The sequence below is a fragment of the Cupressus sempervirens genome, chromosome 8 (genome assembly GCF_028749045.1).
Source record: "Cupressus sempervirens isolate cs-2001-9-10 chromosome 8, ASM2874904v1, whole genome shotgun sequence".
NCBI classification, from domain to species: Eukaryota; Viridiplantae; Streptophyta; class Pinopsida; order Cupressales; family Cupressaceae; genus Cupressus; species Cupressus sempervirens.
In genome coordinates, this window is record NC_143125.1 from 677,255,687 (window position 1) to 677,327,775 (window position 72,089).

General features: G+C 33.3%; 2 pseudogenes; both read left to right on the forward strand.

Moving 5' to 3' along the window:
• Positions 1-22,594: 22,594 nt before the first annotated feature.
• LOC149544258 (glycine dehydrogenase (decarboxylating), mitochondrial pseudogene) lies at positions 22,595-26,576 on the forward strand (annotated as a pseudogene).
• Positions 26,577-26,583: 7 nt separating this feature from the next.
• On the forward strand, positions 26,584-27,212 carry LOC149544259 (glycine dehydrogenase (decarboxylating), mitochondrial pseudogene; annotated as a pseudogene).
• Positions 27,213-72,089: the final 44,877 nt, after the last annotated feature.

The following is a 72,089-nucleotide window of genomic DNA, read 5'->3' on the forward strand; positions in this document are numbered from 1 at the left end:
ATATAAGGCATTGATTCAAGGAGTTCTCTTTGCACTTGACAAAGGAGTTACAACTCTCAATGTTGAAGGAGATTCTCAATTCGTTATCTGACAAGTGAAATTGGTATATTATTGTAATGATAAGAGATTGCTTGCCTATAGGAAAAGGGTATGGGATATATTAGATGATTTTGAAGCCTTGAACATAAAGTCTATTCCAAGAAGGAAAAACATGGTAGCAGAAGCCCTTGCTATTTCAGCAAGCGTGTTGTAGTTAGTTGAAGGAATAAAGTTGAAACATTTTTTAGTTGAATTGGTTATTGCTCCATCTATTCCTAATAATATCACAAACTTCCAAGTTTTTTAGGATGATCAACATATTCTAAAATTTATTATATGCAATGCCCACTTTAAGGGACATATAATAGATGATACCCTGAATGATGTACCTAAGGATATCACAACCCAAGATGAAGATATAACCTTGAACTTGAAAACCAATACTATTCCAAAGGGAATGGTTGAATTAGAACATATCTTTGATTGTGATGAATCAGCACTTAACAAAAGAATCACTGAAGAAAAGGGGACTAATGAATGTGATTCATACAATTTAGGAATGGAAGATGATCTCAAGATGGTAAGGATTGGGAAAGTGTGTAGTTTAAAGGAAAGGGAAGACATGCTCAAATTACTCATGGAATATAAGGATGTTATCACTTGGACTTATGAAGATTTGAAAATGTATGTTCCCTAGATCATTATGCATGATATCCCACTCAAACCTTATGCTAAACCTTTCTGGAAAAGGAAAAGACCTATCAATCCCATCCTCGAGTCTTTGATAATGAAGGAAGTCAAGAAATTTTTGGATGCAAAAATTATTTTCGCTGTGCATAACTCTACATGGGTGACTAATTTATTTCTTGTACAAAAGAAGGCTAAATAAATTCAACTTTGTGTAGATTTTTGTAATTTCAACTTGGCATCTCAAAAAGACTATTACACATTGCCCTCAGTAGATGAAGTCTTACAAATTGTGAATGGTTCAAAAATGATGTCTTTCTCGAATGGATATTCAGGTTACAACCACATAATGGTAGAAGAAGAAGATAGATTAAAGAGTGCCTTTATGACCAAATGGGGAACCTTCACCTACAGGTGGATGTAATTCAGATTGATTAATGTTGGGACTACATTTCAATGAGCCATGGATGAATAATTTAAGGGATTGATTAATAGATGTGTAGTTATCTATATGGATGACTTGACTATCTTTTCAAAGGATCAAAATACTCACATTTCCAACCTAAGACAAGTGTTCAATAGGTATCATAAATATGGCATATCTCTCAATCCCAAGAAGTGTGTATTTGGGGTCACTAAGGGAAAACTCCTTGGTCATGTCATTTTTGAAGCTGGCATCTCTATCGATCCTGATAGAGTTGAAGCCATTTTGAAGTTATCACTCACCAACAGTTGTAAGGAACTCAAGTCCTTTTTTGGAAAAATAAATTTTGTTCAAAAATTTATAAGCAAATTCATAGAGATTGTCTATCCTCTCAATAATTTTCTCAAGAAGGGAGCTAAAGAACAATGGGTTCCAGAGATAAAGAAATCATTTGAGGATATTAAGGTAGCCATTTCCATGACCCTAGTATTGGTAGACCCTGATTACAACCTTCCCTCCAAGATATATTCCTTTACTTTAGAGCATTCATGTGTAGGGGTCTTGACCTAGAAGAAGGATAAGGAAGAAGAAAGACCCATTACTTTTATGATTTCCCACTAAGAAATGTTGAGTTGAATTATTCTACCCTTGGCAAAGTCTTTTGACCTAGTTATAGTGGTGAAGAAGTTTTCCCATTCAATACTAAGAAGTAAGGTGTATGCTATAGTACCTAACCCAATAGTAAAGACATTGTTGATTCAAAATGAACTTGGTGAAAGGTGAGGTAAATGAATGGAAATACTTCAAGAGTTTGACTTAGATATCCAACCTATGAAATTAGTCAAAGGTCAAGGATGGTCAAGAATGATAGCTAATAACTAGATTGGTGATGAAAAGAAATATGAGTTTGAGAAAGAAATAGATAATTAAGATTAGAAGAAAATGATAGTATCCCAAGTTGATATTGGCCAAGGTGTGGTAATAGATGTCTGGTACCAAGATATTGTCTACTATCTCCTACAGAATCAATGCCCTAGTTGATGAATAGCTCATAGGGTAGAGGACTTAAAATGAAATGTGACTCTTATATGCTACAAGAAAACAAGTTGTACAAAAGGAACTATGAAGAGATCTACTTTAAATGTTTAGGATGTGAGGAACTAAAGGAAGTCCTAGAAAAATTTCACAAGTATGGTATAGGGCATGGTTTTATAGAAGTGATGGCTCATATGATTTTAATATTGAATTATTTTTGGCCCACATTATTCAAGGTCAATTTTGAGCATGTGCACTCTTGTCATGTCTACCAAACAAGTGCTAATAGAGAAAGATACCTGACGATGTTGCTACAACCTATATATGAAGTATGTCATTTCACAAAGTGGAGGCTAGATTTCATTGGCCTAGTTAATCCACCATCATCAACTAGACACACCTACATTCTTATGGCCACTGATTATTGTATGAGATGGACAAAAATAGAAACTTATAGAAATTGCACTACTAAGGTGGTGACCGGTTTCTTAGAGGAACACATTGTTACAAGATTATGAATGCCATTCACCCTTATGTGCGATAATAGATCTACTTTTGCATCAATATTTTTAACTCAATGGGAATTTGAGTATAAGTTATTATCTAGTTCTCTTCAAATTATTACCCACAAGGAAATGGGGTAGCATAATCTACGAAGAAGAACTTGATCACAGTGATAAGATGATTGTTGAAGGAGAACCCTAGAGATTGGCATATGCAACTAAAATATGCCCTATGGATAGATCGAGTGAGGGTCAAAAAGGATTTGGGGACTTCTCCATATTTTCTTTTTTATGGATAAGAACCAATATTCCTACTTAAACTTAGAATTCCTATTTTAAATTTCATGAGTGGACATGCTAAAGATGCTAAAAAAGTAAAAATTAGATTGATGAATCTTTTGAAGATGGATGAGAAATAGATAGCTGCATTTGAGCATATGGCTAAACATGAAGTTTTCATGAAGAGATGGTTTGACAAGAGAGCCATGATAAAATTGTTGAAGATTTTTGACCTTGTTCTACTTTGGCATAAGGTGAAAGAAAAATTGGGCAGCAATACCAAGTTTCAATGCTTGTGGAGTGGTCCTTATTAGATCATAGAAATCCTCAGGGAAAAAACTTTTAGGCTTAGTTCCTTATAGGGGGAATTTATTCCCTTACCAGTAAATGGGAAATTTCTAAAACATTATTTTGAGGCCTAAAAGAACAAAAAAGAAACAAAACAAAAAAAAAAATAGTTAGGTTTTATTTTCTACAAGTGTGTCTATTTTATGCAAGTGTGTTTTTTTTTAGTTGTGTGTTTGCTTTCAATCATGTCTTTGTTTCTAAAGTTGTCTTAGTCCCAAGGGATAAGTTGCATTTGATATTTTATTTTGATATACTTCACTAACCACTCTTTGGTTCCAATTTTAGGAAGAGGTATTTATTTGTCAAAACATTTCTATGATTGTGTATCATTTACCAATTGAGTAATAGACATTGCTTGCAGCAATAGGGAGACTTTTAGTCTTAAATTTAGGGTTCTAAACCAACAAGCTCTCAATACTTTACAAACTTAAGAATTGATTGTCTCAGGTTTTACCAAATTGAGGTTGAAGATACCAACGGATAATCCAAATCCCAATTGGTTCAAAGGGTCTTCTCGCAGGGTTGCTATGATCATTATTTGGCATGAGAGTTTCTAAAAGTTCTAAAAGAGAAACACAAGGGATGTTCACCAAAGATGAAATTAAAGAAATGACACCAATTTCTTGGCTACAAAGTCTAAGTGTAGTCAGGATATAAAATAAAGAAAAAAGAAAAGAAAGAAAAGAAAAATGAAAAGAAAAGGACATTGTTAACACTGAAGGATTCTAAAAGAGTTGAAATGGAAAAAAAATATAATTTCAAAGCAAGGTATCTTGTACCAAAATGTTGCTTCATTAATAGAAAACTACATGGAGAAATTATTAAAATTTTTCTAGAAAATAAAAAGGAAGTGACACCCTACTAAGAACCTGTGAATTGATTCTCTCATCTAGTCAAGCAAGCAATCGATAAACAACCTTTGTGAAGATTCTTAATCAATGAACTAGGAAGGGTGGAAGATTGTTTTCATGTTGACAAAAAATCTGATAGACTACATCCTAATATGTCAAAGGGAATGAATACATGAATCACACAATAAACTTGAAGGTTTTGGATCTTGAAGTTTGACTATGAAGTCATTCAAAATACACTCAAGGCGTTCGATGTTTAGTTGGTGTTCCACACATGTTGAAAGAATGTTTGGTGATGAAGAAATGTCTTTATCATTTCTTCATTTTTTTTTTGACTATTTGTTGTGTTTCCATAACACACACCCCATTTCATAGTAGGAATGGCGACCCCCTACTATCTTCTTTTGGATCTAAGTTTCCTAATCTAGGACTCGTGAAGATTAATGAGGTCTTACCTAGTCTCCAAAATTGTGTCCCTATCCTTGCTAAGAAGTCTAATTTTGAAAGTACATGTCTTTTTAAAAAATAAAATTTAAAAATAAAAAAAGTAAAAAAGTAAAAAAATCAAAAAATTGAAAATTGGAAAAGTTCAAAAAAATTGCACCAACACGTCTTCTTTGTTGTGCAAGTCTACACCAACCTTTGGTAGTGCATCGATGCACAACTACATAGTTGCACAAGTGCACACCACCACACCATAAAAGGTTAGTGTGGCTATAAAAACCCCTTTTCCCCCCACTTTTCTTACCTTTTGACTTTTAGTTCCCACATTTTAGAGCTCCTCATAAGGTGATCCATGTAGCTATTGCACCTCCACTTTGTCTGCAACTCTTACATCTCCTTGCATCCATAGCTGTGTGACTCTAAGGTGCAACAACCTCTCCATTGATAACATGAAAGGGTTAGTTCACACTAATGCTCCTAACCTAGGGTGCTAGTGTGCACCAACCTATCGAACAACACAAAAAACTTAAAAAACAAAAAAACTAAACCAAACCCTCTAATAAAAACATGAGGTGCTTAGTCACACACCTAATTTGTTGCAATACTACACACCCTTTGAAAATCAAAACCTCAATTGCAAAGATTCAAGCGGTGTGTCATGTGCACTTGACTTGGTGCGCTACTATGCACCTCTGTTATGTGAGAACCCCTAACACGGATGTGAGTGTGCACTTGCACACCCAACTTAGTTCGCAAGTGGACACTCCTACAATTTACAAAGAACACCAAAAATGAGGTGCACACATGCACACCTAATCTGGTATGTAGGTGTGCACATTATATTATTTTTTATTTTTCATTTAAAAAAGAAAAGAAAAGGGATATAGGTGTTTTTCACACATTTATTTTTTTGGGTTTTTTTAGAATAAGACTAAATGTTATCTTGTCATTACAATTTTGAACTGATGGACATTTTCTTGTGTTGTGCAAATATAATGGCATCACCATCTAGCGAGAAAATGGTACCAAAGCCCATGGTTTTCAAGTTCCAAAGGGGTCCCATCCAAATCAAGGTTTCATGATGACTACATAGAATTAAAGGACACTGATTTAGGACACATAGACTTTGGCGAATTTCTAATAATTTGCAACAAACCCACAAAGAGATTAACCTTGGTATCTACTTTGATTCAATGAAGGTTGGTGAGTGCAGCTTTGCACCCAACATTAGTATAGTCATCTGAGCTAATCATGACACTGGCACAACACTTTGTTCCCCAGAAAGGGTGGTTAAGAGTTGTTCTTGACCTTTTTCCTGACAACATTGAGAGGGTCTTCCATCTCCCTAGGGTAGATTAACTCATCAAACTCTCTTATGAGGTAGCTGAAAGGTGGTATAGGGGACACATAAAGGAAGTGATAGCTATTATCTAATCTTCCTATCTCATTGAGAAGACTCTTGCAAGGAGGATAATAGGAAAGGTGGACATGACAAGGGGGTACATGAAGGAGGATATTGGCTACACTATCATTCTTCTAAGTAGGGTCATGGGTCTACTGGCAGCTAGGCACCTAAATATGTTCATGGTGGACTTTATTGAGAGTATCAAGATAGTAAACATGCCACTTGATTGTGACACCACATTGAGTGTGAACTTATGTGAACAATTGAGGGTAGTCAATTATAAGAAGATGTTTTATATAACTTCATACATGGTATATCTACTAGCAACAAGGGCCACAAATTATCTTGGATTGTACAAGAGGGGAAACATGTAGGATCCCAATGCCTGGCCTTACATTGTGTACCCTTAACTAGTGAGGAAGAAGCTCTTAGGAGAAAGAAAAGAGTACATAATCATGAATGATGCACTCATATTTGCAATCATCTAATTCATAGAGGGAGACTATGAAAAGGGGTTATCTAATGATGCAATAGCATAGATAATAGCTCTTGAGTCCTACTACATCTAGTTCAAAACATTCACATATCTTAGGGCAGTTGGTGCCATTGTCAACCCAAAAAATCTCCCTAGATATCCTTGTGATAGACTTGTTTTGTTGGAGATTGCATGGAAAATTTAATCGATGTATGATAGGGTCAAGAGGCAATGAAGACCATGTTGGACATGGCCCTTGGTCATAGGACCATACCAAGTTAAGCAGAAGAAATATATTCTATCTTTCAAATGGGAGTGGGAACATTGTCCCCTTAAAAAGTACAACTCTCCTAGGCCATATTTTGATAACATTGGGAAAGTTGAGAGTCTGGCTAGCAGAGAATTCCACCATGAAGAGACCATTGGGGACCATTGGATGAATGCAAAAAATAACTAAAATGTCCATATTAGGGACTATTGTAGGATGACATTGTATTTGGTAGAGAAGGATTTTAAAGAAAATTCATAAGGAGATACTATAGAAATATTTTGGGGAGTTGCTGGACCCCCTGTTCAAGTCGAACAAAATCAAAGAAAGACCCATAATGAATATTGAGGTTGACAAGGAAGAGGTTGATCATATTAATCACTGGGTGAGGCATGTCATCAGGATGACAAAGGATTGGATCAAGAAACCATTTCAGCTTGATCCAATACCTAACACCATGATTTCTTATGCACAAGCCTACCCAGAGAAAAAGTAGAGGAAAGAAAGTCTCCCATTAGGCTAGAAATAGCATACCAACTTGATTGCCCAATTGGATACTATCACCCTCTAGAAAGATAAGGAAAGGGCAAAAGAATGAGGAGTTCTCCTCAATAGGTCAAAATAGAAGAGGGTCAAGTGCAAGCACCTCCCCAACAATAGGAAGAAAATGTACAAGGGTCAAAGGATACTAGAGTTGCTCAAGTATAGGTTGACTCTCAATTGCCTCCCTTTGTGTCAAGCTAGTTAGAAGAGGGGGAAATTCAACAAGTCTCTATTCCTCCTCCACAAGAAGAGCCATCATCCCCTTCTACCTCCATGAAATAGAAAAGGATTAAGATCCATATGAAGAAGAGGCAAAGGGTGACTAAAAGAATGGTTCGTTGCCCATATATCCCCAAAACTATTCTTGAGGGAGAAGAAGAGGAAGAAGAGGAAGATAAAGAGAAACATGTGCCTTTATAGTGAAGAACCCAGCTAGCTAAAGCCACAAAACAAAAAAGGAGAAGAAGTTCTATAGTAACACTACCATCTACCATAGAGGAACTCATGGAAGTCTCTTCTTTAGAAGATGAGGTACAACAATGGGTGGATGAGTAGAGTGAAGAGGGTGATGACATATTCAAAATGTCAGATTTTGATTTTATGCCCAAAGGAATAGAATTGGTTGGGGATAAGATCATGGATACCCCTATAGGTGAACCCCAACAAGAAGACTAGGTGTAGATGTTGCCAGAGTCACAGGGTCCCAATCTTAGTCCTCCATTTGAACCACAAATCACAATGGTAGATCAAGGCTTGGTTACTCATCTGCCTCCAAATTTTGAAGAAGAATAGGTTCAAAAGGAACCTTCACAAGAGGAGGAGGCATAAAAATGGTGATTGATGAAGTGTCAAAGGAGGGACAAATGATATAATATTCTCAACCAGCCTCCCAAGACACTAAGGTGCAAACTACAAGGTTTATAGAGATAGAGGCCATAGAAGAAGAGCCCTCACAAAGGGAAAGAACTCTAAGGAAAAAGTATATGGGAAAGGAGGTAGCAAAACATACTTCTTCATCCTTGAGAGGTAGGTCTTTGGCTAAATAGGTCCCAAGGTGGCTTAGGAAAAAAAGAATGAGGAGCATGAAACCATAATTCTGTGCTAACAAGGAGGATATTTTTGAGTTGGCTGAGATCTTGAACAAACCTAAATCCCCATCATATGAAGCAAGACCATTGGTATTTGTCAACAGTACCTACAATTAGGATTTTTCCACTCAAGTGGTCATCCTTCTTGATGATACAGATACAAAATTCCTTGATATGTAAGATTATCAAATCAAAGAGGTCATGCTTGGGAAGCTCGCATGGGATATAACTAGATTCATGGTAACCATGGGGATCAAATAATTTTTTAGGAACATGGAATAGGAAGAGGTTGAACTTTGAACACTTAAAAGGAAAAATGAGATCCTAAGAGGATATTTAGCTGAAGTAGTTGATCCTCTAGATCTCGAGAACCCCAAGGGGACCTTGAACACTATACTTAGAGAAGGGGGAGCTACGCATTTATACCCATTTTTAAAAGCCTATCAACAATGGCTTGAAATTTTTGAAGAGAAGGGAATTTTGATCATCCAAAGGAATCTAGAGTCACTAAACCCTACATAGGAGAATGTGAATAAAATGGTGGCAATTTTAAAGTAGGATTTTAGCAAACTAGATGAAGTAAGGGCCTTGAGTAAGGATTTATGAGGTTTACAAGCCATAAAGGGGCAAAAGTATAGGTTTTTAGTAGATGTGTATACAGTGAAAGAGTTATATTTGATTGATGATTGGATAGAGAAAATTGTGGATAGTAATAAAGTAATTGAAACATTAAATGTGGAGATCCATCATCTCATGGATCAAGCCCGAGAGCAAATTTTGGAAGTAGAGAGGCATTATGGTGATGAATGTTTAGATATTTTTGAAGATGAGGAATGGGAGAAGTTGTTGCTTGTAGAGGTAGTATTGGAGAATTTCAAGAATATTTTTGAGGAAGCTATTAATGATGAAGACATCTAGGAGGCTTTTAGAACAGAAGAAGCCTTATTAGAATTGGATACCAAACTTGGGGATTTTCTTGAGACTCGAATTGAGGTAGACAATTATAGATAGAAGATAAAGGATAATATGAGGCTCTCAATTTATTGGATGCAAAAAAATTATTAAGATTATAGAGAAGTTCAAGGGTAAACATCCATACATAGCATTGGGATGAAGTGGAACAAAACCTAGAAGCCAGAATTTCAATTTTGACACTCGATAAAATTTTGAGATTTAGAGCCATTTTGAGGTGCACTGACTATCAGTGCACTGGTAGTTAATTGGAAAGAAATTTTTGAAGAGAAGGGAATTTTGATCATTTAGGGGAACCTCAAGTTACTATATGCTACATAGGAGAATGTGAATAAATTGGTGGTGATTTTGAAGTAGGATTTTAGTATACTAGATGAAGTAAGGGCCTGGAGTAAGGATTTATGAGTTTTGCAAGCCATAAAGGTGCAAAGGTACATGATTTTGGTAGATTTTTATATAATGAAAGATTTAGATTTGATTGATGATTGGATAGAGAAAATTGCAGATAGTAATAATGTAATTGAAACATTACATGCAGATATCCATTAGCTCAAGGACCAAGCCTAAGAGTGAATTTTGGAAGCAGAGTGGCATTATATAGATGCATGTTTAGATAATTTTGAAGATGAGAAATGGGAGAAGTTGTTGCCTATTGAGGTAGTAGTGGAGAATTTCAAGAATATTTTGGAGGAAGTTGCTAATGGTGAAGACATCTGGCAGGCTTTTAGAATAGAAGAAGCCTTATTATAAGAATTGGATGCCAAACTCAGGGATTTTACTGAGGCTTAAATTGAGGTAGAAAATTATAGATAGAAGGTCAAGGATAAATATGAGGCTCTAGATTTACTAGATGTGGAAAAAATTCACTAAGATTATAGAAAGATTTAAGTGCAAACATCCAGGCATAGCTTTGGGATGAAGGGGAACAAAACCTAGAAGCTAGAATTTAAATTTTGATACTTAGTAAAATTTTGAGATTTTGAGCCATTTTGAGGTATGTAGGTCCATAGCTGTATAGGTCCATAGGCATGAAGGTCTGCTTTTCCATAAGTGTGCCAATAGTTAAGTGCAAGTTCTAAAAATAGAGCTTCCCATGCATAAAAAACACATTCTAATTACATTTTAACTCTGATAAATGCCCAGTGAAGGATCAACTTCCATTTTTGGCACTTCCAAACACTTCCACTTTGACTCAAAGCTTTCTCATTCTTTCTTCTCTCATAAATTCTTTTTTTTTTGTAACATGTAAAGGCTCATGCATCCAATTTATGAATAAAAATGGGGAATCCTACTTAGCACAAGTTAAATTGTTAATTTGTATATAATTAGTTTTCTTTTTTTATTAAAATAATTTTATTGCATGAAGATATCTCTCACTCTCAACACAAATTGAGGAGACAATTTCTTATAAATTCTCCATAATAATATGTAATTGGGGCCACTGTTATTTTTCAATAAAATTATTCTTTTGGTGCTCGCATTTGGAAAGTAGTAATTCTTGCTTAAATGTGTGATTGATTTGTTAATTTATGTTCATGGAATTTTGATTGAGCCAAAGGTTTATTGCTTCATTTCTGATTGTGAAATTCATTAATTCTGGTGTTTGCTCTGGTATTGGTGAATTCTACTGATCTAACTAGCTTGATGAGAAATTGTTGAATGATGCTTGGATCAATTTTTGTCTCATATGAGTGCACTTTCTATGGCCTTGCAATTTTTTGAAGGGTGAAACATCATATGATCACTAAGTTTCTCACAGATGATTGCATTAGTGGAATCAAGTGCTACTCCTTCTTTCATTCGGTTACTCGTCGATTTCTTTGAAATCTTAAATTGCAGACATGTCATTTTCCATAGTTTATGTCCATTAGGATTTTATTTTCATGTTATTGTCTTTAAAGTATTTTTATTTGCTTTGCTAACCCCCCTTGTTAGAATAATATTTCATACTAGTTGCATTATTAGATTGCATTCATAAGAACATAAAAATACAAAAAATTAGTTCTTTTGCATTTTTTATTTTGAAGTAGTGTGCAAATTCTTCATCTTATCTGAAATCAAAATGAACCCAAAAAGGCTTCTTGGTGAACAATTAAATTTATCTTTAGCTGAACAAATTCTAGTAGGTTGCAAGATCAACCTAGAACCTTGGAGTTGATTTGCAAGATCAACTTTTCAAGAGAGGAGTTCGTAAGAATTCCTACCATTTAGCATCGTGCATAATAACAACTCTATAGGTTCTACATTCAAATTTAGTAAAAAAACATGTACCTTTTAATTTGATCTTTGCTATTGTATCTTCTGATTGATCTACAATTATTTTCTTGGGTTCATGATGCTTTCTAAAATATCCAAAATATTTGGGCTCCTTCTTTCTAAATTTAGTAGGTTCACCATGATCTTCTAAATCATGTTCAAGTTCCATTCTCCATGACTCGAGTCCATCAAATGATTCAATTTTTTGTTAGAAATGCTTTAGAATAACCAAGAGGGGGGTGAATCAATTATTCAAGCTCCAAATGTCCTAATAAAACCCCTTTTTTAAAACTATAGTGAGCCCATTAAACTAATCATGCATCCAAGAAAGGCATTTTTCTTAGCAAGTTACTAATAAATTAACATGCAGGAACAACACATGAAAAATCAACACATAACATAGTGATTTACATGGAAACCCAATTTGGAAAAAATTGCCAATAACATGCTACTCAATTCTCACTCTTTTGAAGTGATGCTTTGTGAAAGGCCTACTCTATTAAAGGCTACAACACACTATTAAATGTGACCTGGTTAAAGGATTTCAACCACCTTGTTAGAAGTGGGCCTAGTTAAAGGACTTTAGAACATTCACTTGGAATGTCACCTTGTTAAATGATTTATTAAATAGCTATTAAACCAACCTAGGTCCATATGATTTTACCCTAACTAATACAATTACTAGAGAGTAACAATAAGGCCTTTTGATCTAATACAACTCACAACATAACTTGCAAATTAGAGATCTCAATTTAGCTCACAAATTTTCCTAACTTTCAATCTCTGCAGCTCTAATAGCTAATCCTCCTTTCAGGCTTCATCTCCTTGAGTCTCCATTCTCATTGTGCTAGGGCAATCATCTATGTGGTCACCTATCAAAGCATCATCTCTGTACTTGTACCTGTGAATTGTGGGCCTCTAAACCTCACAGACACTTCAATGTGGTCATTACTTGCAGAATCATCCTAGAATAAACATTGGATTGTTTATCCAAGAGGTCTAATAGAGTGACCTATCGCCTTCTATCTAGAAGGATTTTTCCTATTTAATATCCTTAGAGATGATGCTTAGGCAACTAGACCCTCTAAGAATAAACGCTTTAAAGATGTAACTAAATCTATATGGAGATACAAAGTAATATAGAATGGTATATGCAATTTAGTCTAAATACATATAAAAGAAACTATATTAGAGCATATGCATATTATGCTAAAAATGATTCTTAATCTAAGAAATGAGAGTGTATGCTAATAATGAGTAAATGAGCGCACAGTTCAATAGAGTTTCAATAGCAATTCAATTCAACCTCTGTAATGAGGAAATGAGGGTCTCTTAAATAGACTTTCTTGGAATTCATCAATGGTTGAGGTCAATTTTAATCAATGGTTAGGATTGAAGATGAGGTTCAATTAAGGTGGAAGATTCCCAAATTAGAGGGAGTTAACTGGATCAGATCTGAGTGTAAGAGCCACTCAACTCAGATAGACTTCAGTGTGAGAGCAAGTGATCTAAGTCACTTCTAATTTGATCAGCAGTGAACTGGGAATTTCTATTCTTGAATTGAAGAGAAAATTAGGAGAGATATTTAATTTAATAAAATGAGATATGCTCTCATAATTACCTCTTTCTATTTAATTAAATAATTCTATTTAATTAATTAGAGACACTCTTATTTAATTAAATAACTTCATTTAATTAATTTAGGAATAACTTCCCATTTAATCAAATAACTTTGTTTAATTAATTTAGAAGTAGTTTCTCCATTTAATTAACTAATTTCATTTAATTAATTAGAATAGGAATATTTATTAAATTAAATAAATTTAATTCCATAGTACATTAGCCTTAGGAGATAATTTAATTTAATAAAGTATGAAAACTTTAGATTAAATTAAATTGAAATCAAATAGGTTTAATTTGGCTAATATGAGTGCATACTATAGGGATTAAATAATGAGTATAATGAATGCAGATTAGGGTTTTCTGTATCTTGCAATTAAGTCAAGTAGCGAATAGCAGAATGAGAATTGCCTATTAGAATAGGTCTTAAGAATTGATCAAAAATAGACCAGAATTGGTTGAGATGGCAATGAGCCAATTTTGGGGTATTACAGTACTCTGTTCCTTCCTCTTGATGCCTTCTCCTTGACGCCACACACTTTCTCCAACCACACTTGCTTCTTGACCTGTAACTCCTTAAATAGAAGCAATCAATACTTTTCCCACTCTAATCTTTTTGTTCTTAATTTTTGTTTGAATGGAATAGGTAAGTTTCAATGAATCTACCCTTAATCTTGTTTCTTCTAGAAACATCATGTAGAATCCTCTTATATTCCCCCAAAAATAGTTAACCTAATACTCTATGACACCAACTCATCATCCTTATCCTCCATCTGGTTCACAAACTTCAAGGTAACAAACTGTGTTACTCAACACAAACTGTGTTTTACTGATGCTTGACACCTATTGTGGATTCACTTGGCATCAACTAAGTTTTATTGATTCTCGAAACCTAAAATTTCTTGGCACCTTCTATTTCACTTGGCACACACTAGATTTTGCATTTTCTCGGCACTTACTGATAACCTACTTAGCATGAACTAGCTTGCTCAACACACACTAAAGAACTTAGTCAATCTTTGCAAATAGTCTTGTTACAACTTATTCTTCTAGAATTTATAAGTGTAGACAACCTTTGTATCTTCAATTATATTATAAATACATCATTTTATGATTGTCTTAATTGATCCTTGCATTTCATTACAAAACCATAACTAACCTTTCTATTAGGTGCTTTTGTTACATCTTATTCATTAAATCCTCTTCATCAATCAACTAAGTAATAGTACTTGGATCTTATAAACAATTGTCATCCTAAAAAATAGTAGGTTTGATATTAGTGACAAAACAATGATTGAAAACTTTCTTTTTCAACAGTCTCCCTTCTTTGCAAACAATTCTCTCTCTTTAATAGTGATCTTTTCAATCAAATTTCAACATTTGTACTAGCTAAAAATTAGGTCCCTTTGATGGTCATTGGGGCCCTTTAGATTGTCACTCAAGTTGCACTACTCAGGTTGAACTTAGAATTTTGGAGACTTAGGTAGTGAAGATTACTAACCACTATTTTCTTGAAGTTTAGGTAAAGTATCAAGCTCATAGTAAACAAAGTTTATGTAGTCTCTAGAATTTTTCCTACTTTGTTCTTTAGAGTCTTCTATAAACTGATCAATCTTTACATGTGGACTTTCTATAACTTTTTGAGTAGATATATTCAAACATTTTTATGTTTTTCTCTTATTGGAGTATACCAAGAATATGCCTTCATCACTTTTCACGTCAAATTTTATTTTTCTTGACTCCTTTAGAAGATACCATTTTCTTCCAAATACTTTGAAATAAAATAGATTAGGCTTATAACCATACCATAATTCAAAAGGTGTTTGATTTGAGTCCTTCTTTAACCAAACTTGATTCAAGGTATGAATTGTAGTGTTGGTTGATTCTTTATAGTATTTAATAGCAACACTCTTCTCTATCATTATTGTCCTTACACAATCAATGATTGATCTATTCCTTCTTTCAAAAATTCCATTCTACTGAGGTTACTAGGTATAGATACCAATATTTTGATTCATTTTTCATTGCATAATTCATTGAGCTCATTCAAGATGAACTCACCTCCTCTATCCGATCTTTAAGTATTTTATTCTCTTTCATGTTTCTTTCTCAACTCTAAATAAATACCATTTGAACTTTTGAAAAGCTTCTAATTTGTCTTTTAAATACATAATTTTCATCATTCTAGAATAATCATCAACAAACAAAATAAAGTACTTATCTCCAATGTAACTGTGTATGCTAATAGGTCCACAAAGGTCTATATGAACCAACTCCAAGAATCCTTCAAAATGATAGTTTTTTCTTTTAAAACTTGTCTTTCCCATCTTTCCAATTTGACAATTCTTGCAAATTCCCATATCAAGTTTCTTCAGGCTTGGAATGCCTCTAACCCTTTTGTTCTTTCTCATGTTGAGTAGGTTACCAAAATTCACATGACACAACCTTTTATGCCATAACCAACATTCATCTACTTGAGCTATGAAACATAAATTTATAGTTAGATCTAGGTAGAATAGATTACCTCTTGTTTGATTACCAATCCCAACTAGATTTCCATCTCCATCCAACAACTTGGCTTCCCTATTCATGAATTCTACCTTGAATCCAACATTATTCAATTGTGCCACACAAAGTAGATTATGCTTTAGTCCTTCAATCCAATATGCATTATCACATCTAAGATCATTGGTTAGTGCAATACGACTTTTCCCTTCACATAACAAGGTTCATGATTTCCAAATGTGACACTCCCACCATCATAATGTTCCAATTGCTCAAATTTAGATTCATCACTAGTCATGTGGTGGGAACAACCACTATCAATAATCCATGTATCCTTCTTAGGATTACATATAATTTCTTGAGTAGCTGACACTCTAATTGCATAAATAGGAAGAATGGTTTTGAGTACATTGCTTACGATTGTTATATCATCAATTTTTGCACCTATGGCTTTGATTGCACACACACTAGCTTTGATTCTTTTATTTTACTATGTAATGTTCTCATCTTCTTTCATCTTCATTTGATCAAATTGACCTTTGAGACTTTCTAACTTGGCTCTCCTTACATTATCATCACCTCTATAGATAGCTTTCAACTTGATCCATATCTCATAAGCAATAGCATAATCTTTTACCTCATCAAATTCAGCACAGTGTTGAAATTATTTAGAATAATTAAAAGGGGGATGAATCAATTATCCAAAGTCTAGATGACATATAATTAAAAAAATTTATAACTCGGTGAATCCATATCCATAAATCAATTTCATCATGCATGCATCCATCAAATTATGTAATCACTTAAACTTGTACATTACTGTCAAATCAACTTTGCAAAAATGTAAACACAAAACATAACAAATTCAATAACACATTTGATACAATTATTTAATGTGGAAACCCAATTTAGGAAAATCCACAAGTAACATGCTACTCATTCTTACTCTTTTGAAGTGATGTCATGTGAAAGGCCAACCCTGTTAAAGGTTGCATACACATTGTTAAATGTGACCTAGTTAAATGATTTAAATCTCCCTTTAAGGAGTGAGCCTTGTTAGATGTCACCCGGTTAAAGGATTTAGAAATGAGTTTTAGGTTAACTTTAATCCAAACAATTTACACTTGAAGATTTCAAATCTTTTTTTTAGTCCTACATTTTACTTAGCTTTCACACACTTTAGCTCTAATAGCTTGTTCACCCTTCAAGAATCCATGCCCTTAAGCCTTCTTGCTTTTCTTGCCAATGTAGTCTCTTTACTTAGGTCACTGAATGAAGCTATACCTTGGACTCCTTGTCTCCCTTATGTTCTCACACATGAAAAAATTTGCTTCTAACCAACTATCTATATAAATAGAAACTTAAGATCTTTTGTTGTTCATCCCCCATTTTCCATTTTAGGGTTAGGTTAGATTAGGTAGGATTCAATGAATCTACCTACTATTTCATTTCATCCCTTTCTAGAAACTTCTCCGTCAATCCACATTGAATTCACTTCAAAATGTTTTACCATGAATTTTGTACCACTAGCTCATCAACCTTATCTTCTACATGGTTCACACAATCTAAGAAATCAAACTTGTTGGCTCAGATTCATCGAATTCTTGATATTCCTCATAATGCTGACACACAACATTAATTGGCTTCTGATGCTTGGCACATACTATATTTATTAGTATCCTCTATCGAATCACTTGGCACAAACTAAAGTTTACTAGTGCTCAGCATCAACTAAACTTTACTTGACTTACACTATCTCACTTGGTTACACTAAAATTGACTTTTCTTGGCACCAACTAATTTTTTATTTGGCTTGCACTAGCTTTTCTTAGTACCTACTATGTAAATTGTCAATCTTGGCAAAAAAACTTCATTTAACTTGTTCTTCTAAACTTAGTGTAACCATCCTTTGCATCTTTAAGTAGATTATTAATGCACTATAATGTCATTGTCTTAACTAATCCTTGTACACCTTTTCCATAGCATAACTCAACACTAGTACATTTGACCCCATTTTAAGATCAAAATTTTTGACCATCTATTAAAATGGGGTCAAATTGGTCGGAATATGCAATGAAAAATATCTTTTTTTAAAACACATGCCCATGTTGGTCAAAATTTTGACCAACACGAGCTTAACATATGAAAAAAATTAAAAGGTTTCTTCGTTGTTTCACTAAGCATGCAAGTAAAAGGGTTTCATTTTCATGAAGCGCGCAGGAGCATAGGCATCAAGGAGCAGGAGTAGGAGCATTTTGTTGATGAAATCTTTCAATATCTTGTTCAAGGAATCTCTAATATGCAAATCTCCATCAGCATAAGGTGGGACCATCGTAAAGAGTAAAAATATTCCCCGTGTTCTTGTTTGCAGCCATTTCTCATCCCACAACTTCTCTATTTTTGGTTCACGTGCTGTTGAATTGGCTCTTAATGGTTTGCTTCAGGTGAGTTCTATTATACATTTTGGTGAACCTTTTAATTGGGAAACTTTGCTGATTCTAATATTTTAGTTATGTTACTAGTTCAGGAAATTTTTTAGGTGTTTTCTTCCTTCTTCTTTTCATTTTGGGTTGGGGATTTGGATTTCTAATTATGGGGCTTGAAATCGATGGGGGTTAAGATTTTCCATTTGTATAAATGCTTTTAACTTTGCAAAGAAATGCCTTTTAGTAAATTGTTCCTATTGTGATTTTTGGAGGGAATGGTTGTTTAAAGGTTTGATCGAGATTGATTGAATGGACATTTGGCTTCTAAAATTGTTGGAGTTATTCCATACCCCAGGAAAATTTGGACTTCAGAAGGGTTGTTGGTTCAATGATACGGCCGAGTTTTAATGAGAGTTTTAGAGGGTTTAAAGGCTGCTCCAATTTTTAATTTTGATTCCATTGAAATCTGTTTTACGTATTGCATTTCTGGAAAATCATAAGACATGAGTTAGTATTGACTAAATCATTTCTTATGAGTACCAATCAATAATCATAACAAATAAAGTGTAAATCATTCAGTTCGTGTATATTAATAATCATAAGTAATACGAAATAATGTAAACTATGATTCTTACAAAATATGATAAATGGAAATCATTATAGCTTAAATCACTTCTCATAGAATGAGTCAGTGTGAATCAATAACAATAAGAAATGAGGTGATGTAAACCATTTTTCATACAAAATGATCAATAAAAAGTTGGGGTAAATTAGTTTAAAAAAATACATTTTATGAATCAATAGTCATGAAAAAATGCAAATCATTTCTCATAAAATATGTTAAATCATTAATACGAATCAATAGTAACCATAAGAAATGTAATCTAAATCATATATCTCATAAAATATAAGATATAATAAATCATATAAGATACTAGAATGGCCATAAGAAATCTTTCTCGATAAGATATGAATCATTAATCAAGAAGAAATAGTATAAATAATTCCTCATAAGAATTGCGTATGGTGAATCAATAGTGATTATGATAGAAGTTAGATAATGTAAATCATTTCTTATCAGATATTAATGTAAATGAATAATCAATGAGAAGTGAGGTAGTGCATGTAAATCATTCCTGATATGAATCAATAATCAAGGATACATAGTGTAAATTCTTCCTCATAAATTTTGAGTCAATGTGAATCAATAATCATAAGAAAAGTGTTGATTGAAGTGATAACCGAGTGTAGATCATACTATGCTAAGCTACTTCAAAAAATGATATCTTTTTCAGTATGTAGCTAAAGAAGCTTCATAAATGAAGGGAAGAGAATAGTAGAACGTACATTTATTTAGGTATTCTCATTATCTTCAAGGCGATATTCATGCATAATCCATTCTGCTTTCTAGCCATGAGGGGCTCTCCTAGTGTAGAAGACTAAGGTATTTCTCATTCCAATCCTCTTGAAGTTCATATAAATGGCCTTATCATGGCCAGTTGCCTTCCAAAACCCTATATTTGTTTCTCTATTTGTGTAGGTGCCTATTGGGTACTTCTTGTCTTTATGACTAAAAAAGTACCACTCGTTTTGTGGAGAAGAACCTATCTTGCATCTCTCTGGTTCATTTCAAAATAACAATTAGGGGAAAAAGTCACAAAGATAACAAGTCTTAAAGAAAATTCTATTAAGAAGAAATCAATCCATACCATGGAGGTCCCAAGGTTCAAGCTCGTTAAGATCAACATCAAGGTCAATGATCTCATAGGACACATTTTTCTTCAAATAATAGTGTAAAAGTTCTTCATTCATTGGATGAAACCTGAACCCTAGTGGTATGCATGAGGATTGCCCATTGTTGATAAACCCATCCCTGTAGTACAAGAAAACATACATATGTGCATCAATCATACACTTTATTTCGCCTCCAAGAGTCATAACAATTAGCAATACCAAGAAGGAAAAGAGAAGAATCAATAAGTCCATTCAAACAGCAGAAGAAAATATATATCATCTTCTCAAACTACTTAGTGTTCTTTTTTCAAAAGTCCTACAATGAATTTTTTTTTTTCTCATAACTATTTTGAAATGAACAATATAAATTCATCTTGCTTATCTTGGTCTAATGGAGTATGATACAAAATATCCTGAAATGTAATTCAAGATATCAAAAGTATCATGAAATATAATCCAAAAGATATTGAAATATATTCTAAATATCATGAAATATGATCCAAAATCTTCAATATTTTGAGGAATTATCTAAATATATATACCAATTGAAGTTATCATGGATAGTAAAAATGTCATATTAGGGTCTACTATGTTTGGTGGTACCTACACCCAACTCTACTACAAGAGTTAGTTAGCTCACATACTAGTAGACCACCAGACACACCAGGATGTTGTAACATAATACATATATATAGCAATAGCAAACTCTATAGTCTACTATATGTTTTCTTCTTGGAAGAGGAAGGAAACTACTAAAATATTTTTAGAAAGACAAAAGAATGATACATCAAGCAAATAGAGCTTGATTGCATGATAAGCTTATAGTTCTAAAGCAATCCCCAGAAGGACAAGCCTCTTCCAAGACAACATGAAAACCCTGGAACATGTGTTATACAAAAATTGGCTGCTCACAGGCACTAGATGCTTGAAAGAAACACAACCATATGGCCTGAAGATGAAAAACTAAAATCAATTCCCAAACAAAAAATTATACAAGTTTTAATCTTTCTTCTACATAATTCCATGCCCATGTTTCTGATCCTACAAATTAATATCAAAACCAATTCCACTAACCCCAAATTCAGGCTCATATCTAATCAACACTTAAACCCAAACCCAACCCCTACAAATAAAAACATCTCAAGTCTAAAAAACATGAAATCTACTTATAAATCTTGATGACTACCTACAAAGTTTTAGTTTTCTCAACTCTATACACTTTGAATAGATCAGATCAGCATGTGGGTATCAGCCAAAAGTGGTGAATTTGAGCTCCTCCCTCTGGATTCTCTATATCAAGAAACCTAATCAATCTGAATCCACCTAGTCAACAATAGAGTGGAGTCTTTTAGACCTTTCTAAAGAAGAAAAAAGGCCAAAAGACTACAAGATTAGCACATGAAGGTTGCAAGGTGCTACAGATTGTATAGAAAAAATGAATGTTATAAAAAGCTAGCACATATAAAAATGAAAATAGAGCTATTAAAACTAATAGTTGCAAGATTTAGATTTTCAGAAGATGAATGATTGAGATAATAAAATTACTGTTAGGTTGCCATAGCTACTTTAGGACTTGCTGAATCAATATTTGAGATCACTTTGTAACATTTCTCACAAAGTGTGGGATGATCCACAAATGAGCTAACTACCTGAGAGTAGATCCAACATCTTTTGCATTTGGCACCATCTGCATGAGATACCCCAATCCACAATTCACCAACTCTTGGTGAAGAATAGATTCTAGTGTAAGCTACACCAGTACTAGATGCGTGTTCCACTGAAGCTAGAACTTCAACCTAAGAAGTTATAAAAATCCTATGTAACTTGTCTGTGTCATCACCTTGCATAGACATCTCATGGAATCTTCGAAGCAGGTTTACATTAGAGCTACATAAATAAACCTTAGCATCTAAACTTGCACCTATTAGCCTTACACTTCTAGCAATCTCCAAGACTTTGTTTACTTCTATTCTCATCTCAAGGACTTTTTCCTAGTACTCAACATTAGGTTTCATCAACATTAGCCATTCATCATTAATCCTTGTCCATTGTGCTTCAAAAATAAACTCTGATGCTGAGCCATATTCCTTGAAATGTGTAATGGCATATGCTGCCATGCATCCTTGGTCATGTGAGGTAGAATTGGAGCTATAGCCCACACAATGCAAAGTAGATGAGCTACATGAATAGTTTGACAACCCCTCCTTGTTTGGCTCACTACTACATTTGACCTTATTTTTCGACCAAAATTTTTGACCATCACTTAAAAAGGTTTACATTGGTCGGATTGGAGAAGGAAAAAAACCTCTTTTTAAAAATCTAAGCCCATATTGGTCAAAATTTTGACCAACATAGGCTTAACTTCAATATTAAAAAATATTTTTGATTTCATTGATGTTTGAGTGTGCGAAGGAGCTAGAGCTATGTAAGGGTTTTCTTCTGGATTGTTTTCTTTTGTGTAACACTTGAATCCTCAGTTAGTGCTTGGGCCAATTATTTCTCTAAGAATAAAAATTCTTTTTGGATTGAAATTTTCTTTCCCTCTCTCCTCACACTAATTTTGGGAGGTTCCTTTACTTGGATTGCATGGGTGGTGTTCGATAATGACAAGTTAAAGGAGTGGGGAAAAGCTAAATACACATGGCCACTAGTAGCCCTTGTAATAATCGCGTGGACTCTAACAAAGTCAGCAATGGGCATTTTAGAGCTTGTAAGTACTCAACTAATGCAGTACATGACATTCTTAGGTCATACAGAAAAATATATCCAGGTTTCCATGTTGAAGGGAAGAGTAAATATTGCTGGTGGTACACCAAGCAGGTATTATGGTAATCATAACTCTGATGCAATTATATTGGAGTTTGGGTTATGAGCAGACTTTTTGAGTCTTGATAGTAAGATTCAGCTAGGAAAAATGAGCAGGAGACAGGAAAAAAATTTAAAAACTAAAGCCAAAAGGCTAAGACACTAAAAGGCACCTTTACAACTCTAATATGATATTTAAGGATACTTCTGCTTTTCATTTTAATGCCATGGATTTTATACTCCACGAGCTTTTATACCTGAACACTTGCGAGAGTATATATAGGAAAATGTTGTTTCCCAAAACTCAAATCTTCTTTGGTACTGATTCAATGTAGCTTCTATTTGATTATTTTATTATGTCTTTAAAGCTGGTTAAATGAGGGTTGCATAGCAAAAGACTCAATTTCTTATAAAATATTTTTATTTCATTGTTTTATCAATATTTTGAGTTTGAGTACCAAGCCCGAGTCTTGTAACTAAGCTTTGATGCTATTTTTGTAGAAAAAAAAGACAAGGAAAAATGGAAATACATTACTAAAAGACCAGGTTACAATATATGATGACCCACTAGGCCAATTCAATAGTTAAAAGACTAATTTACCAAAAGTTCAATACAAAGAGAAGAGCTTATGCTAGAAAGAATCCACCATGGGAATCACCACAAAAGGCCCAGGGGATAAAGAGACATCAAAAAAAATCTGCATCATTGACTGTCCATGTTCACAAAGTTTTAATTTAAGCTGCATAAAAATTAACTTCTATGTGCCTAAGTTGATATTGCTAAATGATTATAAATATTCTAGTCCACCCTGTAGTTCTGATCCATTCTGAATGTGTCCACCAAACCTAATGCCAACCCTGGAATGGAGTGATGCCACCTTGGATGAGGTACGGCTAGCAATGGAAGCTAAGGGAAAGTCTAAAAATTTGTCCTTTGATCACTGATCTGCATACTGGAGTACTCATTCTGCCTGATACAATCCAACTCAATGATTGACCCATTTGAACTTCCTATGTGAGCTCATGCACTTGTGATTATTGTCCACTATGGTCCATGCAGCCATTATCAAACATTGATTTATTTTCTATCTGGTTGGAGGCATTGTCCTAGGTTACTGTAATGTTGTAGAGGATAAAAGTGCATACTTAGCACTTCTTTCAACTTCTCTTATACACCCTTTAGGCATTTTATTAAATGTGTCATTCTATTTGATTCAATGGATTTTAGCATTTAATTGTATTCAACCTCTTCCTAATCCTTTTATTTATTTTTCCACTATGGTCAGAAATGTGGATATGATTAATATTGTAGACACAAATTCGTGCAACTAATCCACATTCTAGTTGAACTTTGCTTGAGTTGGCTTTCCTCCAAAATTTGTTTGTTTCTTGTTTGCTTACCTATATAATCTAAGAGGACCACTTTTTTTAATAGATCTAGTTAAAGAGAATGGGAAACATGTTAATCAGGAATAGCCTTCAATCTTTCAAGTAAATACTAATTTGGTTTCTGCAAGTGTCCATGTTTTTCTTATGTATGGAAATTGACATAGTTTCTTTCTCTTTTGTTTTCAGGAGGCTCTGTTTGGAGGCTTTGATTGGAGCACATCTATTGGGAGGTGGTGTAAATGCAGCTATTGAGTTAATGCAGTGGATGAATATGGAAGTTGGCATTGAAGTCAAATCAGTAGACAGTTCATCCCAACGCTCTTTCAACTATCCGAGTTTCTTGGACACAAATTTGGATGAATTGGAATCGTACCTAAATTACCACTTTGTTAATCGATGTCTTTTAATAGAAGCACTCACACATGGTTCACTTACTAAAGCTGAGGGATCCTCCTTTCAGGTACATTTTGTTTCACCTTACCTTGAAAAATCCATATATTACTTTGGTAGTAGTTAATTTAAAATTCTTTTAGTGTGCTGATTTTAAATGTGTAAATTATAATTATGAGGTTCAAATCTTACCTACACCACCACTCACATCTTCGCAATATGAAAACATCAAACAAATGGGTACCATTTCTAATCGGACATTAAATCTCTCCTTACAACAGGGTTGTCTAGATTGTTATTGAAGAAGACAATAAAAAGTTTGTCTGGTGCTCAATTTATGCTCCCATTGCACATTACGAGAGAAATGAGCTATGGAAATGGATATATGGGCTTCAATACATCCCTTGGATTGTGGGAGCTGACTTTAACATGGTTGAGAGTATGGAGGACAAATCTATAGGAAGTTAACAATAATTTACTTAACAATGGCAATAAGAGTTCAAAATTCTTCTTGAGATGTATGAAAGTTAAGAATGTCTGAGAACAAGTTGACTATATATGAGCTGATAATAAATTGCTAAGTGATCTTAAAAAGACAGAGAAGAACTTTTGCTATTCTATAAGATACTTTTCTCATTTCAAGGACATAGTGCAAGAGATCTAAGGAAAAATATAACTCACATAAGATTACAGATGATATTGCAGAAATAATTAATAATTAAACTGTATCAGAATAAGAAACAGTAAATGCAATTCAAAAGCTGAATGATGAAAAGACCCTAGCATCAAATAGTCTCCCAATTGAATTCTATAAAGAGAACTTAGATTGGTTTGGAGATGACCTACTTCAAGTCTCTACTGAAGCCATTAGATCAAGGTTGTAATTTATTTATTTGCCTGATGTTTTCATATTTCTAATCATTTCCTTGTTTTCTTCTACAAGGTTGATGAATTATATGAATGAATTTAATCTTTTATGACTGAAGTGTGTGTGGTGTGTGTGTGGATGCAAGCCATACATCGATGATCTTGTGAATAGGAATGAGTGGAATCCAAAGAGCTTCAATGAAATTGAACATGCATGAAGAGGATGATATCAAGCACTTTGTGAACTATGAGTTGTTGTCCATATATGTAAGGCAGTAAGACATTTTTTTAATTGAGCAGTGAGCTCTAGGCATTGTGCCTAAATGCAAGTGCATCCCTATTTGTAATAAGTTAATACTTTTAATAGAGTATAATTTATCATAGGTTTCAGCCCCATCGTCATCCCTTGTCCCCTCCTAACATGGTTTCCATGATATACTAGAATCTTTTTTGAATCACTAGAACATGATATTAGATCTTACTGGGCTCCCGTGTCAAATGATTTTCTTTTGGACGAGGCCACTACTAGTTTTGAGGCTATTGTGATATGTAATGATATAACCAAAGATAATAAGAAGACTTCTATCATTTTTAGTAACTCTCATCCTTAGAAATTTGATGTGTGCCATATAAGGGTAGGTTGGTTGGGGTTGAATGTCATGAAATGTGATCTAAAGTACTTTGATTATAGTTCCAAGGATGTTTGTGGGGTGCTTGTTCAGCACCCTAGGATAGAGAGGGAAGTTATTGATTACTCTTATTTTGTTAAGAATGTTCATGCTAATGGTGTGAAGGTTTTCATGGCCTCTAATTTTTCTACACTAACAATACTGAAGCCTCCTAAGGAATTTGGGGTAGATATCATCTTTGGGTCTTCTCAAAGATTTGGTGTCACCCTAGACTATGGGGGCCCCTCATTTATATTGCTTAGTTACATCTTAAGAGTAAAAATGAATGATGCCTGGTAGGATTAGTGGAGTTAATGTGGATTCCCATAGGATTCCTGTGCTAAGGATGGAAATGTAGACAAGGGAGCAACACATCAGACAAGCTAATGCCACTAGAAATATCTACATGATATAGGCATTAATTACAATAGATCTTCTATGTATGCAATCTATCATGGTTTGGCAGGAGCATTTATTAGTGGATTAAAGAAATTAGGCACTATTAATGTTGAGGATGCTCCATTCCTTGATATTCTAAAGGTTATATGCTTATCGTTAAGAAAGGGGAGATGGGCATCAAAACTTCTATCATTACTGTCTCAACTCATGGAATGAATCCTGCAAGTGCTACAATGTGTGGAATGAAAATTGTTGGTGTTTGAACTATTGCTAAAGAAAATGAAGGATGTAGAGGAAAATAAGGAAACCTTGTAGTACTTATGATTACCTATCCTTCAATGCATGGTGTTTATGAGGAGGGTATTAAATAAGATATGTTAAATCATTCATGACAATGATAGTCAAGTGTACATGGATGGTGCAAACATGAATGTGTAGGTTGGACTAACTAGCTCGAGTTGAATTGGAGTGGATGTATGCCATCTCAATATTTACAAGACATTCTACATTCTACATTCTAGTATGGGGCCTATAGGAGTAAAGAAGCATTTGACACCATTTTTACCATCACAACCTCTGGTACCAATAAATGGAATTACTACTCCTGAAGGGAATCCATAACCACTTGATATGATATCAATAGCACCATGGGGCTCAACCATGATTCTACCAATATCAATAAAAAGGGAGATTACGAAAATTGAGAATGGGAAAATGGACATTAAACATACTAGTTTGATGGCAGATAATGTGTATAGAGAAAAAATTATAAATCCTTATGTTTTGGAATGACAAGCAGGGTAGATAGAGTTGAATGAAGGCTCTGACAGGAATAAAAGGAAACACAAGGCAATCAATAGTTGTAGATAGTTCAAGAATTGACTTATTCCAAATATAGAAAATAGTGCAAAACTTAAAGAGAGATTAACATTTATCAAGTGGATTTGATCATCTCAGGGTCAGATAAACTTCTATTAGTCAGGAATAAAATAGAAGATACAACTCCATTGTAAAATAAACAATTTTTAAGACAATATTATCAGACCCCAATTCTTGAGTAAATTAGGAACCAAATGCTGACAAAATATCCTCACAACCCTATTCAAGAGAAAATTTTGACTAACAACCATTGATATGATCCCACAACTTAATTTTTGAGTTACCTATAGATATTTCAAATGCACTGTCAGGGGAGCTTCCACAAATTAGAGTCGACAGTCCATTTCATGTCTATCCATTTCTTTTATTGGAAAATATCTAGAATCATAGAATGACTTGTTTGTCTTGGGTTTAACTGTAGCACTAATTATATTTTTATTAAAAAAAAAAAATTTCTTTCAAATGATTTCATCCCTTTTACTTGAAGAAAATAATAGCCTAGTTCCAAACACTACATGGTTCTTAGCCTTTGATGAGTAGTTGCTGATGCACAATGAATTATGGAAAATAGATGTCTGACACCAACCACAATTTCATTCTGAAAAGTGAAAATTATTAGTTGGGCCTGTATAATAAAGTTTCTTGTCTATTCATTTACTCTTTTATTTACTCATTAAAAATTATGCAGATCTTTCACCTCCACATTTTAGCCCTCTTGTGATCTGTGTCTTGCAAAAATGCCTTCGAGTTGTCAATTCAAGTTCCAAAAGTCAAAAGCTTGCCCACCGGACAATGATTTCATTCTATGTGGCCAGTGTGATGAACTTTCTTTTGCAGGCTCAGGTGTGTATCTGTTCTTCCTCATATAGTTCATTCTGAGTTTGAAGTCAGATCCTTATGTTGACAAGTGGATATTTCCTCTCATAGGCTAATTCAAGGTCATTATCTTTCACAATTGTGACTACTTTGCTTCCAAAAATCAATCAAGTATATCAATTCGATCATGGTTCAGAAGATTTTCTTTGTGAATGGAGTCCATTGAGAAGTTTGCTTCATTTTTTCCAAGGCATATTATCCAAAGAGCAAGTGAGATCTAGTTTGGAATCAATAGATACTCACTTTTTGGGAAAAGGCAATCCTACTATTCAACGATCTCTTTCCCAAGTGCTATCACTTATAGAGAATACAGATTGTGATAGGAAATCTGGTGCAGCAACTACATTTGCATCCTCCATAATATCTGCAATGCCAGAGGAAATAGTGGAAAACTTTCCTTCCCTTGTTACATTATGTCATAAAGTGTTTGGAAAGAACTTTTCTGTCTTGTTGGCTTTGTTGTGTGCACACAGAGATCTTTTTGGTAGAATTTCTGAGGCCTAGGATGATTATTTCTTATTGGGTCTAAAGCTTGCCAGATATTTTTATCAGACAAGTAGAGATAATGGTAATCTCCAAGTACATCATGTTGATAAGAAAGACTCTTCTTTGGATGATGGGTTCAAATTTTATCAAATTTTATCAAATTTTATTAAATTTAGAGAAATAGATCAAGAATTGCTCTAGATATTATTTAATCATTTGTTCTTGCTGAATGCATTTTATGCCTAGCCTAAAATTAAAATGGAATTTATCCTTGGCTTAGACTGTGCGAGTTTTCCTTTTTCACATATATGCCAAAATGATTTTTTTTTGTTATAATTTTAATTCTATGAACCTCCTCTTCTTTTCCCTTCAAGATCTCATGTCTTACTATCTAATGTTTCTAAATAGTGAGCATATTCTTATGTATCTTTCCTATGTTTGTGGCAGCAGTAACACTATAAACAGAAAAATTGTCATTGATTTTGGAGCTGTAGTTTTATTTTAGACTTGTAGAACCTCTTCATCTAGAAGTAGAACATCCTTGACCCAAACTTGGCAGAAAGTATATGTTTCATTTTACACATGTTCTAGAAGGTTACTTTTCAAACAATTTTATGTCAAGTTGCACTTTGCTTAATGGATAGAATGCACTATGAACCTTTTAAATTGGTAGTTTCATGAATCTTGATTTTGTTTTAAAATAGGATAAAAATTTAGTGGACGTCTTGTTTGAGATTAAAATGGTGGGTATATGTTTAATCTAGTTCTGTACCGTATTGCCTACTAGCTTTCTTCAACACACTAAAAAAGTTCTTTAAATGGCATTCTCAACTTTTTGTTTCCTACATGTTTTGAGTTTTTTGTTTTTGGTGAATTGCTGTGAAAGGAGATTCCTCCCATTATATTGAAAGAAAGTAATTTCATTACAATGACTTCTTGTAATTTGGCTAAGATCATGATGTGAATGGCTTGAGTGATGTCTTGCAGTCTTTTGATCTGATCAGGAGAAGATATATTTCATTGAAGTTTATAAAATAAGCATATGTTTGCATGTTATTTGTTGCTAGTCTTTTCATCAGAGTGATGCATGCATCATATCTTTTCTCTTTCTTGCTATTGAAATGCATCCTCAACTAGGCCTCCTTTTGAATCTCTTCTCAAACCAGCAAGTGCCATCAATGCCACAAAACTATAGACTCGATTCACTGTGTTGTTGATCACTCTTCTACCACATTCAAATTTTTTGAGTGATTTTTATTTTTTTTAGTAGATGTATTCCTATTTTAAACTATAGACAACGAATCAAAAATAGAGTTGGTGAGCGTACTTCAATTGTCATCTTGGCGATCTAACATGGTGAGTGGGCTTAAAGTGACAACTTGGTGAAGCAAGTTGGCGAGCCGACTTAGCGAGGCCACTTAGAGACATGACATGGCGAGCTGACTTGGTGAGCAAGCTCGATGAGAAAACCTAAAGAATGACCTTGATGAGGCACTTTGTTGGGCTGACTTGATGACCAAACTCAAAGAGTCAACTTAGCGAGCATACTTGAATAGTTGACTTGGTGGGGCAAGTTGGTGAGCCGACTTAGTGAGTCAACTTGGTGAGGTGAGAGGTAAGTCAACTTGGTGCGGCAACTTGGCAAGCTGACTTGGTGAGCGAACTTAAAGATTGACCTTGATGAGGTGCTTTGGTGGAGTGACTTGATGAGCAAACTTAAAGAGTCAACTTTGTGAGCGCACTCGAACAATCAACTTGGTGACATGACTTGATGGGCTGGCTTGGCGAGCCGACCTAGCGTTCATACTTGAATAGTAGACTTGGTGAGCTGACTGAAAGAGTCAACTCATTGAGGTGACTGGGTAGGAGTGACTTGGTGAGTTGACCTAGGGGATGGGCTTGGTGAGAAAACTTAAAGAGTCAACTTGGTGAGCGCACTTGAATTGTCGGCTTAGTGAGCAAACTTGGGGACTTGGTGGGACAAATGGGCGAGCCGACTTGGTGAGGCAACTTGGTGACATGAATTGGTGGGCTAGCTTGGTGAGCCGACCTTAAAGAGTCAACTTTATGAGTGTACTCAAACAATCAAATTGGTGACATGACTTAGTGGGCTTGGCGAGCCGACCTGGCATACGTACTTGAATAGTAGACTTGGTGACCTGACTTAAAGAGTCAACTCATTGAGGTGACTTGGTGGGGGTGACTTGGTGGGCTAACTTGGAGAGTTGACCTAGAGGGCAGACTTGGTGAGCGAACTTAAAGAGTTGACTTGGTGAGCGTACCTGAATTGTCAACTTGGCGAGCTGACTATGGGAGTTAGCCTAGCAAGTTGATATGGTGAGTCGACTTAAAGTGGTGAGTTGGCGGTGCAAGTTGGTGAGCTAACTTATCGAGGCCACTTGGTGAGGCAACTTCGCAAAGAGACTTGGTGAGCTGACCTACTAAGTGTACTTAAAGACTAGATCTTGATGAGGCACTTTGGTTGGGTGACTTGATGAGAAAACTTAAAGTGTCAACTTGGTGTGCCGACCAAGTGAGTTTACATGGTGAGCGAGCTTAGAGAAGAAACTCTATGGAGCAACTTCATAAGCACACTGAGTGAGCCCACTTACTGGGGCAAGGTGGTAAAACCACTGGGTGAGTTGACTTTGTGAGCTGACTTAATGAGTTAACTCATTGAGGTGACTGGGTGGGGGTGACTTGGTGAGCTGACCTAGAGAGTTGGCCTAGGGGGTAGACTTGGTGAGCGTACTTCAATTGTTAGCTTGGCGAGCTGACTTGGGGAGCTGGCCTGGTGATCTAACATGGTGAGTGGGATTAAAGTGGCAACTTGGTGGGGCAAGTTGGCAAGCTGACTTAGCGAGGCCACCTAGAGACATGACATGGCGAGCTGACTAGGTGAGCAAGCTCAATGAGCGGACCTAAAGACTGACCTTGATGAGGCACTTTGGTGGAGTGACTTGATGACCGAACTCAAAGAGTCAACTTGGCGAGCATACTTGCACTAGTGCATTTGGGTTCATTTTTTGACCTTCATTAATCAAATTTTCAGCCCAATTTTTGACTAAATTTGACCAACCCATTGGTCAAAATTTATTTGGTCAAAATTTTGACCAACTCATTGGTACATGATTTGTCTCAATCATATAACTAATTATATATTTTTCATGTTAGTTACTGTTAGTGTTTTTTAGGCATTCTATAAAACACTTCACGTGCCTTGCGTATGATATGAAATTTTGTATGCATCCTACACTCTCTCTCATCCGACTAATGATGGATTATGTAGAGTGATCTGAAACCATGATGCTAAAAAACACACAATCAAATCCAAAATGAACTTGCATTACAAATGGATTGTGGAAATCTGATATTGGTAAAATTGCATGCATGTCTACCAGGACAATCACAACTTAAACATATATTTGTCCTAGTAGAGATGCATGCAAAATTAACAATATCAAATTTCCACAATCCATTTGTAATGCAAGTTCATTTTGGATTTGATTGTGTGTGTTTTTTAGCATCATGGTTTCAGATCACTCTCTGTAATCCATCATCAGCTAGATGAGAGAGTGCAGGATGCATGCAAAATGTCATATCGTATGCAAGGCATGTGACTATTTTATAGAATTCCTAAAAAAATTTTACACCTACCTGTTGGTAGAAATTTCTACCTTCATTGGTCAAAATTTCTACTTTCATTGGTCAAAATTTCTACCTTTATTGGTCAAAATTTTTGACCTTCATTGGTCAAAATTTCTACCTTTATTGGTCGAAATTTTTGACCTTCATTGGTCAAAATTTTGACCAATTCCTGGTAGAACTTGCACCATGGCTATGGAGGTTTTTCGACCAATGTATTGATCAAAATTTTGACCAACCAGAAGGTTGGTCAAAATTTTGACCGAAAAAATTCTAACCAATGGGTTGGTCAAAGTTGGTTGAAGTTTGATCAAAAATTGGGTCAAATTTTTGACCAATAATGGTCAAAAAATGGTCTCAAATGTACTAGTGTAACCTATCCTCTAGGTGCTATTGTTACGTTATTTGATCAAATCCTCTTCATCAATCAAATAAATGATAGTACTCAATTCATATAAGCAATTGTCTTACCAACAAGTAGTAGGTTTTACGTTAGGGAAAAAAAAATAATTGAAACATATTTACCATACTTGTATCAATATATTTTCAACAATCTCCCTCTCTAGCATGGATGAAAAACCAAACTAAAAAAACTTGATTAGTGCAACCAACGAATTACCGAAAAACAAAATAATTTCTTGTATTGAAATTTCTCCCTCTATCAAGAACTTCCATCTTCTAAATAGGTTACAAAATTTTATTTAGATCAATAGACAATCAATCAACTCATCTTTATGACTCCCTCTTACTAGGGAGATGTAATTAGCAAGTACACTTTTACACTTTCCTCCTCTGAGTAGATATTCCATGTGTCTTTTATCGATGTTTCTCTTGATGTCTTTTTCTCTTAATGATTTCTTGAACTTAACTTTCTCCCTCTTTGATAACAATGCCAAAGACATGTCATCTTTGTATGTAGATATGAATATTTTTAGTTTCTCCCTTGGTCACCTAGCTTGTGCCTGATTTATAGCTCTAGCTCTTTGATTATTTTAGGTAGCTTCTAAAGTAAGATCCACTACATCAATGTGTAACATATGTCAATTAGTTTCTTTGATGCAGGGCACTCCTCATGCTTTTTAGATAGCCTTTGGTAGGGATATCACCCCTACTTAACCTCTTAGATACTCATGAGTATCCTTATGTAATACTTTTGTGAAGATATCAGCTATTTGTACTTTTGTGTTACCATATTCCATCTTCAACTCTTTATCTTAAATTAATTCTCTCAAGTAATGATACTTGATTCTAATGCGTTTAGTCTTTATATGCATCACACAATTCTTTAATATATTTATAACACTTGTATTATCAAAATAAAGTATTACAGGTTTAGTGATTTCTTCGTTCATACCATTGAGTAGTTGTTTTATCCATACAACATTTATACAATTTATTATAGGAACAACATATTCAACTTTAGTAGTAGATTGAGAAATGTAGTTTTTTTTCTTTCTAGTCTAGGTAACCAACCTTTTGCCTTTTAAAAATGTTGCTCCACTAGTGCTCTTTCTAACATCAATATTTCTAGCCTAATGAGCATCAGTGTAGGCTCTCAATTCAATTTTTTCATTCTTCTTGTAGTATAGACAATTATCCTCTGTTCCTCTTAGATATCTCATTATTCTCTTAATAACCATCAAATGATTCTATCTAGGATTAGTGAGAATATTTCAACTATCCCTATAGATAGTGCAATATCAGGTCTGTTGTGTACTACATATTATAATTTACCAATCATAGACCTATATAATGTTTGATTCACCTCACTTGAATCATCATTCTTTGATAATTTATGTCTTGTCACCATAGGTGTACTTACTAGCTTTGAATCTTCCAATCAAAAAAAATTCAATATCTCCTTAACATGCTTTAACTGAGTGATGCATATACCATATTTCATCTAATGTACTTGCAAACCCATAAAGAACTTGATCTCTACAAACATGGACATATCAAATTATTTCTTCATTTCATTTTCAAAAGCATTGCATAAAGTATCTTGACCTCCAAAGATGATATCATCAACAAAAATTTCAAATAACAAAATACCTTTTCCTTTCTTTGTCTTCAAGTACATATTATTGTTATCATTAGTCCTCTCAAATCCAATCTTCACAAGATAAGTGTGAAGCCTTTCATACCATGCTCATGGTGTTTTATTTTAGACCACATAAATCTTTTTGTAATCTACATACCATGTTTTTGTTGTTAGCATAAAAAAATCATTCTGGTTATTCTATATAAACTTCTTCCTCTAATATAGATTCAGAAATGTAGATTTGACATCCATTTGATAAACTTTGAAACCTTTTTATACAAAGTAAGAAAGCATAATTCTTACTCCTTCTAGTCTTCCAATAGGGGAAAATGTTTCTCCATAGTCAATCCCTTCTTGTGCATATTCTTTACAAAATAATCCTGCCTTGTTTCTTATGACTTCACCATTTTCGTCAAATTTTTTTTTGTATACCCACTTAGTACCAATAACATTTTTCTCTTTTATTCTAGGAACTAGAGTCCATATTTTATTTTTATTAATTTTTTAAATCTCTTCTTCCATGGATGTACTCTAGTACACATGTTCTAAGGCATCTTTCACTATTTTGGGTTCTTGCATGCTCAAAAAACATGTATCATTTCTTAATTTTTTCCTTGTCATTGGTCTAGCATCTTTATCTCCAATTATTTGTGCAGTATGGTGATGTCTCTTGACATACTTAGACAATCTTGGTTCTACTCTAGCTTTTGCATTTGGTTTGTCAACTTCTAAATCACTATGTACCTCTCTTTTAGGTAGTTCAACATCTCTTTCATGTAGACTAATATCATAATTAGAATGTACCTCAACATCATTCTGTAACTCAGCACTTGAGTATAGCTCTATTCCTAAATGCAACTCAACATTCATAGTATGCGAGTCAAAAGTTACTAAAACTTGTTGTTGGTTTGCAACTTTACTTACAAAATATGCATCAATAGATATACCTGCATAAAAATATACAAATGATTCATATTCTTCTAGTTCCTTCATAGGTTCAACCTCATATACTTCTGTATATTCATCAAATTTCACATTTTCACTTTCTACAACTTTGTTAGCATAAGTATTTAAACACTTATAAACTTTACTTAGTGTGGCATAATCAAGGAATATACCTTATTTAGTTTTTGCATCAAGTTTACCATTCCTAAAATATTTTAGAATATAACACTTTCTTCCAAATACATTAAATATTTTACATTGGGTTAGTATCCATACCATAATTCAAAAGATATTGAATGAGTACATTTCTTGACTTGCAAATAGTTTAAGGTATAGACAATTGTACTTATAGCTTTTTTCTAGTATTTCAAAGAAACATTTTTCTCCATCTGAGTATCCTAGCATAGTCCATTATAGATATGTTCCTCCTTTCAACAATTCCATTTTGTAGAGGGGTCCTTGGAGTAGATGTTTGTTTTTTGATTCCTCTATCATTACAAGACATCTCAAACTCAATTGATGTAATTCTCCTCCTTTGTTAGATCTAAAACATTTTAGACTTTTACCTATTTCCTTCTCAACTCTTGGTAAGTACCACTTGAACATTTGAAAAGCATCATATTTCTAGTTCAAAAACATAAGAGTCATCATTCTAGAATAATCATCAACAAGTAGCATAATATACTTATCTCCTTTGTAGCTTTGCACTTCAATTGGTCCACACAAATTAGAATGAATATTCTCTAGTATTTCTTTAGAGGTATGAGTCTTACTCCTAAAACTTGACTTTGTCATTTTACCTAACTAACATTTTTTGCAAAATTAAATTGTCAAACTTCTTCAAGTTGGGAAAATGTTTGACTCTTCTAGGGTTATTCATAATAACCAAGTTATCAAAATTATCCTAACATAACCTCTTGTTCCATATCCACACATCATCAAATTCTATAATTAATCAAGAAACATCCTCTATATCAAGGTAGAGTAGATTTCCTCTAGTTTGATCACCTTTTCCAATCAAAAAAATTACAACACATTTGAAAATAATAGATCTATGTTTTAGTCCTCCATTCTTCTTGGCTTTCACACACTTCATCTTTGATAGAATGTTCACCCTTCAAGAATCCATACCCCTAAGCCTTCCTTCTTTTCTTGCCAATGTAGTCTCTTCACTTATCTCACTGAATGAAGCAATACCCTAGACTCCTTGTCTCCCTTAGGTTCTCACACATGATAACCTTTACTTTTGACTAGCCATCTCTATAAACTAAAAAATTAGATCTTTTTCCATTCATCATCCATCATCCATTTTAGGGTTAGGTAAAATTAGGTAATATTCAATGAATCTACCTCCTATTTAATTTCATCCCTTTCTAAAAAATTCTCCTTCAATCCTCTTTAAATTCACCTCAAAATGGTTTACCATGAGTTCTACATGGTTTACACAATCAAATAAATCAAACTTGTCAACTTAGATTTATCAAATTCTTAATTTTCCTCGTAATACTGACACTTAGTATTAAGTGGCTTTTGATGCTGGACATATTCCATTTCTCAACATCCTCCATCAAATCACTCAGCATGATCTATAGTTTACTAGTGCTCAACATCAACTAAATTTTACACAACTTACACTATTTCACTCAACTTACACTAAAATTGACTTTCCCCAACTCCAAATAATCCTCTACTTGGCTTAAACTAGCTTTTCTTGGTACCTATTCTACAAATTGTCAAGCTTGGTAGATAAACTTCATTTGACTTATTCTTCTAAACTTAATCAATGTAACCATCCTTTGCAATCTTAAGTAGAGTATCAATGCTCTATAATATCACTACCTTAACTGATCCTTGTACTCCTTTTCCATATCATAACTCAACCTTTCCTCTAGGTTCTATTGTTACCTCATTGTATCAAATCCTCTTCATCAAACAAATAAATGATAGTACTCAAATCATATAAGTAATTATCTTGCCAACAAGTAGTAGGTTTGACATCAGTGAAAAAACAATGATTGAAACATATTTATCACACTTGTATCAATATGTTTTCAACACATGTTTGGAAGCAATGTATATCATCATAATGTTATGGTTCTTCTTTCTTGTAATTTCTTCCATAGTCATATATCTAGTAGGTACCACATACTTGGTGTTCAAATACTTTAGGCCTAAGTCTCCAATTGTTACCAAATGAAACTTCATAATTTCCTTCCATACTTGGAAGTTATCTTTGTTTAGCATAGGAATCTCCTTTCTATAAGGCATCTTGATCTTTAGCTTAGGTCCTTGAAATATTCTTTGTAAGCACCAAAATCTCTAATACTGATTGCTAGAAATGAAAGAGGAATAACTATGAGAGGAGGGGTGAATCAATTACCAAAAAAAAAAAGTTCCTACATCCCTTAATATGTCAACTCAAAATAAAACCAAACTTAGCTGAAACTAAAATACTATTGTAACTTGGTTGGCACTAAAATGCTCAATTAACATAGTAACTCTATTTTCACTAAGAATGATTATCACTCAGTAAACAGTTCGTTACTACTAAATATATCAACTGCTAGTTTTTAAACACTAAATATGTAGATCTTATGATATTTAGTGTGATTAACCTTAATTAACTTAGTTTTAGAATCATAAATAAAATAACATGAACATAAGAAACAACATGATTTAATATGGAAACTCAATTTGGGAAAAACCACCAATTACAATTAGCTACTATTTTTCACTCTCTAATTTGAGCCTTACTAGGATCCAACCCTATTAATGGTTACAAAACACACTATTGGGTGTGACCTCGTTAAAGGATTTAGTTCACCCTTTTAGGAGTGGCTTTATTAGAGGTCTTTAGACACTTCAATCTAGAAATGCCACATTGTTAGAGTATTTGGAAAATAGATGTTGAGCTAACTCTATTAGGAGATTTGATTTACTTCTAAAATTATTAGAGACCAACAATGATATGACCTAATTCTTGGTGCAACTATATTTTCTAATTTTAGATATCTGTTCTAGCTTGAATAATTGATTCTTCTTGATCAAAATATTCCTTCTAGTTCAGTCAACACCTAATTTGCTTCATTGATTTATCTTTTTAATCCCATGCTTCTTCTTTTTCTAATTGAATCCTTAACTTGACCTTATAGTTATATGTTTTACCTTGTCAAGTCATCTTGAATACAATTTCAAACAAATGAAATTCCTCCCATGAGTTGGCTAGAACTAGCCAACAAAACTAAAACAGGAAAATCCTTTGTTAGCCAACCCAACTTGGTCAATACTAACTCAGAAATGATTTTCTTTTAGATTTCTTTTGGTAACCAAGTGAGCTAGGTTAACAATCATTCTATGCCAACTTTTCTTTAGTAACCGAGTGAGCTCAATAGACACCATCTTCCTACAAACTCTCTTTTGTGGTTGAGTGAGCTTGGTTAACACTCACTCTAAAATTGGTTAACACTTAAATGCTCATCATAAACTACAACTTCCTTTGACTCCTGAGTGAGCTTGACATACATTGATTGCTTGGTATACACTTGACATTTGTGTAACATCAAAGATGACATATAATTGAATGATTGTATCCAATAGGTTGGGCATAACATGAAGGTACATGATGAAAGAGGTATTGATAAGAAGCAATAGGTGTACACCTAAGAGTATTTTCTAAACAAGGGATACTTTTTGTTAGAATGATAGAATACCTAAGAGGGAGGGGTGAATCATTTATCCTTAGGTCCATATCTACCAATTCAAATTTTAACAACTTCAAACCACTCAAGAAATCTCATAAATAACTTAGGCAAAATAAAAACTTGTCATTAAACCAACTTATCCATCTCATTACTAGCTCTCTATGTAGTATATTCTAAATAGAATAAATAAATAATAGTAAATAGCATGCATCATTATTTATTAAAATTCACACAAGTATGACACCAAGATTTAATGTGTAAACCCAATTTTGGAAAACCCACCAATTTTCACTCTTCTCAAATGATTTGTATTAGGTATGATCATGTTAAATTATTTGATCACCTTATTAGAAGTGTCCTTGCTAGAGGTTTTTAGACCATTTCATTAGAATTTCACCTTGATTAAAGGAATTTTCAATATGACTATTATGTCAAACTTGATTAAAGGATTTTACTGCCATAATAGTTAGAGAGTAAAAATTAGGTTTGATTTGATAAAATATAATAAATTTGCAAATTCAGATCATTCTTGGTTTATTGACTAAACTTCATCATTTTTTGATAACAATTATTCAATTCTATATTGTCTTTGATGTTACACAAATGTTATACTCTAACTGAGCACTGCTAGTTGGAACTAAGTTTAGATGACTCTAGTATCATTCGAGAATAATTTTAGAAGAAAACTTCATGGATTCCTATATAAACTATGTTAGTTTGGTTACCAAAGGGGTCTAGTGTAAACCAAGTCAGGCTAGTTACCAAGGAATTCAGTGGTAACTGAGTGACCCAATTTTTAGTTTTTTCCAACCTACAAAAAATTAGTTTTATTTGTTAGTTGGTTTATGGAAGCCAACTTAGTGGCTGTTGTTGTCTAGTTGAAAGGGTATTCAAGCTGACTTAACATTGGATTTCATATATATGAAAGGTCAATATGTGGATTGAAATATGAGAGTGGAGAATAAGATAAGATGCGAATAAAGAAGGATATTTGATTTAGAGTAGAGTATCCAAGGACCTACAAAGAATATTCAAATTAGGAAGGATCTAGAGGATAACTCAAAATAGTGATATGAATCTACAATTCAATTGATTCATTAATCAGGTCAATCATTGTTACTCTCTAACAATTGTCGCAATGAAGAAATCTTTTAGCAGAGTTGACTTAATGGTCAGTTTTTGAATCCTCTAACTAGATGGCATTTCTAGATTGAAGTGTCTTAAGACCTCTAACAAGGCCACTCCTAACAAGGAAATACAAATTCTTTAATAGGGTCACATCTAATAGTTTTTTTTGTAACCTTTAATAGGGTTGGCTCCTAATAGGGCTTACTTTACAAGAGTGAAAGTTGTAACTAGTTGTATTGGTGGTTTTCCCAAATTAAGTTTCCACATCAAATCTTGGCATCTCATGTGTTCATGTTATTTTCTTATTTCTTTATCTTTTTACAAAAAAGTTAATAAATGTTAATACGTGTCGTTATCTTAATATTGCTTTGTTAATCGAATTATAGTGAATATCTAGTTCTAATCAAGCTATGAGATAAAAGGAAGCTTTTATTGACATCTAAGGGATTTGCAATTGTTTTAGTGGTAACTTATTCACTCCTCTCCTCTCAATTAACCCTCTTATATTTCCAACATACTCCACCTATGATCTTCATGGAAACCCTTTAAGTAATCACTCTATCACAACTTCTCACTTTTGTTCTACTACTTGGTTCTTCATAGTTTGTTTACAAAATTGCCAATCAACAACCATAAAAATTCTCTTTTGCCTCCTTAAATAGGTATCTTTGATTTTTTTTCTTAAACATCACTCTAGATCTTAGGGTTTTATTAGATTCATTGAATCTTTCCATCATGTAGTCCTTCTCCTTTCTTGAAACTTTTGGAAACTTTAAAAATTAAATATTTATCTTAGATCCCTTAATGAACTCAGTTCATGCATTAAATATGCAATCTCATCAATCCTTATCATTTATGTGTTTTGACCAATTTTTAAATTCAACTATATCGGCCTTAAATTTTGATTCTATCATAAAATGCTAAAGTAATCACACTCGTTCATCACTATGTATCTCATTCTCTATTCTTTTATCTTTCTTGACTTACACTAGCTTGCTCAACCCATTATATGTTCAATCATTTCTTCTATTTTCTCTTTATCTTTATCATCCATAACTATCACTCAACTAATACTATTTTTATTGGCTATCTCTTAAGTTCCTTGATATTCTACTTTGTTGACCTAGTAAATAGTGAAACAATCAAGCTTAGTGTTTTACACATTATCTTTTTTTTCATTAAGCATCTCTTGTACACTTCAACTCAACTATCTTCTTCACTTTATATAATGATCAAACAACACAATACCTTGTCAACAATTAACTAATAAAGTGTCCATTTTAATTTCATCATACTTACTCATCTTTACTTGACAACTCTACTAGTTCATCTTTCTATATCTTATTTTCAAATTGTCTTCATCAATCAATTGATATGACACTCTACACTATTATAAAATGGCTTTCTAGTAAGATTTGACAACAATTACAACATAAAAATCATCCCAGTTATAGTTTCCAACAATCTTCCTCTTTGGAATTGATGGAAACACATTTAGTTACCATGTAAATGAAAAACACTCCTCTAGGTTTGTCACTATTATCTCCCTCTATGATTTCATTTTGATTCTTGTTTATACAATCTCTAATATTCTCTCCCTTTTCTTCTTTATAGTTCTCCTTGTAAGATACAAATTATGATTCTATATTATAGCACCAATTGTGTTAGTTCCCTATTTGACATCTCTCCATGATCGTAACAATAATTCTCCATTTTTTGGGAAGCTAACCCAGTGGCAGATTTGTTCGCAAATAAAGGAGTCAAATTTGACTAAAAGATGACCTAGCAATCAGGAAAGAGTTTTTTGGTGGATGTTAAGAGCTTGATCAAGCTGGATAAGATCCAAAGGAGTATGGAGCAGATCAATTTGCAATAATGACTAGGAAAGGCTTTTGGAGAAAGGGTATGATTCATAAAGGTTGTATTGGAAAGTGCAAGAAGTGGAATTTGTTACAGTTTATTCGACACACTTTATGGGTCATTTTTTGCATATGCAACCTATCGAACAACATTTTTCTTAAACATAGAGATCCCTATCAGGTGGTGAAGTTATAGAGGGTTGTGCTTATGAGAATTGTGGGAGTGCAAAGTGCTAAAATGGTGGGAAAAAGGTGCAAAAATGAACTAGTGGGAAAGATGGAAAAATGGAATAGGGACAAAGTATGGGAGAAGCTGGAATAGGGTAGGATTGCAAGATCTATCATGAAGCTGCATGGTTTTGATGAAAATGTGATAGATAGCATGGTCATCTGGAAGGATGGTAAAGTCAAGGTGAATGGGGTTTATTTTTTGATTACGGAGGAGGTGATTTTGACTGTTACTGAGATTCCAATGGAGGGCTTTAATTTCTTTAGGGACAAAAAGCTCTCAGCCAATGCAGTGAAGGAGGTCATTGAAAACTCCAAGGATTTAAATGCCTTGAAAAAGAGTGATACGTTTTATGATTCGTATTCCATTATGAAGCTATGGAAGTCTTTTTTGTGTGCTATCATTGAATACATCACTCTTGATCCTAGGTTTGATCGTGTTTGCACCCACCATTTCATTATTTTGAGTCATTTTTGGCATGATAGAAAAGCTTCTTTTCCTTTCTATTTTTTGACTTCCATGAGCAAGGTGGTGTCTAGCTCTAAAAAGAAGCCCACTGCTAACCCCGCTTTGCATGAGAGGTTGTTATTGCTTATCTATGAGCACTTTAAGGCTCAAATGATAAGTAACATCCCCTCATAGGTTGGGAAAGAGGAAATTGAAAGCTCAAGCTACTCCTCTGACTCGGATGATATTCAAAGAATTAGCTTTGAGGAAGGGGGGTTAACTTTCTCTAGTAAAAAAGTTACACCTCATGAAAAGAAGTCGCCCTCTCCCATTACCCCTAGTAGAAAAAGCCCTAGTGGTTATGGTTAGAAGATGGTTGGGAATGAGGATAAGGAATATAGTGAAGAAGAGGAGGACATGGAGACTAAAGATGAGGAAAAGGAGAAGTAGGAGGAGAAAAAGGAAGACCAAGGTGGGAAGAAATGCAAGCAGGTGGGAATGGAGGATGAGAGGCCATAGTAGGAATAGGATATTTCTTCGCTATCTCTCTCCCCTATCCATCCTCAAGCCCATTTAGAGGAGAAAATAAAGGATAGTATTGGAGATGGAGAGGGGGGGGGGGAAGTGTTGTCCAAAGATAGGAGGAAATCTTGGAGCAATTTTAATATGAGGACAATGAGAATGGGGATTTTTAGAGAATGATGAATCCCTAGATTCTGGTGGATGACTAGGAGGAGCCAAAAATTGAAGAGCTAATTAACCTTGTGATTGTGGAAATCTTTGATAATGCAAGGGAAACTGGGATGAACCTTTTGAACAATTCCCACAATAGCATGATTGACAATTTTATATCAATCAAGTGGCTTTTTCATGAGTTGGAGGAGGTCAAGAATAAGGTGGGTCAAATGGAAGGAGCCAGGAATCTAATAGGTCTTGAGAAAGGGATAGATCAGGTTGATAGAATCATCCTGGTAGAAAGGAGGATCCACAACTTGGAAAATTATAATCACAATCCGTTGAGCTAGATGATCTCTCTACTCAACCTGATTAATGACAACATTCTGTCATTAACTGATTGGATTGAGGACAAAGGTATGTAGGGGGTTGAGGATGCAAAAGATAGGGGCAAAGCCAAATCTAATGATGAAATTCCCATGGGTATCACTCACACTTCTTTGGACCAAGATGCACACAAGACTCATCAACAGGAGGCTGAGGAGAACCATATGGCCTACGAAGCTGCCTAGGTCATGCAAGAGCTAGAAAGAAAGAATGAGGATTAGTTATTTTCCTTGTCTCCAGCTGTTGCTTTTTGTCTGGCTTTTTGTCTTGGCTTTTTCCTATTTTTATTGTTTTTTCTTAATAGTTTTGCCTTTCCTTTGGCCTTTGTAGTTCGGCTAGGCCTAGTGCTTATATAAGCCTTCAGACTTTTTCCTTTTTGGCTAGGCTTTTAACACTTATTATCAGCCTTGTTTATGTTTTAATTTTTGGGTTTCAGGGTCCTTGTAAAGCCTATTTATCTAATAAAAAATAATAGTTCTCCATTATCCATCTTTGGATATTAAATTCATGTTCTCTCTCTTGATATTAGATGGTAACTATCATATTCCTCCCCCCTTGACAATAATGCAAAAGACATCATCCCCTTGTGTACATTATGTACAAATCTCTCTCTCTCTCTCTCTCTCTCTCTCTCTCTCTCTCTCTCTCTCTCTCTCTCTCTCTCTCTCTCTCTCTCTCCCCTTCCCCCCCCCCCCCTCTCCCTCTCCCTCTCTCTTCCTCCCACACAAAAACACACTATGTACCAACTAATCTCTAAAATATCACTTCTTCTATCATCACCATCTTACTACTAACATCCTTATCAACTCATGCTTCTATCCTTATTTTAATAGCTTTAGGAAGCTCATAAAGTGTGACCTTTTGCATCAATCTATAAGATATTATGATCATAACAATTGATGCTATGCTACATATATTCTTATTTTTCTTTAGATAGGGGAATGACCACTAACTTACCTCTTAGATTCACATGTACATCCTTGAGTTGATGTAAGCTACTAGGTTCTCCTTGATACATCTATTTAAATTTTATGTAATTTGTAGGTTCCTTCTTGTATTCTTCTTTATTCCTTTCTACAAATCCATCAACTCTAACATTTGCACTTTCCATAATTTTGTTAGTGTTAGAATTCAAACACTGGCATGCCTTTCTCTTAGTTGAATGTCCTAGGAATATACTTTCATCACTCTTTGTATCATGTTTTCCTTTCATTGCATCTTTCAATATGTAATAGTTGCTTCCAAAAAATTTCAAATATTTAACATTAGGTGCATAACCATACCATAGTTTAAAAGGTGTATTTTTGTACCTTTCTTGATTGGAACTTGGTATAGTGTGTAAAAAATATTACTTACAAATTATTTTTGATATTTTTGTGAAACTTTCTTTTCCATAAATAGTTTTATTTCATAGTCCATGATTGATCTATTTCTTCTTTTAGTTATTCCATTTTGTGGTAGGGTCATTGGTGCTAGCATTTGTGTTTTGATTGGTTTGTAATTGTAGAATGTATGGAACTCCTCAAATATGAATTCACTTCCTCTATTTGATCTCAAGACTTTCAATATTTTAGCTATTTCCTTTTAAAATCTAACCAAAAACCACTTAAATATTTGAAAATCATAATATTTTTCTTTAAGAAATATCACAACCGTTATTCTAGAGAAATCATCAAAAAATAGAATAAATTACTTGTCACCATAATAGCTTAGTACTATAATAGGACCACATAAATTAGTATGAACCAACTCAAAAATATCATCAAAAGAATATATCCTTCTCTTGAAACTAAACTTTTTTATTTTTCCCATATGATATTGTTTGCATTTCACTTTATTAGGTTTTCTCAATCTTGGTAATAATATTGCTTTTTGCATCTTACTAATGCTTACCAAATTATTAAAATTCACATGACATGGCCTCTTACTCCATAACTAAACATCTTAAAATTTTTCAAAAAGATATGCATCTTTAGATAGGTCTACATAGAACAAGTTACCTCTTGTTTGCAATCCACTTCCAATTAGTTCAACAATAGAATCACAGATTTTTTCCTTCTTTTAAAATTCAACCTGGTATCCTAAAGAGTTCATCTATGCCATACTTATATTACAATTTCTATAAAATTTTGTGCCATGCTCTTTAGGATTTTTTCCTTCTTTTTTTGAAATCCAACATGCGCCCTAAATATATTAGGATTTTCAACCTGTACTATTAAAATCTAGTATATCAAAATAATTGGGGATCTCTGCAAGGATAAACTCTAAATATAATTTGATTAAGAAATACTTTGAAATGGCATAACTATTACAAGGAGAGGCATAAAATACCATCCACCTCCTATCCCAAAAGTTGTTTTTAATATCTTCATTAATGCACCAATGCCATGGGAACTTCTTAGATGTAATTCTTAGGGTTTTCTTCCTCCTAGATTTCTAAAAAAGGTACATATCTCATATTTTGTAAGGGTATGTGTAGGATCATGGTCAACCAAACTATGCCCTTAAGTGGCAATGAAGAATCAACAAATCAAGTTTATGTCAACTTGATGTGTAATTTTCAACATGTTATCAATTTTCTATCAAAAAGTTGATAGAAAATAATCTTTAGGAAATTGAATTCAGTTTCTAAATTACTAGGCCTAATTTGAAGAAAAAAATTGATTGGTCAAATGTTTAAATTTTAATTCAATAGTACAAAAAATTCAGAACAATAATAAGAAATAGATAGATGTTAGACCACATTAAGAAAAATTAAATCATAATATTTTTTAATAAGATTATAGAAATAAGAATTAGACTCATTCATGGATGTAATGCATATTTTTGGATATTTTTACTCTAAATAAATAAATAATTATTAATTTTCTACTATAGTATTTTTGGAATTAAAAAACTCTCTTGTCTAACCACCTTAACTAATTGAAAACTTTTCAAGTTTCAAATTTTCCATTTTTTCCTTATAGTAGAATAAACATGGAATGTGGTGCATCTTTCGGATTTTAAAAATTCTTTACCATTTGAAAGTTATAGTTATTTTTAAATCAGTGTGTCAATCAACACTTTATATGTAACGCCATTAAAAAATAAGTAATGATTACTTAATGAACTAGTAATTTGATAGACATTACATTTATGGAAACCTAAGAACATTCTTAAGAAACCTAAAGTTTAGTTTCATCAAATTTGGGTGAAGAATAAATTGTCAGCTACATGTCTGAAGTAAAAAAACACACACAAGAAAAGTTGAAAAGTACATTTTCTAGACACTTTAAAAGTTTACCATGTAGGGTTTCTATCCAAAGATATAATAGGCCTTATAAAGATTTTTGTTTTTTTTTGTTTGGTATCAGGATGGGTGGGAAAAAGGTTGGAATATATTTTACAATGTGTTGAGGCATTTTAAACCTATATAATTTTTAGGTCGTCACTTTTTGGCACACCATAACTGTGCATATGCCCACAATTTTCTTATTTTTAACATCTTTGAATAAAATTTATTAGCATAATATATTTTTTCTCTTCTCTCTTATTATGCCATAGATTAAACTAGCTAGTAACAGATGCTAGGTGACTCACAATGGTCTCAAGGGATTGTGCCAGTTGTTCCATACCAATATTATTGACCCCTCCTAATAATTGATTCTAATTTAGTTCTCCTTCCTTCAATTTCATTTTAAAAAATTTTCTTGGTTAACTTGAAGAGGTCTTTTGATTTTTGTAGCTCATGGAGGTTGATATTCTTCATTAGGAGGATTTTTAGGTTCATTTTATGGAGAATTTGGTAGTAGATTGTTGTGGTTCCACAACACATACCCCATTTTCAAATTTTTCTAGTTCCAAAATAGACACTATTTTTGAATTTGAAAATGGGGAACCCCATTTTGGTCATGGGAGTCTTCTCTTCGAAATAGGGTATCTTATATGATACCTTGTACAGAAGTAGTACTATGGTCCGAGTCTCCTAATTGATGGGAAATAACATCAAACACATTAAGAAAAATCAAATTATAATATTTTTTAATAAGATTCTAGAAATAAGAATTAGATGCATTCATGGATGTGATGCATATTTTTTGGGTATTTTAACTATAAATAAATAAATAAATATTAGTTTTCTACTATAGTATTTTTGGAATTAAAAACCTCTCATGTCTAACCACATTAACTAATTGAAAACTTTTCAAAATTTAAATTTTCCTTTTTTTCCTTATAGAAGAAAAAACATGGAATGTGGTGCATCTTTTGGACTTTAAAAATGCTATACAATTTGAAAGTTATACTAATTTTAAAATCACTATGTCAATCAACACTTTATATGTGACTCCATTAAAAAATAAGTAATGATTACTTATTGAACTAGTAATTTGATACAGATAACATTTATGGAAAGCTAAGAACATTCTTAAGAAAACTAAAGTTTAGTTTCATCAAATTTGGGTGAATAATAAATTGTTAGCTATATGTTTGAAGTAAAAAAACACACAAGAAAAGGCTAAAAACACATTTTCTAGAAATTTTTTAAGTTTACCATGTAGGGTTTCTATCCAAAGATATAATAGGCTTTATAAAGGTTTTTTTTTTTTTGGTTTGGTACCAGGATGGGTGGGAAAAATGTTATAATATATTTTGCAATGTGTTGAGGCATTTCATACCAACATAATTTTTAGTTTATCACTTTTTGGCACGCCATGACCATGCACATGCCCATAATTTTCTTATTTTTAACATCTTTAGATGAAATTTATTAGCATAATATATTTTTCTCTTCTCTCTTATTATGCCATAGATTAAACTAGCTAGTAACAGATGCTAGGTGACTCATAATGGTCTCAAGGGATTGTGCCAATTGTGCCCTACCAATATTATTAACCCCTCTTAATAATTTATTCTAAATTAGTTCTCCTTCCTTCAATTTCATTTTCTAAATTTTCTTGGGTACCTTGAGGAGGTCTTTTGATTTTTGTAGGTCATGGAGGTTGATATTCTTCATTAGCAGGGTTTTGAGGTTCATTTTATGGAGAATTTAGCGGTAGATTTTTGTGGTTCCACAACACATACCCCATTTTAAAATTGTTGTGGTTCTAAAATAGACACTCTATTTTTGAATTTGAAAATAGGGAACCCCCTTTTGGTCATGGAAACATTCTCTTCAAAATAGGGTATCTTATATGATACCTTGTAGGGAAGTAGTACTATGGTCTAGGTCTCCTATTTGATGAGAAATAACATCACCAAAGTCAAATGGTTTTAAAAGTTAGTTCTCTTCTAAAAAATGAAAAGTGCACAGTTGCATACATGCACAAGGTGCAATAATCCACCCATCTCAACTAATACACAAATGTGGGCATGTAGAGTTTTACACCTTGCAAAGTTACACAACTTTCCTCACTGTGTGCCAAAACCCCCTATAAGTATGTGAAGGGAGCTTTTGATGCACTCATTATTACTCATGGTCTCCTCAATAATGGACATGCACAACTCTAGTTTTTCACACACTCCATTGTAGCTTCAACCTCTTCACTTCCTATAGCACATACTTGGTAAGTCCTCTATTGTGAAATTTCACATCCTATACACCTATGCGAGTGCATAGTATATGCAAGTTTTGTGCTCCCTCATTTCAAAGAACAAATATCAAGTCTCATTTGTGTATAAGCATATACCCCATGTACCCCATTCAAAAGAGAATCCAAATTACCCTTTTGCGAATGGTGTGTAAATTGAGCACTTGTGTAGGTATATATGTGTACAATATGCAAGCATTAAGTTCCTAGTTTTTTGTATTTTGTAGCTAGGTTGTCTAAGTTGTTTTTGAGTTTTTCAAGTCACCAAGAATCCTTCTACCTTTTATCCAGTACAAAACTTTATAAAATCTATTGTTTTATGTAGATAACTATGTATTCTACTCCATTCTTAGTAGAAAAGTCAAATATCTCCTCTAATCTAGTGACCTTCAAGTTTGACAGGGTACCAAAGAAATTGAGATTCAAAGACTTTCATTTAGAGTTACAGTTTATAGAGCTAGGACACATTGATTAGAGAGAATTCATGGCTCTTTGCAAGAATCCTTATGTGAGATCAAAAATTATCTTGGCATTTATACAATACATACTTGTTAGTGCAACATGTCACCCAATCTCAATATAGTCCTCACATTTGATCATGACTCAAGTGTAACACTATGTCCCAGAAAAGAATTTTTCTAAGAGTATCATATAAGATATTTTCTTGAATATAGATGAATAATATGGCATCTCCTATGTGAGTGCAAACAACTAGCATTGAGATGATTAGGAGGAGGAAAATGACATAGTTCAAAAGAAACACATGATCACCTAGACACCACAAAAGAATCCTACCAAAGTTGACATGAATAAGGGCTACATAATTGTTGATAATGGTTATTGCATAGTGATTTTGAGTAGAGTGATGGGTGTTTCGGTGGCTAGCCATTTGGAAGCATGGATGGTAATTTTTATTGAGATTATTAGGACTAATGCCAATAAGATCAACTAGGGACCTATCATCAATAACTCTTTGCATGAATATATTACATCAACACTGAATAATCCTCATTTTTATATGATTTCATATGTGGTGTATTGATGTAAAACAAAGTATGATAGACTCACAAATGAATCTTTTGATACATCTTTCAGTTGAACACTCATCGAGAGATGGTTTAACCTATCAAACGATCTAATGAATGCAACACTCTACTCATATTCCTATTGATATATTATAAATTTTTAATATGTTCCATCTCCCAAAGATTTGGTTCAAACCATGAAAACCATTCCTTTCTTCATCAACTTCCAAAAAAATAATACAATAAACATGATAGCAAGAATAAAATTCACAAGTGCTTGCTTATCTTTTCTTATAAATCAACATTGACCAATTCTTAGAGACTTGAATCGATAAGCACAACACATCAACAATAAAAATATAGAAAACTATGATAACTTTTATGCAATTCTAGATTTACATGGGTTTCTCTTTTCTCTACCAAATAGTCACTCTAATCTACTCATTGTGCTTCTACTATGCCCAAACTATCATTGGGTTATCACAAGATATGTTCCACCTTGCCTATTAGGCATTGGTATAATAAAGTTCCAATACCAAGTATGCTTCTATAGTTGAGAGGAAAGGCTGGAATATAAAACCAATTCTTTTCATAGCACACCCTACTATCATCAAGTTTCATATCAAATAAAAACATGAACCTACCATTCTAAATCCCAATTCCTCCTCTTCTCATTGGGTGCTCCCTCTACCTTAATATATTTTTCCACATGCTATCTTCATAGAATTTCTTGGTGTCAATTTTTTTTTCATTTTCTTTTTTGTTTCCCCTCTTGATTTTAATTGGCCATCTCTTTTCCACCAAGCATGATTATCATTGCTCGATAACTTCATCCTAAACCCACCATGAGTTAATGCATGGTACACACATGTGCTCATCCAAAATAACTCTTGCACTAAATCAAAATACTCTCACTACTATCAGGTTCCTTCTAAAATGAACATGTCAATATTTTACTTATCAAGCTACATTCCAAAAAGAATTTGCACACATGCTCATAACCAAATCTAAACTAATTCCCCACCTAACTATAGAAACTCACCCACATACATTTCTAATTTGAATCTCACCACCCCTTAAGATGATATATATGGTCCTATTACAATATCATTTTTACCATAGGTAAAGAAACTTAGAAAATTTAATTAGGTCTCTTGATGCTCTTTTGATGCTCTTGCATCATATATCTATTGGTTGCAAGGGAAACCTACCCTAGATTCATCAAGAGAGGAAGTATAGAGGATACTAATGTATGGCCATGTATTGTTTACCCTTATTTAGTTTAGGATGATATTAAATAGGAGAGATTATAATATAAAATAGTCAATGATCCCTATCTTCATGGTAATCCTTTTCTTTAAAGGGGACTATGAAGATAGGCTATCGATAGAGGTAGAAACAAAGGTAACACAAGTGGGAGGAGATTTCATCGAATTCCAAACCTTCACCTATATCTAAGTGGCTAGCACCTTATTTCACCTAAATAAGATACCACACTATCTATTTACTAGATGGATCCTACTATCAATTTCCTAGTAGTTGAGTTGATCATATGATAGCATTTAAGGAAAGGACAAAATGACATGGGTATGGCCTATCACCACTAGGATCTATGAAGTAAAGAAAAAGAAAGATATTTGTACTTTTTATGTGGAATGAGAAAAGTGCCTCCTAGAGAAGTACCCAATGGCCTTCCATAATTTTGACACCATAGGAAGTGTTAAGCATGTTATTGGAAGGGATTTTATTCCTAATTCATCCATCGAATATTATTGAATGAACTACATTGATGATTATGAGGTCAAGTTTAAGGAAAATTCTAGGATTGATCTAGCATTAGTAGAAAAGGTTTTGAACCTTCATATATCCAGTAAAGTGTGGAATAAGGATACTTCCTATGTCCTATATCCTACTTCCAATAGGGATAAGATCCTTGAGCATTCAATAATGAATTTCAAGATACTCAAGAGTAAAATGTTCACATCCAACATTGAGCCTAGCATATCATCATGATGACAAGGGACTAGGTACATAGGCCCTTCCCCTTGGACCCATTACCTAATGTTCCAACTCTCAAGGCATTAGTTAGACCAAAGAAGGGAATGGTAAACAAAGTTTAGTATTCTTTCATACAAGGATAAAATTGACTTATAATTGAGAGAGGTACATATAACCCAAGTGGAGTGGAATCACACAACTCAGAAACATCCCATGGAAGGAGAGGTGGTTTCTACAAAAGGACCTTCTACTTAGATTATGATAGATCCTCTTTTTGCCCCAAAAGTATAGAGTCCACACAAGTAATAGAATAGCCAAGAGTGGACAAGACTCTAGAGAAGAAGGTAGATAAAGGAAAATGACTAGCTTTAGTGATCACCTAATCACAAATAATTACATGTCTCCAAAAGGTACCAATGAAAAATGACTAAATAGGTAGTAGAGACTTGAAAGGGGATGTATCTCACAAGCACAATAGATAGAATGAAACCCTCACACATTTTATATAGACATTGTGACTCCTCTAAAATATCCTCAATGACTCACTTCTCTTATGAGGATAAGAGGGATAATCTGGTGGCTCATGTAGCTATTCTACCACTACATGTTGATCCTCAAAATATGATTGACTAGGAATAATAGATGCAAGATATTGTATTGGGGAAGGTCACATAAAATATGGCCAAATTTTTGAAAATCAAGGTTCTACAATAGGCATTCTACCAATATTCTACAATAGGAGATCCAAGTTTTGAGGAAAAAAAAATTATTTTATAGGATTTTGTAAAAGAGGTGGCAAGTCCTATTAACTCTAATCACCCTAAGATAGAACTAAAGGTTCCCCTAAAAATGAGATCATGACCATCCACCAAGTGATTCATTTTTTGACTCTTGTAACAAATGGTGTTACACTTTTGAGAAACTAGGTGAAGATACAATAGAATTGAATATGTAGATCTTGTATGACATAAGAGGTTTTGTGAAGAAAATGGGAGGCATAATAGAATAAGAGTTTAGATTAGTGGATGAGATTTTAATGTGATCTTGTCATAGGTATAGGATATGTTATCCTTTTTAATGGTTGAGGAATTGGACACATCTGACAATTAGACTGAGAAGGTCCACAAAGGTAGGAAATGAAAGAAAAGGCTTAGGCTAAGATTGTAGAGGTAGATAAGTGTTATAGTAAAAAAAGTTTGGAGACTTCTATTGATTACTCTAGGGAGAGTTTGTGCTTAGTAGAGAAGATAGTGGAATGATTCTACGAATATTTTGAGGATGTCTCCTTAGAGGATAATAAAAGGAGAGTTTTAAAAGCTAGGTAAGCATTGATGAAGTTAGATAATAAAATGAAGAGTTTTGATGAGGTATAGAACGAGGTCTATGATTTACATAGGGGCAGAAGGGTCAAGTATGAAAAACTTGATTTTTTGGATCTTGAAGAAATCACATTAGCAATAGAAAAGTTTAAGGGCACCCATCTAGACATTATATTTTTTGAATATCACCATGACATAGATGATGGAAATAGAGATTTTGATGTAGAAGAAATTATGGGACTTTTGACATTGGGATCTATGCAACTCCATAAATTCATAGCTTTACAACTACACAACTCTACAATTTTGAAGATTTTTGTGATCATATTTATGTTACCTTCATAGGTATGCAACTATGTAACTTTATAGCTTCCTAAGTGTGAAGATTTCTAATGACTTATAGTTGCACCAATAGTTAACTACCAGTTTCTTCATTTTTATGCACTAAAACCACATTTTTAAAAGTTTGGCAATACTTTAACTGATGGAAACACATTGATAAGGTTGAGTTCCCATTTTTAAAGGATCTTGATGCTCAAGTTCTAGATGAGGATTCTTCTCTTCTTTTCTTCTTCTTCTTTGTTACTTTTAATTCATGTAAAGCCTTATCCACTATTTAATGAGTAAAAATAAGAGTGCATTCCTACTTAACACCATGTTAGGAGTTAGTTCGTACATAACTTTCATAAAATTAATGTTTTTAGAATTTATTTTGCAAGGAAAAATCCCTAGCTCCAAAATTATACAATGTTCCTATAAATTCAAAGAGGTAATCTATATTCAAGGCCAATATTTTGATGCAATAAAGCTATGCTCTTAGTACTCTCATTATATCACTAGTAGAAAAACAACAATATATCTCTAAATAAACTACTAAAAATTGTACATATATGACTAATTTTGATCATGTGACCAATGGTAGTTTATTGTCAAACATTTATCTCATAACCAAATTTATGACTAAACTATGTTAATCATTGATTTGGTCATTAATTATTGTTATCTAGTAGTTTATTTCATAGTTTATTTGATATTTTTTGTGGTATATTTGGTAGTTTGTCAGGTAGAATACTTGGTAATTTATTTGGCTATTTATTTAATCAATAATTTAATCATATTAGGGCACGATGGAATTGAACCACCATCCTCCCACTTATAAAATAGGTTCTCTTCCATTGAGCTAGTGCCCTTTAACTCATAAACGTATCATCCTATGTCACTCGTCCAACCTTCCATTGGAGACAAATAAGATGCAAGTAAAGAACACAAGATGTATTATAGCTAAGGATAAAGTACAACCCTAATATATTTAAGAGAAAATTATTAACCTAAAAAATCTTAAATAGTTATGTTCAAATAATAGTATGTCAATAAGAAATGCAAAGTGCCAAAGTTCATGTCACTAGTGTAAGGCTTTTACAATTAAGCTAAAGTGAAAGATTGAAGAAATGGGAAGAATAAAAAAGAGGTAAAACACCTTTCTAATACCATTATTAAGTAAGATTTTATAACTATGGAACATGGAAGTGATGATTGGAAAAGGAAAAATAAATGTTTCTCTTATGATCAAGAGTTGTGGTTGACAAGGCACAATAATAATTAAGTTACCATAAGGTGTGATCTTTAGGTAATTAGTTATTATAAGAAACGACTTCTTGAATGAACATTAACCACTGTAAAGTCACCATTCTCCAAATATACCAAGGGTTAACAAGAGATTAAGAGAGGTGTTTAAATGATGGAAGATAAGAGAAAAAAATATTTTTGACACTCAATTGAAGGTTCAATAAGAAATTGGATCATGGATGAAGATGACCAAAAGAATTAGAAAATTATTATTTATTATTATTTTATATAACTAGAGATTATAAATATAGTTGATACTGGTTACATATAAAATATTAGAAATGAATGAGAAAATATACAATATATAGAGTGCATGCACGTGTGTGTGTGGCCGTGCTCATGCGCCTGTGTGACCTATGTTGATTATAGGAAATAAATGATATTATTACCAACAAGATCACATCATAATTTTGACAATTTCTAGGGTGAGTGAGATTGATAAAAATATATAAGAAAACTAGACTATGAGATAAGTATTCCAAGGACTATTAAGAGAGAACATAGCATAGAGATATGTTAGAGTATCAACTAAAATTAAGGTCTAAACTAAAAGTATAGTTTGGAAGTTAAAGCCACACTTTGGCTTGTATTGAAGATGTAAATGTTATCAACTAATAAGGATGATATTAAAGAAGATGTAGAAAATACTCACCAATTTGTCCTAGCACTGTAGAAAATACTCACAAATATTATTTTGTAGAGTTCCTCAACTCCTATTCCAAACCTATTAATGCCAAATCTTATAAATTCTATCTATATAAATCTTGAAATTGTATATTATGTATCGATTGTTATAATAACTATTGGAAATGCCAGGTAGGCAAGGTTAGTAAGAGGGGAGTGGTGAATCAAGAACCAATAGAACTTTATCTTACTTTACCAATTAATCCTTCATATAATATTTTGATCTAATCACATGCATGAAAGAATGAAACCAATAAAAAATTCATAACACTTTGAAACAAGATATGGTTACTTAGAAACCTTCCAAATAGAAATTAAAACTTGGATTGGGATGATAGCCAAAAGATTTAGTATTGCAGTATAAAGTTAACTTGTTAAGGCTTACAATTAACCACTTCTAGTGATCTTCCTTGTTAGAATAAATAAGGACTATGAGGTCCACCTTGTTAAAGGATTTACAAAAATATAATGAAGTATGCACTCGGTTAAGAGATTTAGAAAAAGAATATTAAGTCTACCCTATTAAAGGATTTTATTGATGCACCTATTAGAATGAACCAGTGGTTGATCTCTAATCTAGAACTCTAGTTTCCTAAATGAAATTCCTTGAATTTTAATGATTATCTAATGGTGATAGATAAATATTTGTTGTGGCTTGTACTTCTTGTAGCCTTCTTCAATTCTCACTCTTGCTCATCATATACTTCTTCACATACTTATTTGGATATGATACAATGCATAACATATATATCAATCCAAATCACAACTTACTGGAGTTGGCTACAATACCAATTTCATCATAATTCACAAAGTTTTTCCAACTTCTATAAATCAAGTTCTAAAGACAAAATTGATGATGTTTTGATACATGACAAACACTATCAATTCTCAAAAATCTTTGGCACTTGATTGAACTTGAAATTCAGTCCATACTAATCACTTCAAAGTAGATCAAACTCAATTAGCACTGTTTGACTTGGTGAACACTAAGAAAATTGGTAGCTACTAAATCACTTGGTTGATAATGCATGACTCAGTCAACACTAGATTCACATTGTTAACATTGTGGACTCAATAGATACAATATAACTTTTTTTCTAGTTTTTCAAAATTTCTTTTGTGAAGATATTTTATGCTTATTTGTACAAGTCTATACAATACTATACTACTCCCCCATACATATATGTCTCCTATATACATACATCTAAAGTATATTATACTTCACTTCCTTTTCTAATATCTTCTCCCTCTTTATACAATATATAATATCTTCTCCTCATTTTTTACATAAATGCCAAAGGTGTATAATATCTAATGTTCATACTAAAATGCAACAAGAAATTTGAATGTACCTTCAAGATTAGTACCATAGTCTTGTCCCAATTCTCTTATAGTACCTTACTAGAATGCAAGGAAATTTGAACTTTTGTTGATAATTCCATCATGTGATCAACTATGGAGAAATTATTACCATGGATGAGTGTCTTTGTATGTGCAATGTGTTTCTGCAATGCATCCATATTTGGAAGAATCATGCCCTAAATTTCTTTAAGAGTGGCCCCTATTCTAAATTCTTCCTTCAATAATTCTACCTACAAATTTGTCAAATATTTGATCTTTGAGTAATGTGCAAAACTATGACTTGGGTCAAGTGGTAGCTAGTGTGCACTTTCCTTCATATCTTCATCTATATATTGTTGATTCTTGGGTTTCAATCTACTATACACACATAATTCATTAAACACCTCATTCATTTCTAGGGTATTGAATTCCTAAATAGAAAGTGGTAAAATGAATTGATGTCATGCACAAGTAATACGTTAGGCAAAATTTGAGACTATGCACCAACTAGGTCAAGCACTTCTACAATCATTGGACTGAAATTGAATGAAGGTTCCTTGCAGTCGACTCCATGAACCAAAATTTTAGAACCTTTCTTAAATTTTCTCCTTGATGATGCCATTTCTCAGTATGGTTTCTCAAAATGCAAGAAATCTTCAATAAAAATACTCAAATTGTTTGAGGGCTCTAAATTATCTTTTCACTCTATTCTCTATAAATTTCATAGTGAAATAATGTAATTTATTTCTTCTTTTTAATGAATTTCCTCTTTTTAATTTCCTTTAATTCTTCATAGTTCATACTCACTTGATGATAGGCTAACCTCCACTCAGTTTGTTCTTTAATACTTGGGAGACATCTAGAACTTAGTAGAGTCACCATCACTTAGTAGGAACTATCAGCTCTATTTCTAAAACCTGACCTTGCTTAGTAAGATATCTTTCTTCCCATCATTCTTAGAGATCCTTGTGCATCTTGAATGTTGATGTATATTTTTCTTCTTGTTGGCTGGAATTGAGGTTAGATGACTTTTTCTATATCATAGTTCTAGTGATATCCATAGAGGAGTAAGTTGAAATGACTAAGCTATTGGAAATATTCAAGACTATGCTAAGCTACTGAGAGGGGAGGGGTGAATAAATAACTTCTAAAATTTCTAACACTAATTCCAATTCTAATTCCAATAAATTATTGGACAATTAATTTATTACATCTGATCTAATTGCATGCATGTGAAACTAAAAATATAAAAACATGCACAACACTTGAACACAACGATTTGGTGACCTAGAAACCTTCCAAACAGAAAGTAAAATTGGGGTGGGGATGAAACCCACAAAACTTCAATACAACAACATAAAGTTTACCTATTAAGGCTTACAATGATCACTTATGATAATCTACCCTATTAGGAGTAATTAGGACTACTAGGTCCACCTTGTTAGAGGTTTTACAAACACACAATGAAGTATGCACTCTATTAAGAGATTTAAGAAATATTGTTAAGTCTACCTTGTGAAAGGATTTTGATGATTTTGACTGGTTCACCTATTAGGATGAAACAATAGATCTCTAACTTACAACTAGATTACTAATAGAGATTCCTTGATTGTACTGATCACCTTTTTATAATGAATATGTCTCTACTACTCCTTTTTTGATATTGCCTTCACAATTGACTCCTTATCTGCTGCTTAACTTCAAATATTAATATTCACATTCTTACATGTCCATTTTCATGCATAAATACTACATTGGATATGATACAATACATGACATATATATACCAATCCAAATTACAAAATTAGAAAGTTGACTATCATACACGTCAACACTAATATTACAAAGTCAACCCAAATGATGACACTCAGGTTCTAAAGACTAACTTGGTGAAGTTCTGACTTGGAATCCACTGTTATTGCTTGGAATCCTCATGCACTTAGTAGATGTAGAAGCTTGGTGCATACTGATCACTTCAAAGTAGTCTTGAACTCAGTTTGCATTGGTGACTCGATAGATACTATGTAACTTGTCATAAACTGAATCACTCAGTAAACACATAAGCTCAATTTACACTAGTTTCACATAATGCAAACTAAAAACTTGGTAGAAATTGTAATGCTTGGTAACTACTAAACTGCTTAGGTTGAACTGCTAGACTAAATCTTCTCAGTTTGAACTATTGGGCTTCACACAAACTAAATATACTTGGTAACCACTAAAATACTCAGTAGCTACTAGATTACAGGGAAAACACTGTAGACTATTCAATGAGATTGGTAGCTATACAAAATTTGAATAAGTTCATGTCACTAATAACAAACTTGATAGATATGTCAACAATCTCCCCCTTTGGCATTAGTGACAAAAACACTTATCAGCCAAAATCTTATATACATCACTATGTGATACCGGTTCTATAGAATATACTATTTTGATATTTTTCAAAATTTATCTTTGTAAGGTATACTATACAACATCTACTATATACATTCTCATCATAGCATGTTTCTCCCCCATACTATGTGTCTCTACGTATAGCATATGATGTGTCTCAACAATAATCTCCCCCTTTTTGAAAATAATGCCAAAGAATTATTCAGTACTTATCTACATGGAGACACCAATATGAGATAAAAAATGAGAATGTACCTTACGAATAAGTGCCAAGGTTTTATCCGAAATTTCTTGCAAAATCATGCATGCATGTAGAGAAATTTGTACTTCTACAGAGAGTTCTATCATGTGATCTACAATGGAGAAGTTATTGTCATGGATCAAGGTTTTTGAGTAAAAAATATGTTTCTACATTGTATCCATGATAGGAAGGATCATATTCTAAATATCAATTAGTGATGACCTGATCCTTTCTTCTTCTCTTAACAACTCTACTTGCATGTCTAACAAAAAATTGATCTTCATGTGATGTGTAAAGCTTGAACTATGGTCAAGTTACAACTGTTGAGCACTGGCTTTCAGATGCTCATCAATTTTTGATAGTTTTCTCTTTATTTCCTCAATGAACTTTGAAACATCACATAACTTTACAAAAAGTGATGTCACATTGGTGCAAGATGATTCAAGATTGGTCAAAATTGATGAAAGCTGAACTTGATGGATAGCGATTTGCTGAGCAATATGATCAAGAACTTTATTGTCAAATTTCTTTTCAGCTTTCTCAATTAACTTATCCTATCCACTAGTGTCCTCATTGAAATTTCAAATTGATTCTGCTAATTGCAACAAAATAGGTTGAGAAGAATCTACCTTAATATCTATTGCCTCAGACAAAATGTTTTTGGCATCATCAATAATCTTATATTCAATATCTCTTTCTCCTCTCAATTTTTTCTATTTTGCCTTCTTCTGGAGGAGTTCACCAACTATGTTCATTTGGTTCATAGTAAAATTATCAATGTTTGATTTTTGAATTTCTATTTTATCATTTAAGTCTATGTCCTCCTCTATCTCCTTTCCTCTACCCAAAAATCTTGTACTCGGTTGAGCCTTAGGTTCAATTGTTCTTGTACTTAATGCCTTTGTATCTAAGATGGAAACAATTGTGGATATACTGGGACTTGCAATTAAAAATGATATGACTGATGGAATACTAACACAAATGCTTATTGAATCCAAAACTAAAGAAGTCATTATTGAAGTATTCAAAATTGAAGTATTTAATAGTGAAGAGCTCAAAATTGTAGAAGACAATTTATTCATGCTTGATGACTTGGTAGTGGAAGAAGTGAGAGGTTGCAGCTCAATAGATGAAGTGGAAGTCACTTCTACTAGAGATACATTAAGTTGAATGGGGGCAAAGAGTGATTAGACATTTGAAGTGTCTATGGTTGTCACAATCAAAATTGCTGAAGTTATCTTTGATCCTAATATAGCTACTAGTTTTCTTGGAGAGTGAGGAAGTGAGGTAATGATTGTAGCTACTATCTTCATTAGGTCAATCTCCTCATCATCTTCTTTATCTTCTTCAACTTCCTCATTGTCAAAATGTGTGGGCTCAGTATAGGTTTTTCCTTCATCATCATCACCATCATCATCATTATCCTTAACACCACATGCTCTATATCCTTGATCAAAATTAAACATGTATTGAACCTAAAAGTCATTTTATCTTCATTTTTCTTCAAAGACTCTTTTACCTCAGCATTTTTCATGCTTGGTATAAATTTCCTTAGGGTTTGTGCATAAATTTCTTTTTTTTTGTTTGTATTGCAAAGTCCCAATTTGGATTTATTTTCTCTAATAATTAATTAGAGATTTGAGAGGCTATTTGATCTAGTGAATACTTCCATTTTCTCATTTTTGTGAACACTAGTTCTTCCACCTATTTCTTCTTTGCCTCTATTATTATTTCATACTTCAAAGATTTGAAATTTTTTATGCCTACACCTTCTTCCATTTGTTCAACTTTTCTTGAAAGGTGGGAGGAGGTTTACTAATGACAATATCACTACCTTCCTTCTTGGACCTTCTTGTGAAGACAACCGTGGATGGCTTAGGTGGCTTGGTGATGATCATCTTGCCTTTCTTCTTCATAGGCTCTTCTTCCTTTTCTAATTCCTCTTCATCCTTTCCCTCTTCTACATCTTCTCCTTTACCTTCAATTAACATGAGAGGTGTGCTGGATTTTAATTTAGCTATCCTCCTTTTTCCCTTGTTAACTGCCTGAGGGAGTTTTATCTCCAGTTCTATCCTTGCCTAGGCCTCATCATGGGTTCCAAAATATGATTCCTTTGGATCAAAAGGTTCATTAATTAGAGCCTCAATAATATCCTTTTCTTCATCAATATTTATTTCATAATGAAGAGGTTTTACCCATACAATTCTGGGCTTCACTACTTGAATGTAAACTCTATCACAATCAACCATAAAGCATACATCATCTTTGTGATCCTCAACTAAATTTTTAGGTTTTCTAAACCTATTATTCATTTTCTCTTTGAATACTTTTAATTAGTTATCCATAATGCTAACATAGTTCTCTCCCATTTCCGCAATTTATTCATTTATCTAATATAATATAGGCACATCTTTTCTCAATACTACCATGCCTTTAGAAGGGAAGAACTTTTGAGAATAGAAGAACACAAAAGTAAAAAATGAACCAAATCTATAGGGAGTTGTTCTTGGATGTCTTCATACTTTCCATTTTTTTGTTGAGTTGCTTCAACAATAGATTTTCCAAATCATAAGATAGATTATTTTTCACCACTTTGTAGGCCAACTCCACAACTTCACAGGATACACTGTTGAGATGAATTGAACTATATATCTTATGTGCTATGACATGAATCCCAAATTTTAGCTCTACAGAAGTTACACTACTAATTTTCATGCCTCTTCCATCCCACTTAGCTAGGCTTTTCTTTTCCAACTTAGCCTAACCTAGGTTTTTGGTCATTTTAGCTTTGGTGAGCATGGGGAGGCTAGTAATGTGATGAATCATTTTCTTTGTAATCACAATTGGTTGCTCAAGCCATAGCTGACCATTACAAACCCAACTTAGAATTCCAAATTCTTATGCTTAGGTTTAATAATTCCATTAACACACAATTCACCTAGGGCATCATCCATTTCTAGGGTTTCGATTTATTGAATAGAACACTTGAAATGAATATGAATATCATTAATAAGGAGTACCATTGGAGGAATTTGTGATTGAGCTCTACTTGAGTCAAGGGTTTCTGCAATTGTGGGCACAAGTTTAAAATTAGGCACTTTCCACTCAACTCCTCAAACCAACATCTCAGACCCTCTCTTCACTTTGTTGCTACTTGATGCCATTTTACTTGGTAAAATATGAAATCCTTGATAACTGCTACAAATTCACTTAAAGTCACTTGATCACTCTTTAAATCACTTCTTCACAATAGCACTATAGATTTCATAGTGAAAAATGGATCTAATTTCATGCTTTTTGTTAAAAATTTTCCATTAATGCTTGGTATGAAGGTAGCTGAGTTGACATTGTGCTTGACATCATGCTTGATAGGATATCATCTACTATTCTATTAATTACTCAGTGCAAGTTTTGTGACTTGGCAACCATGTGTGTCTTGTTACTCCTAACCTTTCTCGGTAGAGTTTATGACCTGACCTTACTCGGCAAAGAAGGTAACTTAGTGATAATTGATACTTTTCTTCCTCAGTGATCGTTTTGTATCTTGAATACTAATTTGGATCTTTTTCACCTTTCAATTGGAACTATTTTAATGTGATCTTGATAACATAGTTCCAATTCTCCTTTAGAAACCTAGTTAAAAATGGTGGAGTCACCTAGTTCTTGAGTGACATGACCATCATTACTTGAACTAGCATCCTTGGTAGATTTAGGGAGCTATTGCTACCTCATCTACTTTTGAATGCTATCTTCTTTTTCCTTCTTTTCATCTTCAATTTTACATTTATTCATACAATTTTTGGCTAGATGGCCATGTTTGGTACAAGTGAAACATCTTATGGTGAAATCTCTTCTCCTTGTGTGATGTTTAAAACAATTCATACCAATGTGTCCATATTCTACACCAAGTGTTGTAGTCTGAACCAAATATTGCTTTCACATTTTACTCTGCTGGATTGATTGACTTAGTTGTACAATTTGATGCCTTGTGACCTATTTCTTTCATTTGTGACACTTGCCCTCAAATTTTGGTTTCTCTTTGCATTCATTAGCCTTGTGACCATGCTGACTACAATTATACCATTTTCTATTAAATTTTTCTTTACCATTACTCCAACATTTGTTTTATGTATGACCTAACTTACCATAGTGATTTCAAGTAGGTCTTTGATTCCTTTCAGCACCTTGTTTGAAAGATTCACCTTCTTCTTTCTATCCAATTCCTTCTTTACCCTTTTGTCTTTAGAGATTTTTCTCATTTAGTTGAACCATGTCTGCTTGGGATTTCATCATTCTTTCATGGATTTTCTTTTTAATGTTTAGGTCATTTTTCAATCTTTCACTTTTTTTCTTTTCAAACCTCAACTCATTTCTTATTCTTCCATTGATTTCTCTTTTCAAATTTAGATCATTTTTTAATCTTTCATTGATCTATCTTTGGTTGATGATTTCCTCATTTGCATTGGAGATTTGATCCATAAGATCTACATGCTAAAGGGATTGGTTCTGGATTTCATTATTTCTTCCATCCATTTCTTCTTTTATCTTGTTCCTCTATTCCAAGATTTCTCATAGCCTCACTAACTAAATTTCTTGTTCTCTTTTTAGCTTTCTTACTTCTTCTTGTATGGAACCATTCTTCTCTAGGAGTTCTTTGATTGCATCATTTGCTTCATCTAAACTACTTGAAGGGAAGAAATTTTCAATTCATTCTTCAATGTACTAATGATCATTCATTTGATTTGCAAGTTCCTTCCTTCTTTTTAGGGATTGGGAAAGTTGCTCCTTAGCTTTCTTGAGTTTTGCAATGGCCATTTCTAGATCCAACTTTTCATTGTCAATTGCCTTATCAAGTCTAAATATCTCCATATCCTTGATCTTTGCTCATGCTGTTAAACTTTCTCTTGAGAACCACAAAGCTCTAATACCAATTGTTGGAAATTTTCAAGATTATGCTAAGTTATTGAGAGGGGAGGGGTGAATTAGTAACTTCTAAATTTTTTAATAATAATTCCAATTCTAATTCTAATAAATCATTTGATAATTAATTTATCACATCTGATCTAATTGCATGCATGTGAAACTAAAAATATAAAAGCATCCAAAACACTTGAACACAATGATTTGGTGACCCAGAAACCTTCCAAATAGAAAGTAAAATTGGGGTGGGGATGAAGCCCACAAAACTTTAATATTACAACATAAAGTTGGCCTATTAATGTTTACAATGATCACTTTTGATGATCTACCCTGTTAGGAGCAATTAGGACTGCTAGGTCCACCTTGATAGAGGTTTTACAAACACACAATGAAGTATACACTCTATTAAGAGGTTTAAGAAAGATTGTTAAGTCTACCTTGTGAAAGGATTTTGACTGGTTCACCTATTAGGATGAAAAAGTAGATATCTGGATTTACAACTTGATTACTAATAGAGATTCCTTGATTGTACTGATCATCTTTTTGTGATGAATATGTCTCTACTGCTCCTTTTCTGATATAGCCTTCACAAGTTACTCTTTATTTGCTACTTAGCTTCAACTATTTACATTCACATTCTTACATACTCATCATGCATATGTACTATATTGGATATGATATAATACATCACATATATATACCAATCCAAATTACAAAATTAAAAAGTCAGCCATCATACAAGTTAACAACAATATTAGAAAGTTGGCCCAAATGAAGACACTCAAGTTCTGAATATTGACTTGGTGAAGTTCTGATACTCAACATCCACTGTCATTACTTGACATTGCCATGCACTTGGTAGACATAGAAGCTTGGTCCATACTAATCACTTCAAAGTAGTTTTTAACTCGGTCTACACTAGTGACATAGTAGATACTGTGTAACTTATCATAAACTAAATCACTTAGTAAATAGATAAGATTAGTTTACACTAGCTTCACATTATGTGAACTAGAAACTTGGTAGAAACTATAATTCTCAGTAACCACTAAACTACTCAGGTTGAACTGCTAGATTGAATATTCTCATTTTGAACTATTGGGCTTCACACTAACTAAATATACTTGGTAACCACTGAAATGCTTGGTACCTACTAGATTACATGGTAAACACTATAGACTATTCAATGAGCTTGGTAGCTATACAAAATCTAAATAAGTGTGTGTCACTAATGAAAAATTTGATTGATATGTCAACATAAGCCACCCAACTCATTAACTTGGGTTAATCTGCTTCATGACTTTTATTTTCATTCTCTAGAGATTTTGGTATCTATTTCTACCTCATTTTCTTTCTAATATTGTTAGCTTTGGCTTTCTTTTCATCTTCAATTCTACCTATGTTTATGCTGTTCTTGGCAAGATGTCCATGTTCTATACAAATAAAACATCTTTTTGTAGTATCTATTTTCTGCATGTGATGTTTCACATAGTTTTCTTGAATTTTCCCAAATTCATCATAGTAGTGACATCTACACCATGTGTTCTAATCCCATCCAAATATTTCTTTCACAATTTGTTATGTTGGGCTCCATTTCTTGGTTTTGCACTTTGAAGATTTGGGTCCTTGTTTCTTGCAAGTGTGGAACTTACTTTCAAACTTTGGTTTCTTTTTACATTCACTTTGTTTATGACAATGATTATTGCAATTGTAATATTTTTCATTGAATTTTTCTTCTCTATTACTCTAGCACTTTTTTGATGTATGACCTATCTTACCACAATAATAGCAAGTAGGCCTCTTTTGAGCTTCTTTCTAATATGATTCACCTGCTTTTGTGTATCCTATTCCAACTTTTCCTTTGTGTCTCTACTGACTTTGCTCACTCAATTAATTTGCACTTTCCTAAGATTTCATTATTCTTTCATAGGTTTTCTTTTCAATATTAAGATCATTCTCTAGTCTCTTATACTACTTGTAGCCTTCTTCAATTCACACTCTTTCTCATCATAGAGTCAACTACAATACCAATTTCATGATAATTCACAAATTCAACCCAACTCTTGTAACTTAGGTTCTGAAGAACTTGGTGATGTTCTAATACATGATGAACAATGTCAATGCTTGGAAATCTTTAGCACTCAGTTGAACTTGAAGCTTTGTCCATACTAATTACTTCTAAGTAGCTTTAACTCAGTAGCTAATGAATCACATGGTTGACATTACATGACTCAGACAACACTAGATTTACATTGTTAACATGTGGGTTTTGTAGATACAATATAACCTGGTTAACATACTTGAGATTGGTTAACACTATGATCTTCTTCACTTCCACCAACTAGCTTGGTAGCCTTTACTATTCTTAGTTTGCACTATGTAGCTTTGAAAACACTACAAACTAGCTCAGGTGCTCGGTAGACACTATATTCTAACTACTTGGCTTGGGAACAACTGAATCACTTGGTTGACACTATAAATCGAATGATAAGCTTGGTAACAACTGTAGAGATTAGTAGCAATGTAACTATTTGACTAAGTGTTTAGTGACTGATAGAAAAATTGACCTTAATGTGAGTAATAAAAACAACTATAAAATATTAATTTGCATACCTATCATATAGTAATATTTTCCAAAGTTCCTCAATTTCCTATTCTAGCTTTGTTGATACCACATCCTACTATTTCTATCTATATAAACCTTATTGTCATGGATTATTTATCCTCCTTTAAAATAATAAAAACAATAAAATATCAATTTTTATACCTTTCATAGTTATGCAACCTTTTCCAAATGGGTAACTATTCTCTAGTAGTGCTTTTGGAGTGTCATTTAAGGAACTAGAAGCAATTTTACTAGCTTGGAGTTTTGAGTGTGTTAGAGGATTACATTAAAAAACCTATTTGCATTATTAGGAAGTTTACCAATTTGAACTAAGGATAAAACAATAGAAACTAAGTGTTATTAGAGGTACATCTTGATGAAGGATGCTCCCCTTAATACCATAAAACATAACAAGAACAAAGAAACAATAGCAAATGCAAGAAAGAATTATGGACTTCTTATTTGCACCACAAATACAAAATTATAGAATTGACTACTACAATATGCTAACCCACATGGGTGCCTTCATTACATTAATCTACAAGACAAGCTATGAACTATCACCCAGAGCTATCCTAGATAATGTTTAGGCCTTTTCATTAATAAGCAATTTTATGTTGCCCCAGAAGGTTCTAGATGCTCAAACTTAATACCTAGGGTTGACAGACCCTAAAAATACATATAGAGTTGGCCAAATACATTTTTGACATTTATTTTAGGAATTTTGGGTCGCCTAACTTTGAAAGGCCATAACTCTCAAATTGTTGCTTTGATTGGCTATTATAACCACTTTTTGGAAATGCCAACTCCTAATGTAAAGGCTCAAAACTGTGCAAGCACCCTTCTATTGAGTTTTTGGACCTCATCCAGGCACTCTAAGGCCTCCAACAGTGAGCTTGAAGATTTTCCTACAAATTTTTCCTCCAAAAATCCACAATAACTTCTTTAATAATTAAGCTAGAGCAATGGAATTTTTATGGTAGGCTTACAACTCTAAAATTAACATTCCTATAGAAAATGACAACATTCCCAGCTCATATGAGAAACTTACTAAAAATACCAAGTTCCCATAAATAGTAACCACCCTGTCTACTAGTCCTTATTAAAATAGAAAATATTGAAAAGAAAATATTTTTTGGTGATGCAAGATTGCTCTTACAACTAGGATGCTCTTGCATCAAACACCTGGGGTAATTTGAGAAGTGATCCCATCACATTTCAAGTATTCAGAGGATAACCAAGATGGTTAACCTCCTGTTTTGCTAGCCATGATGAATCCTCTACTAGCCTCACTTTCTATTTGACCAGATATTCCTAATAAGTTTTGTTCCTTGTACTTTTGCAAACACGACAGTCTAATATCTCCTTAATCTTCTTTATAACTAAACTAGCTATTGGAATACTCTACTATGCTTCAACAATTTCATCTTCATCACCTCCTTCATAATACTCTATCAAATTTAAAATATTAAATATTGGTGAAATATTCAAATCAGTAGGTAACTCAACTTTGTAGGCATTTCTAGAATCATGCCTTTTCACTATCTTGCATGGTCCAAACTTCTTCATCTTCTTAAATGAACCATGACTTCATCTCCAAATTGAAATTTCTTATATCTCCTTTTCACATCTACCTTAGCCTTAAACTATGTATTCATCTTTACGATGTGCTTCCTCACCTCCTCATGGATTTTCTTCAAATGTTTAAAAAATTCTTCTGCTTTAGCACTACCTATCTCTCCTTTATCCAACTGCCACAATTTAGAAGCATTTCTAAGACCACTTCCATATAAATGGTGATTTACCAATATTTCTGTTGATAGAATTATTATATGCAAATTCCACTTGTGTTAAAATCATATCCCATCCTTTTGGTTTATCTCCAACCAAGCCTCTCTAAAAGTTTCCCAAACTATGATTCACAACTTCTATCTATCCATCAATCTATGGATGATGTGATGAACTAAACTTCAAAATTTTCTTTGACTTTTTCCAAAATGTATGCTAGAAATACCCGACAATTTTGGTAACTATATCTGAAACTATACTCTTTAGTAGACCATGTAGTCTCACCATTTCTCTAAAAAATAACTCTTCCACATGAACAACATCACTACTCTTGTTGTAAGGAATAAAATGTGCTACCTTTTAAATCTTTTCAACCACCACAAAAATAGAATCATGCCCATGCTGTGTCCTTAGTAATCTAAGAACAAAATCCATGCTGACATCCTCCCATGAAATCTTAGGTATAGGTAATGGTTGATAGAACCATGTACTCTACTTCACTCCTTTCACCATCTAACATACCTTACAACTCTGTACAAACTTCATCACATCTTGCTGCAACTATGACTAGTAATAATTCTTAAAAATAAAAGCTATGGTTTTATCTCTAACAAAATGTCCAGCCAATCCTCCACTATGCTTTTCCGTAATGAGATTCTCCCTCATTGAACTTCTTGGAATGCACAACTAGCTTCCTTTGAATAACATACTATCCTAGATCATGAAATCCAACCACTTTGTTCTATCAAGTGTAACAAGTTTTGTACAATCCTTCCATGCTTCACCAAAATGAGGATCATCTAGATATAAAGTACTAAGTTCCTTGAAACTAACCACCTCTATCTATATTTCTATCAACAAAATATGTCTTATACTAAGAGGATTTGCAACTATGTAAGACTTTCCATTCCTATATTTCAAAACAAATGTATAACTCTGCAAAAACTCAACCCACTTTAAATGCCTTTGGTTTAGGTTTCCTTAACTATTCAAATATTGCAAATCTTGATGATCAGTATAAAAAAAATAACTCCTTAGGAAGAATATAGTGTCTCAACTTCTTCAATTCTTAAACTATAGCATATAATTCCTTATCATAAACATAATATTTTATTTGTGCATCATTCAATTTCTCACTTAAATAAGCAATGAGTCTACCTTCTTGGCTCAAAGTAACTCCTATTGCAGTACCACTAGCATCATAGTATACTTCAAACACATTGTTAAAATTTGGAAGTACTAAAATAGGTTGCTCAAAAACCTTCTATTTTAATAGATTCAAATCTTGTCTACTCCAATAGTCCACTTGAATTCTTTCCTATCCCCTCTCATTGTTCCAGTCAAGGGTCCACAAATACTGCTAAAACCTCTTATAATTTTTTGTAAAAACTAGCTGATCCATAAAAAGATCTTACCTCTATCACACTCCTTGGAGTGGGCCATTCAAGGATAGCCTTCTTTGGTTCCATTTTTAGACCTTCTATTAAGACTACAAATCCTAAGTACACAAACTCCTTTACAAAACTATAGTTCTTCAAGATTATCAGTAACTTTTCTTCCCTCAAGTTATCAAACACCTTGCAAATATGGAATAAGTTGTCCTCCAATGTCTTAATAAAGATCAAAATATCATTTGGGTAAAAAATGACAAAATTACCTAGAAACTCCTTTAGCACCTCATTCATGAGCCTCATGAAAGTTCTTGGTGTATTGGTTAGCCCAAAAGTCATGACTAAACATTTGTACAATCCTTCTTTTTTCTTCAAAGTACTCTTCCACTCATCAGCTTCTCTGATATGAATTTGATGGTATTTTCTCTTAGATCTATCTTTGTGAAATACCCACCTCCACTCAAATAGTCCATAATATAATCCATCATTAACAATGGAAATCTATGCTTGATTGTGATATTGTTGATAGTGAGAGAATTAGTACACATCCTCCATTGTCCATTCATCTTTGGTGCTAATATGGTTGGTACAACACATGGACTTAGAATCTCCTGAATCAACCCCTTTTGTAACAACTCATGAACTTATTTTTTCAACTCTTCACTTTCTATTGGTGTCATTCTATGCATTTCCTTGTTTGGAAAACTAGCTCCTAGAACCAAATCCATCTTGTAACTAATCATCCTCATTGGGGAAAATCCATTAGGTAAATTATCTAATACATTATCAAAAAACTCTCCCAACATATTTGCAACTTTTTTAGGTACCCCATCTACTTCTTCTTTACTATCTTTTAAAATTATAGAAAAACACACATGCTCACACTTCATACCTTTGAGAAACTCTTTTCCATTAATAAATCATATGTTAGCAACACTACATAAATTTTCTTATTTATCCTTCAATGGCTTCAATTTATGCTTCACTCCATCCTTGGTCAGAGTGAAGGTATTTTCTTGCCCATCATGTATAATATGCCTTTCAAACTAGCATGACCTTCCCAACAACATATAACATATGTCCATCAATATGATATCACATAGTACCTCATCCTAGTAGCTTCTAATCTTGAACTTCACTGAGCACTTCTCATTGACCATGACCTTGTGGTCATCTTGCATCTAAGAAATATGGTATGGATGCGGGTCTTTCTGTCTCTTTAGCTTCAACTCACTGATCATCATTTATGACACCAGATTGTTAGTACTTCCACCATTAATGATCACATCACAAAACTTATCTTCACATTTTCACCTTGTGCAAAAAAAAACTCCTTCTTTAATTAGGTTCATTCTCACCACTCAATATGACTCTTCTATTAATTAGGACTTTTCCTCTTTTAGCATCTTCAGAATGTGAGGATCTTACATTTTTATTAACATGTACAACTCTAGCCAAGCCTTGTATTC